Source organism: Calliphora vicina, chromosome 3 (genome assembly GCF_958450345.1).
Source record: "Calliphora vicina chromosome 3, idCalVici1.1, whole genome shotgun sequence".
NCBI classification, from domain to species: Eukaryota; Metazoa; Arthropoda; class Insecta; order Diptera; family Calliphoridae; genus Calliphora; species Calliphora vicina.
Window position 1 is genome coordinate 19,867,593 of NC_088782.1, and position 72,089 is coordinate 19,939,681.

At 31.3% G+C, this 72,089-nt stretch overlaps 4 protein-coding genes across 4 annotated transcripts in view; 3 read left to right on the forward strand and 1 right to left on the reverse strand.

Moving 5' to 3' along the window:
• The window catches only part of LOC135954154 (uncharacterized), a 22,666-nt gene extending 19,599 nt beyond the window's left edge, over positions 1–3,067 (reverse strand). The window contains exons 1-2 of the mRNA XM_065504228.1: positions 3,044–3,067; positions 2,908–2,988 (exon numbers count right to left, since the gene is read on the reverse strand). Of these exons, the coding sequence (XP_065360300.1) occupies positions 2,908–2,988; positions 3,044–3,067 (105 nt within the window). The remainder of the gene's footprint in view (positions 1–2,907; positions 2,989–3,043) is intronic.
• A 7,513-nt stretch (positions 3,068–10,580) lies between these two features.
• On the forward strand, positions 10,581–34,209 carry LOC135954156 (uncharacterized). The gene is made up of 4 exons (XM_065504230.1): positions 10,581–10,619; positions 22,432–22,516; positions 22,607–23,043; positions 33,727–34,209. The coding sequence occupies exons 1-4, from the start codon at positions 10,581–10,583 to the stop codon at positions 34,207–34,209; spliced, it is 1,044 nt and encodes a 347-aa protein (XP_065360302.1).
• Positions 34,210–53,267: 19,058 nt separating this feature from the next.
• LOC135955810 (uncharacterized) lies at positions 53,268–55,797 on the forward strand. Its single transcript, XM_065506175.1, has 2 exons — positions 53,268–53,367; positions 53,437–55,797. Exons 1-2 carry the CDS (start codon positions 53,365–53,367, stop codon positions 55,606–55,608), a joined length of 2,175 nt encoding a protein of 724 aa, XP_065362247.1. The 5' UTR covers positions 53,268–53,364; the 3' UTR covers positions 55,609–55,797.
• A 7,014-nt stretch (positions 55,798–62,811) lies between these two features.
• LOC135954163 (uncharacterized) lies at positions 62,812–64,812 on the forward strand. Its single transcript, XM_065504236.1, has 2 exons — positions 62,812–63,048; positions 63,804–64,812. The coding sequence occupies exons 1-2, from the start codon at positions 62,812–62,814 to the stop codon at positions 64,731–64,733; spliced, it is 1,167 nt and encodes a 388-aa protein (XP_065360308.1). The 3' UTR covers positions 64,734–64,812.
• The last annotated feature ends 7,277 nt before the right edge of the window (positions 64,813–72,089 follow it).

Here is a 72,089-nt window from a genome sequence, read left to right on the forward strand (position 1 = left end):
CAGCATCAAGGTAACAAAATAAAAGCGTGAGTAAGTCAACTTGTGGCAACAGAATAACGTTAAAAAGCTGCACTCAAACAAGTTGCTACTACAACATGAAAAAAAAACCGGTAAAAACTTTTTTTTTTATTAAGTCCCTAAAATACTTGTAAATATGTTTTAGCTCATCATCATGTATATTCCATTTCCACTTACAGGAAGAGTAACTACTACATTTACTTACTACCACACTATCACTTATCCACATTAACTTGACCTCTAAAAAAACTCAGAAATCAGCATGTTTAAATGTACTGTGAAACAGAAATAGAATACATGTTCGCATTTCCGAATTATGTGGAAGTAAGTAAATTAATGTCGTAGACGCAGCTTAACAAAGATCATAATGATGATAATGATGCTAAAGATACATTTAATTAGTTTGTGTCAGGTTTGAGTACAAACATATATTCATTCATTCATTCAACCATTTAGTTCAGCTCAGTTTGCTGTTTAAAAACACTTAATTAAATTGTAGCTAGCTTTTCCTTGAAATTTGAATTCATTGCAAAAAATTAGATTTTGTTCTCGTCAATGAAACTTGTTTCATCAGATAATTGTAGATACAATTATACAAAACACTAAATTTAATGCTTTTTAAAAAAGTTCTTCCTTTATAATTTTTTATACAAGTATGAGTTTAAATGTGTTAAATTGCTGCTAATTTGGTATGTAATTTAAGTGGAATTCTGCTGTCAATTTCTAAACAACTATCACTGTTAGTAAATATGATTTATAATGATGACACTGGTTGTTTTAGGTGAAGTTCAGGAATTTTTTCTCATGTTAAGAATGCACATACAAGTTAATTTATAGTTGCATATATCTAACGAATTTATTATAAAATACTTTTAGCTTTGAGGTGAAAAAAGTTCAGCATTTTTAAAACTTATACTTATATGAATTACGACAGTCAGTTTTGACATATGTTTATGAGTTATAGCCATTATTTGATGACACATTAAATGATTGTAGTACTTGAAGATGATGCATTTTATAGGAAATAGTAAACTTGAAAATTAAAAAAACAGGCTTAATTAAAATTAGCTGCTGTTATGCTATTTGAAGAAATAGAAGATAAAAATATTCATAGTAATGTAGATAAGAATAATTCAATACTTTGCATTTATTTTAAATGGTGATCATGGAATTTGTATGAATTTTTTAACGCTGGCAAAAAAACTTTCTCGCGCACATCGAAAACACTACTGACTTTAGAAATTTCGCAAATAGCTGAATATTTTATAGAATTTTACCAAAGTTTATCCACTTCGTTCAAGTCTTATCAAGACAAGAGCGCATAGATCTAAGAATTTAAAAAAAAATTAGACTGTAATTATCTTAAAAGGAAAGATCAATAAAGCATGTATTCTGTAGGCAAATTGAAAGGCTTGTAGCTACTGTTAATTGCGGAGATATACTAATGGTCATGGGGGATTTCAATGCGCAAGTTGATGCTGAAAACTGCAGTATGGAGAGTACGATGGGCATACATGGTTTAGGGAGAATGATGGAAAATGGAAAACTATTTACCGAAATGTGTACTACAAATTCTCTCTGTACACTATATCCTCACAAGAGAATTCACAATATTATTTGGATTTCACCTGACCATGTGACCGAAAACCAAATTGATCACATCATCATCAGCCGGAAATGGCTGGGGTCTCTTTTAGACGTACTAAGAGAGGGGCCGACATTGCCAGCGATCACCACTTAGTAATTGCCACACTCCGAATGAAAGGAAGAACAAAACATCGTCAAGGGTCAAATTCGACATACATAAATAAACTGAGCGATCCCGGCGTTGCTAAGAGGTAAATACACCGAAACATTGGGCGAAACTTGAACACCTGTTGGTTGACACTGCAGTCCAAAATTTAGGCTTCAAAGAGAAGGTACGGAAAGAATGGATGTCCGATTAAATATGGAAGCTGGTGGAATAAAGGAATGCTGCAAAGAATGACAGTAATACTTCCAAAACACGCCTCGCTAGGATGTCAGGAGAAGTATTCTAATCTAGATCGATCAGCCAAGAAAAGCGCAAGATGAGCAAAAGGCTGCGGAAACAAATCGCAGCAGAGATTTGTATGGAGCTATTCGTAAACTAATAAAGACTCCTGCACTCGGTGGAAAGCCCTTAAAAGATGCTAATGAGGAGCTAACAACATCAAAGGATAAACAAGTGCAGCCTTGGCCCGATTTTTACAGGAACATGATAGCTCAAACCCCCTTCACACATGATCAAACACTGTACGACTGCGAGTCACAAGAGATAAACCAATATATCAACCGAAATATGTGAAGCTATAAAAGCATTAAATAACAACAAATCTTCAGGCCTGGAGAATATCCCTCCCGAATTGCTGCAGGTCGATCAAATGACAAGTTCAAAACTACTGGATCCGCTCATGGATGGATTTTGGTCTTCCAATTATTTAACAGATTCACGAAAAAAGGAGACTTATCAGAACGTAGGAACTGAATAAGTATCACTTTTTTGAGTATGCTTCTAAAATTTATTGCTCACATCATCTAGATAAGGCTTAGTATTGCAATCCCTCCCGGTATGAGGAGATAACAAGCCGGTTTCCGCCGTGGAAAATGCTGTGTTGATCATGTCAACAGTCTCAGGATAATAGTCGAGCAGTCCGTTGAATGTAGATCCCTATATCTCCTTTTTATAGGTTTTGAAAAGGCGTTTAACACGCTCAACTATACAACATGCAGAATATTGCATGAAAATGAACTATTTGATAAGATAAACATCGTTAAAGGAGTCTGCCAGGGATGTGTGCTCTCACAACTTCTCTTCAATGTTGTGCTATATGCAACAAGAATTGTATGGGGCCTTCAACATAGACTGACAATATTTGTTTCCTCACACATTAACATGCTGGTATGGAACACAAGTTGCGCAACATTGTCGATCATGCCCTCACTGCTGGTCTGAGAATAAACATCGGTAAAACGAAAAAAATTAAAATAATACCCCTTTTCCTACCTTGGAAGCATAATTGATAGGCATGGTGGCTCAAGCTCCATGCATTTGGAATGTTGACTAACGTATGGAAATCGCCCAATATTTCACAAGGATCGATCTTTAACTCCAACATAATGCCGCCAGCTCTGATGTTCAAGTTTTTACCAACAATTGTCTTCGTAGACTTCCTAAAATATATTGACCAAATACAATCTCCAACTCTCGTCTTTGGGAAACAACTCATCAAATTCCAATATAAACAGAATTATAAAGACGCAAATGGAAGTGGATATTTCACACACTTTGTAATGATGCTAATGATGTTGCTAAACAGGCAATAGAATGGAATCCTCAGCGAAGCAGGCGTAGAGGTCGAGCAGGTTTGATAGAGAATATTGTCTCTTGTACACTTATGAATTGTAATGGAAGTGACATTTTAAGTTTGGTGGAAATTTATACGGATCATTTAGTAATAGGTAAATATAGGAGCAGTGGAGACAGTTTGTAATTTTCTCTGCGATGTACTGGATGACCAATCAAAGGTAGCATGATCTGGACTGAATTATCTAACGCAAGTATGTATTCTTGGCCGACAACTGATGATCGGTAGATTTGCTACAAACATCTTGAAATTAGTGATGAAATTTGAAAAACACGAATATAATGGTCCAGGATGTTGCTCCATCACCAAAATTTTAAGCAATTTGATTGGTGCCTATTAAACAATTATAAAATCATGCTAGTAATATCATCATTAAGTAGTTCCGTTCATAATTCAGAGAGATATTTGAAGTAAAGTTTCAAAAAGATACACTTTGGCAACTTCTATGCTAAAATTGAATACACTTTCAACGGTGTGGTTTTATTGTTTGAATAAAACAATATTACCCACTTTCACGTTCCAAATTTAATAATTTCAAATATTTATATTTCTTAAAAACAGCTTCTCACTAGTCGAACCCATAATTTGTCTATAGAAATCTATAGAACTTTAACCTAAAAACTATTTAGTTCAAGTCATTCTTAATTTTCATCACACACGATCATAATGATAGTGGGTTTCCCCTTCACAACTTTAAAAATAAAAGATTCTAATATTAAATACCACTATTAGTTATTCAAATGAATCATAAATGTCAAAATCATATTCTGATGAAATAAACAAAACAAACATTTTGATTGTTCAAGCAACATTTTCGTATTATCAACTAAATACTGAAGACAAATAAAACAAAGAAAAGAGATATTTAATTGTCAAAATGTTTTATTAATAAGACGATGGCTTTTCAATGGTATCAAGTTAAAAGTCTATTGAACTTTTATGCAAATAAATAAATTTAAAAAAAAAGAAAAAGCAACGATGACTGTTTTATGTAAAACAAAGTGACGTCAGAGTTTATATGTTTTTTTAATTATTTGCATAAAATTATTTATTTATTTAATTTGTTATGATTAAAATTATTAAAAAAATAATGTTGATTATGTTATTAAATCAATATTTAACTAGTTTACAAAACTGTTTATGAGATATTTGTTTATTATTATTATTTTTATTGCCCTTAAAGGTTAAAATTGTTTTAAAATTTTATTTATTTTGTTTAAAATCGTGTTAATTTCTTTTGTTTCTAAGCAAAAATTTCCGGTAATTTAGCAAAGAATTTTATATTGAATTGAATAAACAATTATTTAACTTTAAGTAATGATCTATTTTAAAATTGTTAGTCAAAATTTTGAAACCAGTATCAGTGTGTTTTAGTTCTGCATTTTATAATTAGCACTACAAGACAAAAAAAAGTATGTTTAGTGATTAAATACGGTTTGAAACAAAATTAAATATGCATAGTAAATGTAGAAATTCAATTCACATTTTAAGTTAGGTACAGCCTACACTGAGCCTGGATCGTTTATAACACATCAAGGAACCAATATGGCTATTATTTCTTTAAGATATATATTGCTTTTGAGTTTGTTATCCACCACAATAAGAAACTCCTTATGAAATTTGAAGACCATTATAAATAATATAGTCGATATAGCTATGTCCGTCTTTCAATCTGAACATTGAAATCAAGTTTCAGTCCCGGTTCAGTTACTATTTAATATCGGGAAAATCGGCTCACAAATGGCTGGGATATAACAAAAAAAAACACGACTACCTCGATTTTTTTTAACCATTTTTTATCTGGATATCTAATGATAGATATTTTAAAGACCTTTCCAACGACGATATAACGCCATAGTACTTAGGACCTACAATGCGACAAAATCTGGAAAAATATTTTTTAACCCGATTTTTTTTTTCACCAAAAAAAAATTTTTGTCATAAACTTTTGTTTACTATTTAAAAAAATTAAAAAAAAATTGTTACCTAAAAATATTTAAAACTTTTATTTTAAAGTATAATTTGGTGAAGGGTATATACGATTCACAACAGCCGAATGTAATTTAATTTTGAAAACTACAAAAACATTTGGTCAATTCACAAGGTCTCTTATCAGTCATATTGTGATAATGTCCTAATATATCACGACGCGACGGCTCGGCTTAATCGACAATAAACATAACACACACAGTAGTATTATTTTAGGACATTTTTTGATTGAAAAGCAATAAAAACCATAGTGAAATATTAGGACATTATGACAATATGACATGATAAGAGATCTTGTGAATTGACCAATTGTATTGTTCTTTGTAACCTAATTTTTTATCTATATATATAAAAGAGTAACGTTACTGACTGACTGACTGACTGACTGACTGAATGACTGACTGACTGACTGATTCATCATCGCACAGCCCAAACGGCTGAAGCTAGAATCACGAAATTTTAACTGTGGGTTCCTCCCTCCCCAAAACGATCCGATAAGAAGGGATTTTTGGAAATTCGAACGTTTAGGGGGTAAAAAAGGGTAAAAACGGGTAAATTCGGTAACCTTATATCTTCAAAACTAATAAAGATACAAAAAAACTTAAAATAGCATGTTACTCCATTTAAAAAATAAGCTGACAGGTGTTTCGTACTTTTTGGAAATTCGAAACTTTTAGGGGAGAAAACGGGTAAAAACTGTATTTTGGTACTTTTTTTGCACCCTATGTATCTTTTAAACCAATAAACATAGAAACAAATTTTAAATCGTATTCTTTAATTAACAAAAAATAAAAAATATAAGTTTGGTACTTTTTGGAAATTCGAACCTTTAAGGGATAAAAATTGTGATAATTTTTGGTACTTTTTCATAAAATATGTTTTTCTATAATTTGACATAGACATACAAATATTTTATTATGAGCTCCCACCACGTTACAGAAATTTATTTGAATGAAATTGTACCACCTCAATGGCGATAAAAAAGGTACCAAAAAGGGGATAAAATCGGGAAAATACATTATATTTGAAATTATTAAGCCAATTTTGATAATTTTTTTAACGTTGGTTCCTGGATTCATACAAAAATTAACTAACAGGGTGTTATTTGGAACTCGAGTACCAAGGTGTATATTGGGCCAAATCCGGGTAAACAGTTTGGTACTTTTTTTAAAACATATTTATTCTTGGGCACATTAACACAGATTTTAATATTTTGATACATGCCTGTAGCATAAACAATTTTGGCAAAATGGAATATTTTTAAATTTCAAACTTGAGGGGTGTTCAAGTAAGAAAAGGGAAATTGGTACTTTTCTCCTAATGGTACTTTTTTAAAATTTTAAATTATTTCAGTTATCGACATTAAAGTTAGCTGATATGTATTTGAGTGAAGTTAGTGTTAGGAATAGGGGATAATATTTAGGTACCAAAATGTGTCAACTGAACTATAGGTACTTTTTTGTTCATCTAATGGTACTTTTTTGAAATTTCTATAATAATGGACTTAGAAACATGAAATTAAACATATATGGTCCTAAGTGAGTGAGAATTCTAGGGGGAGACTTTGTGGTACTTTTTCTTTATTGGAATGGTACTTTTTGTAATTTCTTCACCAATGAACCTAGAAACATGAAATAAAGCTTATATATAAACCGAGTGAGTGGGAAACCACAAGTGTGGGTTTTTTGGTACTTTTTCTATATTCTAATGGTACTTTTTTGAATTTTCTATAACTATGGACTTAGAAACATGAAATTAAGCATATATGGTCATAAGTGAGTGAGAATTCTAGGGGGAGACTTTTTGGTACTTTTTCTTTATTCTAATGGTACTTTTTGAATTTTCTATAACTATGGACTTAGAAACATGAAATTAAGCATATATGGTCCTAGGTAAGTGATAATTCTAGGGGGAGACTTTTTGGTACTTTTTCTTTATTCGATTGGTACTTTTTGTAATTTCTTCACCAATGAACCTAGAAACATGAAATAAAGCTTATATGGAACCGAGTGAGTGGGAAACCACAAGTGTGGGCTTTTTGGTCCTTTTTCTATATTCTAATGGTACTTTTTTGAATTTTCTTTAACAATGGACTTAGAGACATGAAATTAAGCATATATGGTACTAAGTGAGTAAGAATTCTAGGGGGAGACTTTTTTTACTTTTTCTTTATTCGAATGGTACTTTTTGTAATTTCTTCACCAATGAACCTAAAAACATGAAATTAAGACCGGAGTGAGTGGGAATCTACAAGTGACTGCTTTTTGGTACTTTTTCTATATTCGAATGGTACTTTTTGAATTTTCTGTAATAATGAACATAGAAATATGAAGTTAAGCATATATGGTCCTAAGTGAGTGAGAATTCTAGGGGGAGACTTTTTGGTACTTTTTGTTTATTCTAATAGTACTTTTTTGAATTGTAATTTGTAATTTCTTCACCAATTAACCTAGAAACATGAAATAAAGCTTATATGGAACCGAGTGAGTGGGAAACTACAAGTGGGTGCTTTTTGGTACTTTTTCTATATTCTAATGGTACTTTTTGAATTTTCTATAACATAATGGACCTAGAAATATGAAATTAAGCGTATATGGTCCTAAGTGATTGAAAATTCAAGCGGATACCTCATGGTACCTTTTGTTTATTCTAATGGTACTTTTTTTAATTTTCTATAGCAATGGACTTATAAACATGAAATTAAACATATATGGTCCTAAGTGAGTGAGAATTCTAAGGGGAGACTTTTTGGTACTTTTTCTTTATTCGAATGGTACTTTTTGTAATTTCTTCACCAATGAACCTAGAATCATGAAATAAAGCTTATATGAACCCGAGTGACTGGAAAACCACAAGTGTATACTTTTTAGTACTTTGAATTTTTGAATTTTTTGAATTTTCTATAACAATGAACTTAGAAATACGAAATTAAACATATATGGTCCTAAGTGAGTAAGAAGTCTAGGGGGAGACTTTTTGGTACTTATTCTTTATTCAAATGGTACTTTTTGTAATTTCTTCACCAATGAACCTAGAAACATTAAATAAAGGTTATACGGACCCGAGTGGGTGAGCAACTACAAGTGGGTGCTTTTTGGTACTTTTTCTATATTCTAATGGTACTTTTTGAATTTTCTATAACATAATGGACCTAGAAATATGAAATTAAGCGTATATGGTCCTAAGTGACTGAAAATTCAAGCGGATACCTCATGGTACCTCTTATTTGTTCTAATGGTACTTTTTTTAATTTTCTATAGCAATGGACTTAAAAACATGAAATTAAACATACATGGTCCTAAGTGAGTTAGAATTCTAGGGGAGACTTTTTGGTACTTTTTCTTTATTCGAATGGTACTTTTTGTAATTTCTACACCAATGAACCTAAAGCCATGAAATTAAGCTTATATGGACCCGAGTGAGTGGGGGATTTTTGGTACTTTTTATATATTCTAAGGGTACTTTTTTGGATTTCCTATAATAATGGACCTAGAGTTTCCAAAGCCGCGGTTTCGGTTTTAAAAAATTAAAAACCGATCGGTTTCGGTTTTGTGATAATTTATTAAATCTTAAGTATTATAGAAACAAAATTAGTTGATAATATAGGAAATGATATACAAATCTAAAATTCAAACTTGATAATCAATGGTACTATTTCCTTATTGCAATGGTACTTTTTGAATATTTTATAATAATAAACCTAAAAATTTAAAATTAGGAACACATTTTGCATTTTCTATAATAATGGACCCAGAAATATGAAATTAGACATTTACAATTAGATTCACAAAGTGAGACTTGATAGTACTATTTCTTTCTTCTAATTGGGGTGGCGAAGCGCACCGGGTCAGCTAGTTACAATATAAAATTTAAAGCTTTAAATTAGATTTTTCCTATGCATATCCATTTTTAGATTTTTCGTTATCACAAGCTTTGTGATTAGTTTAACATGCATACATTTCATTGTATTTCAAAATGTGTGGAATATTTAAATTTGCCGTGTATATGTATTTTAAGTAAAAGTTCAAACAATATTTATTAGCAATTTTAAAAAATACATAAATTACTTGATTAATATTTATTTTTTATTATTAACAAATAGACTAAATAGCTGGATATTCTATTTATTGAATATTAAATTATGAGGATTATTTTTGCTGTTGAAATAAACGAAAACTGCTAATCACTAAAATAATTTGGATAAAGATAAATCAGTTTTGAGACAAAGTGGCAACTGATAACTTATATTCGTGTAATAATTTTAACAATTTTCAGTCACATGAACGGAAAATAATTTTTATAATTTTTGCATGCAAAAGTGTCGAAATTTATTTGAAAATGTTGTGATTTTTATACAAATTATTAAAATAAATTTTCTATCCGTTTTTCTGTATCCCGCCCTAAATTTATTTAAAAATCTATCAGTTGACTCCTGTCAAGATGTGTTATTTAGTTATTTAGTGACAGCCATTGATAGCAGACTACCTCGAGACTTGAGGAGAAAATGTAAAATAGTGAATTTCATATGATGAACCAGCACTCAACCCAACGCTAAGCTACTATCTGTGCACCATCAATTTCATTGGTAAAAAGTGGTTTACTGAATTTCAGTGGTTTACTGAAGATGCCGAATGTTCTGGACGATCGGAGATTGAATGAGCAAGAGAATGTTGCGGCCATAGGCATCTCACATGGATCGTTATCACTTGGGTATGAATGATCACATTTGAACGATCACTTGGGTATGAGTAAGCTTTCTGCAAGATGGTTGCCGGATTGGCTCCCGATTGTGCACAAAAAGGTGGACACATGTGCAATTTTAATGGCAAAAATCCATGAAATATTCTACGAATTGCTCTCTCACCCGCCCTATTATCCAGATTTAGTTTATTTCTTATTTCCAAACATAAAGAAATGGCTCAGCGGAAAGAGATTTGACTCCAACGATGAAATCATCTCACAAACAAATACCTAGTTTGATGACCTCGACAAATCTTACTTTATGGAAGGAATAAAAAACGTCGGACAAAGTTGAAACATAAAATTATTTTTTATCCAAAAACCTGTGTTTCATTCAAAAAGTCGCGGAATTATTGACGCGAACAACTGATACTTCGAAATGGAGTGAAAACATCGGGTCCATCCTCATATATGCACAAACACTGTCTTTACGTTGCTGATACCATCATGGTAATTGGCACAGATGGCTCCAATTTACACGATCCTGTTTGTTCTTAACTATACTACACGCAGAGAAAAAACATGGTTGTGGTAACCATAAACTAAGAGCAACGTAATATGATCAGATTTATGCTTGTAGTCCAAAACATATTATGATCATTATTGGTATCATGAACTATCATAATATGTTCTGAAATAATCTTATTATGATACAAATCAATCATAATATGACCCAAATTAATCATATTTAAGACCCAATGAAATCATATTATCATCCAAAGTAATCATATTATCATTAAAATTTATTTTTAGAAATACAAAAGTTTATTTTAATAGGTTTTAGTTTTAAGGTACTAAATTCCCAATTAAAATATTGTTGATAAATTCACTGAAATTTATTGTTATTCCCTCTAGGAAAGTTAAAGATAATATACAAATAAAACTATAGAGCGAATGGGAATTACAGACACTCAAAATTTACTTGTAAAAATAACACAGCTTAGACAAACACCAGCACTCACAATTGGTGGGAAAAAATACTATTAATAGTAAACATATTTTGTTTGCATCTTAAACATATTATGACTACGCGTATAGAAACTTAACATTTAATGGTTGTACATAACGAAACATTTCGGTGAACCATATTCATATTTATAACATTTAATGGTTACAGTAACTAAAATATTGTTTAAATTAAATTAAAACAACAATTATATGTTTACGACATCAATATATTGTTACAACGAACATAGTATAGCTGTCGTAACCATGTCGAACCATGTTTTTTCTCTGCGTGTACAGGGATCTTAAACTCAAAATATCGCTCCAGGGCTCCAGGAAATATTTTCATGTAGTTAATCTGGCAATAATGGAAGTTGTGAACTGTTTAGGATCTAATTTCGTCTCAACAAGACCCATTAATACATATTCCAACAATCGAAACGCCAGAATCCTGCAGCTGAACAGTATCAAGAAGGAATAATTTTGATCACAGACTCATATTACGGAATATCAGGCAGAGTCTGGGTTGTAACTTACCACCAGATTTGGAATTTCCTAGGAAAATATAGCGTCGTAGAGTTCGATGATGGTCATGCGTACAATGATTTCGGTTGGTAATGTTGAAAGTTTCTGATGCCACTATCCTGGATTGTCGAGGAAACTAATGATATATCTTCGATTAACAGTCCAACCTATCTACTGGGGTTGATTATACAGAGGATACTCTGCTTGTACAGCGTCCCCTGGTATCACTGCAGACCAATTGGTCAAAGTGTTTTGTAATTGGTACAAGAACCTGAAGAACCAAACCCGATAATAATTCCATGTTTCCTTCACTTTAGAGATCTTGTTGAAGTGTTCCCGAGCACGCAATTTAAAATAACGAGTATATTTTTCAACTCATATTCGATTTGTACATCTTGTTTGAAATATATTCAATAAAAGGAAGAGGATTACCTAATGTTACACTGTCGAGCATAAGTATTAAAATCCTGAACGCTATTGGTATCCCGGATGTTCTTGAAATTCTTGATGAAAGTTAGTATGCCATAATAAAAACACATTAACTGAGACTCTTAAGATAAAACCACAATTTTTTCAATTAAATATATTTAAATAATATATTGTTATTGATTAATTTATATTTTTAAATAAAAACATGTTTTTCGCTTAAAAGCTAAATAAATTTTTATTATTTAAATTACCACAATTTAGTAAATAACAATAAAGTTCATTCACCAAAATAGTTTTCATACATTTTGTTTCGCATTTTATTGATACACCTTAAATTGAAGACACGAAATACATGTTTATTTATTAATTTCTATGTTTTTATTTATTTATTTTCATTATTGTTCTTAGAAATATCGATTTTGCTTTCAACAAATGTTGAACTAGTAAGAAATATGAATAGATTTTTATATAAATTTATCGTGACATTATGATGGAGCGTGCAGGGAGAGTTGAAAAAAAAACCAAAACAAATATTGTTAGCATAGAAATGGAATTAAATTAAAAAAACTAAGCACGAAAATTTAAAAAAAAGAAAGAAATTATAAATTCATAAATAAAAAGAAACGAGTAGTAAGACACGAATCTTTTGAATATAATTTTATAGTTCTTAAGTTAATTTAAAAGATTTTTATTAGAAAAAAATTCAGAATAACAACTAAAAAAACAGTTTTGCATTTGTGGAAAGTTTCTTTATGAACTTTCGTTTCATTTAAGAGTTATGAGGCAGGACATGATTCTACGATTTAACAACTTGAAATGGAGTGTGCAGATATTGCTGTATAACTCCTAAATGCAACAAGTATTTACCATGAAACTTTGTTAAAATATAGAACAGAGTTAGTTGTTATTATGGTTTTTTTCTTGGATTTTTTAAATAAGTAGATTTGGAAATATGAGTTTTTGATTCAGCTGCTGACCTTTGACCCTTTTGTACAAAACATAGCTTTAAGAAAATATCTTCAATTTTTAAATGGTAAACAAACTGAGATTGAATTTAAAAGTTATGAGTGACTTTTTGAGAACTCTAAACGGAAATATTTTGCTTTCTGTTTATTTTGAACAAGTAATCTGGCAATTAGATCCTGTTAAACTAAAATTTCTCAAAAACATTTCAATGATTAATCGAAGTTATTTTAAATAACAATGAGATTCTTATCTTTAAAGCTGAAAAATATATCGCACTTCAATATTTATTCATTTACTTAATCTCATCAACAAATTAATCAAACCATTTGTTTTATAAAAATTCCAATTGCATTGTTTTAATTTTGAAACCGTTATATAAATTCAAATTTCAATAAATAGATAATTAATTAAACATAATCGTGTTTCAGTTTTATTTTCGTAAATCACATAGAAAAAAACCCAAATAAGTTAAACATTTTTATATGGGTAATAATTTTTAGATATTTAAACTTAAATTTAATTGATTTTTTTTTTCATCTAGTAATTAAAAGTGTGCTGGTGGTTTCATAAAAAATAGGCAAATAAATATTACTCTATTAAAACAAGTTTGTTTAATCACATTTCTAGCGAATTTAATGGCTTCAACAGTGATCCGTTAGAGCCAAACAAATAATGGTCTATTGACCAAATTTGCTTAGATAAAAACAGCTTCAAACAAAAACAAGCTACCGAAACAAATGTATTAATTTGTTTTAACATTTATTTGTATTTTTTTGTATAGAAACAAAGATGCAGCTTTATCTTAAATGAAAATCAATCAGTTAGTAACAAAAAAGACTCTAAAATAAATTTGCTATAATTATTTAACTAATGCCTCACTATCAACATCATCATCTTTAACATTTTAAAACATTAAACATCTCTCTGCATGTCAAATTATGGCAGGTGTATTCAAAACATTTCATACGATTTGCTGTCAGTGGTTTCAAAAAAAATATATGATTTAACTCCCTGGTAACTGGTTTATTTTGACTTTTTTCAATTAACTCTGTCTTAGTTGTCGAACTATTATCTTACTCCCCTAATCGATTTGGCATGCATAACGAATTTGTTAATTATTGTTTGTTTCTAATCGTATTTGTAAATATCAGATGCAGGGTTTTCTAATTGTATCAATTCATTTGTGTATAATTTTTATATTTATTTTCAATGTTATTTTGTCTGCCATGTTGTCTAGCGAAATAAACAATAGTTGAATTAAATCAATAGTTTATCTGAGGTAAATACTATTCAGCTTTAGTTTTCAAGTTTTTCAAACATAAACTACTTTGTTTGAATTTATGTATTGTTTAATATTTAATTAAAACTTGGTATAAATATGCGGGATTTTTAAAATTTATTTACCGCTTTTTAACCGACACAGAACTGGTCCCCTGATTGGTTTCTCGGGGGAAGTAACATTTCTTATTATATAAGGCACTGCAGTATCATTCTCCAGAAGTAAGTTGGTAGGTCCGCAAAGTTTATATGGGAATTTAAGAGAAAATGATGTTTTTAGAGAAATTTTTAATATATATAGGATGTTTGTTATTTATCAGATCGCAGAGATATTTTCTATGTAGATAGATTTTGTATTTCTAAAATTCATTAAAATTTTTTTATATTTTTGGACTCGAAAAATATTTTTTTTTATCTTGTAGCTGTTGGATACCTTTCAAATATTTATGAAAACATTATAAGTTTCTTGAGAAACAGTTTTTCGAAGAAGTTATAGCAGATTTTTGGCCATTTTGTGAAATTGGTCATAAATTATGTGCGATATTTTAAAGAAACAAGAACAAAGAAATATTGATATTTGAATTGAGTAATAGCTAACCATAAGATAAATAGCATATACAGTGAGGAACAATATAATTTAAACATTTTCTGAAAATTTTTCCAAAATTTATATTTGTATTTTTTTCTTCGCAAATTAAAAAGTTGGTACAAATGGCTAGAATCAAGATTTGTAGACATTTAAAAACGAAATAATAAGCTTTTTTAATGCTGGATTGAAGCAAAAATAATCTGAATATTTGGGAGGATGACGGACCTCGTAAAACTATTCCAGAAAAGAGGAGACTTTGCTGAGAGTTATAGTTATCAGTAGTCTAAAATTAGAAATTAGATCTCGAAGTGTTAGCCGCAGGAAAAATGAGTATGGTCACGGGCGATAGCAACGAACCAAAAAACATTCTACAATTTATTATGTATCCATACCCAAGGGAAAATATGCCCCTAGTTTGGAGATTCGAGGCCGACATACAACTCTTGCATCCCTAATTACAACCCTAGAAATCGTGGATTCCAAATTTTCCATTGCCGAAAAATCCCGGGAAATTAAGCACGTTTTGAATGAAATTTGGCATGTGCAAAGAAGTGTTGTCGAGTTTATGTTTTGAATTTTGACCGCATGGTACCCAAAGTAGGACACCTCGGGTATGTTAAATGTTTAAAACGATCATATTTCTTCGTCTGTGTTCCAAAATTCATCGAGCACTACAAAAGTAGCTATCAATTATCTCTTATAAATTAGGCGATATTCGCATTTGAAAATTAAATTTTCATCATTTTCACTTTTTTGATAACAGCGGTTACAAATATTCCCGATTTTTCTTTTATTGGTCTAACAGCAAATTTATATGTCAAACACAAAAATAACTGTTTAAAAATCGAGACTGACTCTAAAGTTATAAGCATTTGAATTTAAAAGGTACAATGAGGTACCTGTTTTCAAGTGGCCAGTTCCCTAGAAAACCTATTGCAAATTGTAGATCGCAAAATACGAACTCAGAATTATACCTCGAAGCAAAGGAGACAATTGGTCATAAATCAAGATCATCGAAACAGCATGCATTTTAATAATGTTTGCCCGCTCTCTCTTAGTTTAAAAGTTATAGGAATTTAAAGTCAATGGCCCATAATCATAGTCAGAAATAAAGTATGTATATTTTAAGAGAAATAAAGTCGTTTTTACTTAAGAGTGGACTTTAGGTCTACCATAGACAAGATAAAATATTCTTTTAACGTTAAAATCGACTGTAAATATAAAACCAGCTGAAGCTGTTTTAACTCATTTAACAACAGCAAGTAAAAAAGTTTGGACAAAAAGTCAAAAATGTTTATGTTACAAGATATTGGCAGAGATTTTGCAATTATTTTATTGAGTTATCAATAAAATTAGAACCAAAATATCCTAATTATGATATTAATCTTATTTTTTCCATTTTTCCACCACAATTTGCTTTTTTCTTTAGATTTCGCTGTTACTTTTATTGTTTACTTTTTATACCCTTCACCTTTGTGAGAAGGGTATATATAAGTTTGTCATTCCGTTTGTAATTTCTACATTTTTCATTTCCGACCCTATAAAGTATATAGATAGCGGAGTCGTTTAAGCCATGTCCGTCTGTCTGTCTGTCCGTCTGTTGAAATCAATTTTCTGAAGACCCCAGATATCTTCGAGATCCAAATCATCAATAATTCTGTCATGCTTTCGAGAAGTTTGCTATTTAAAATCAGCAAAATCGGTCCATAAATAACGGAGATATGAGCAAAAAACCAGGACAACCTCGATTTTTTACCTATTTTTGATATATATCTGGATTACTAAGTATTAATATAGACAATATGGATATCTAATCGGTCAAAATCGGGAAAAATATTTTTTAAATATTTTTTGTCATACTTTTTTTTCCAAAAAAAAAATTTAAAAACTAAAAAAAAAAAATTTTTTTAAAAATTTGGAAAAACTTTTTTTTAAAAACAATTTTGAAAAACAATTAAAAAAAAATTAAACTTTGTTTACCTAAAAATATTTAAAAAAATTATTTTAAAGTAAAATTTGGTGAAGGGTATATAAGATTCGGCACAGCCGAATATAGCTCTCTTACTTGTTTGATAGTAGGTTTTATTTGGCTTTTATTTTCTAACAACAAATGTATATGTCAAACATAAAAAGAACTGTTGGAAAGTCGACACAATTTTAAAAAAGGCGATTTTTTGGAAAAAAAACATATTTTTTATGTAAAATTCAACTTTATGACAAAAATTCTGAAATCGCATAGTCAATATCAAAATATAGTAACCCATTTAAGATGGCATTATGGATATTATAGCCAGAAAACTCCCATTTTTTGGATTTTTCAACACTTTTTTGGGAATTGCGTGATTACTGATTACAAATTTCAAAATTTGTTTTTATTCCATTTTAAATAGAAAAATCTTATTCAAAATGAATCACAAATAAAAATTTAATTTCAATTTGAAAAAGTTTTATCTTTGCAAATACTCAATAAAGTGCAGTTTTTGTTATATTTTTCAAAAAAGTATTCCATGAATTTTGTAATTATCAAAATTTATATATAGTTTTGAAAAATAGACAAAATCCCCTTTCCATTGATATATGTATAACAAAATAATATTTTCATATTTTATTTTAAATATTTATATAGGAACAAACATTTTCGACAAATATACAAAATTTTAAGTCTCTTAAAATTTTTAAATTGGCTATGTTCTGGATCCTATCCTATTAATAAGAATAGCGTAAAATTGTGCAGTTTCAATTGTAAATAACTTTTAAACTGCCTAACCAATTTTCACACGATTGGCCTCACCCTAGTTTCAACACATATCACTAAAATTCTTTTTTTATTTTGGCCTATTATGTAATTAAATATTTGGAAAAATTAAAATCTTTTCAATTGGACGAACCAAAACAAGCATAAAAAGCGTTTAATTATAAATATGTAATAATAAAATTGTCTTCATAATTAATTAATATTTGTTCACTTACCTTTAAAATTCACAATCTTATTGTTGCATACATATTTTATTTTAATTTATTAAATGAAATTAAACCGAACCGTACCGTACCGATTGCCGTTTTATTTTTCTTATTTAATATTGTGGCAACTCTACTACTTATATTCCACTAAAAACAACAACAGTTGTTTTTTTCTTTTAATAAACAAAACATAAACACTACTTTTTACTTGCTCTGCTTTTACTTTTTTAGAGATTTTTCTTTTCTTTTTCTCATTTCTTTTTCCATATGCAGAAAACAATAACAAACAAAACACTTGCAAATGCAAATCATCACGCCACCCATTTACACACACATACTCCTTGGTAAAGGGCTTTTGACTAAAAAACACAACAATAACTAAATACCACTTAATACAACAACAACAATGTAAGGAATTTACATACAAACTTCAATTTGTTGCTGATGTTATTGTTTTACTGAATTTTTTATTAAAAACTAAACTTTAACACTTTATTTTTATAATTTTTAAAAGATTTTTCATTAAATTACTTTATTTTAATTAATATTTTATTATATTTGTAAGATTTGGAACACTTTAACTATATTTAATAAGCAATTAAAAACGGACGACATTTTTGAACGAGTGATTTTAGTAGTAAGCGATTGAGAACTAAAATTTTTGGCCACTACTTAAGCAGAGTTGCCAGTTAACATAGGATGTTGTTAGAAAAAAGGATTTTATTAATCGGAATATTTTAAAATGCAGAGAAGGGCAATTTTTTTAATGATTTGTCTTGGCTGAAAATATGTAATAATGGTTACGCTTTTTCACAGGCAAAAATATGAAAGAAATTAAATTAAAATATTTTAATGGTTTATGTAGGGTACAGTCCGGCATGTCCGGTCAATCCCGGTATTATGCGTTTGTGCAGATTTTTATAACGCCCAAAAATATTAGTCTAACACCCACCTTAAAGTATACCGATCGACTTAGAATCACTTTCTGAAATTACAAACGGAATGACAAACTTATATATACCCTTCTCACGAATGTGAAGGGTATAATAAATGAATGTTTGAATACCTAACAACATTTTTATGAATGTAAATAACAGTGCTAGGTAAATTCTCTGCGAGTTGTTAAGTTTTCCCTAATTAATTTGGATAGGGGATTTGTCCATGTTTCAAAAATATATATAGCTTTTGACAATTAAAAAGTTCATGGAAAACTTTTTTGAAAATTATGACAAAAAATGTTTTCTATTGAGTTTTTACAAAGTATTGTTACGTTTTAACCTTTTCAAAACGTTGGTTTATTTCCTTTAAATAAACCGGATACTTTTAATTGCAAATAAAAGCCGTTTAGTAGTTTGAAAATTGAAAAAACTCTTTATTCAAATGTACAACAACAGAATTAAATAGTCACTCAATGTTTTTTATACACGTTTATAAATTCGCAGAAATACAGACACAATTTATAATGCACACGAATTCACTTGAAAAATGCAACACAATTTAAGGCACTCAGTTGATGTTTATTCGAAAAGCGTCTCTGATAAACTCACTAACGACCTCTGCTTTAAAGGTTATCGGAACCCTTTACAAAATAGTTAAGAACATATTTGGTCATCTAAAGTGAGGTATTTTATTTTGATATCGACTATGAGATTTGAGAATTTTTGCACTAAAGTTTTTTGGATAGACCTGGTCTACTCGGTATCAAACATTTTTAATTTTTTTTTCATTTATAATATTTGACGTAAAGTTAGCTTTACATTTTCTTAGACATTTTTTGAGATAACTTAAAAAGAAAAAAGTATTTTCTCCCAAAAAAATTGCGAAAAATCGCATTTTTAAAATTTTTTAAATTCAAATGCATATAACTTTGGACTCAGTATTTATACTCTACACCACCATAGTGGGGAGGGTATAATGCGTTTGTGCAGATGTTTGTAACGCCCAAAAATATTAGTCTAACACCCACCTTAAAGTATACCGATCGACTTAGAATCACTTTCTGAAATTACAAACGGAATGACAAACTTATATATACCCTTCTCACGAATGTGAAGGGTATAATAAATGAATGTTTGAATACCTAACAACATTTTTATGAATGTAAATAACAGTGCTAGGTAAATTCTCTGCGAGTTGTTAAGTTTTCCCTAATTAATTTGGATAGGGGATTTGTCCATGTTTCAAAAATATATATAGCTTTTGACAATTAAAAAGTTCATGGAAAACTTTTTTGAAAATTATGACAAAAAATGTTTTCTATTGAGTTTTTACAAAGTATTGTTACGTTTTAACCTTTTCAAAACGTTGGTTTATTTCCTTTAAATAAACCGGATACTTTTAATTGCAAATAAAAGCCGTTTAGTAGTTTGAAAATTGAAAAAACTCTTTATTCAAATGTACAACAACAGAATTAAATAGTCACTCAATGTTTTTTATACACGTTTATAAATTCGCAGAAATACAGACACAATTTATAATGCACACGAATTCACTTGAAAAATGCAACACAATTTAAGGCACTCAGTTGATGTTTATTCGAAAAGCGTCTCTGATAAACTCACTAACGACCTCTGCTTTAAAGGTTATCGGAACCCTTTACAAAATAGTTAAGAACATATTTGGTCATCTAAAGTGAGGTATTTTATTTTGATATCGACTATGAGATTTGAGAATTTTTGCACTAAAGTTTTTTGGATAGACCTGGTCTACTCGGTATCAAACATTTTTAATTTTTTTTTCATTTATAATATTTGACGTAAAGTTAGCTTTACATTTTCTTAGACATTTTTTGAGATAACTTAAAAAGAAAAAAGTATTTTCTCCCAAAAAAATTGCGAAAAATCGCATTTTTAAAATTTTTTAAATTCAAATGCATATAACTTTGGACTCAGTATTTATACTCTACACCACCATAGTGGGGAGGGTATAATGCGTTTGTGCAGATGTTTGTAACGCCCAAAAATATTAGTCTAACACCCACCTTAAAGTATACCGATCGACTAAACGATGTCCGTCCGTCAGTCTGGTCGGTTGGCTGGCTGTCCATGTAAACCTTGTGCGCACTAACAGGCAATTTTGAAGATATTTCGATGAAATTTGGTACATATTATTTTTTCGGCTCAAGGACCAAGCCTCTTGAAACAGGCTTAAATCGGTCCACTATTTCATCTAGCCCCCATACAAATGTCCTCCCGAAATTGGACTTTATCGGTCATAAATTAATTAATTTATATATGTATCTCCACAAATTCCGCTCCAAATAAGTTTTATATACACAAAATTCATGTCACCAAATTTTGTTACGATCGGTCCATAATTAGTCATAGCTCCCATATAGACCCGCTTCCGAAAATCACTTTAACGTGCTTAAATCGCTTAAAAATGTTGGTATACACACAAAATTCAACATACTTAACTTTAATATAGACATAAATCACATGACCTAATTTCATGGTGATCGGTCCATAATTGGTCATAGCCCCCATATAAGTCCCACTTCCGAAAATCACTCAAAAATATAAATTATTGAAATTTTAAAAGAAAAATGTTTTTGCTCTTTTACTTAGTGTAGGGTATTATATGGTCGGGCTTGACCGACCATACTTCCTTACTTGTTTTTTTAAATAATTATTTTTTGATTTGACACAAATATATGTTGTTACTCCAATAAAGGCAAAATGGAGAAAATCGGGGTATATTTGTATCCAATGTTATAAAAAAACTGGAGTAGGGAGGGTAAAAATGTTGAAAATTTAATTTTCAAATGCGAATATCTCCTAAATTAAAAGACATAATTGTAGTACTCGACGAGTAGAATCTATATATCGTCATTTGAAATGCAAAAGGGCGTAACAACCAACAAATTCAAAATTGAGTTTTTAATGGATATAAAATTTGTGCTAAATATGGTATTTTTACCATTCAGGATATATAGAAGGTCCTTGAGCCAATAATTTAAAAACTTTGTATTTTTTTCAATATTCTTATTTATAATAGTGTGCTAAATTTCATAGTGCTATAATCAATCCTTCTATTTTTGTCCAGTCGCTATATGAGAACGAAACACTGTGCGTCATTGAAAACACTTAGTAAAATATGTTTAAAACTTATTTTTATTATTGGTTAACTAACAATTACTAATATATTTCAATAATTACTAGTTATGTAGATGTTTCAAACTAAATTATAGGGTTTAATTATGTTGCTGATTGACTGTATGACTATATTGATTAGTTATAGCCTAAAAAACATCTTTAAAAGTTAATTAAAACTATTGCAAATTTTTAAATAAAGACCACCAACCAAGTGTTATATATAGTACAAATTGCTTTTAAAAGCATCAAGTTCAGGGTCAAATGAAGAAAAAGTAACAAAACCGAAAGTGAAGATTGAAATTGAAATTCAATAGATATCGGAAGTATAATAGGGGCAAATTGAATGCAGAGAAATCCAAAAAATATAAAACCAACCAAGTTTTAATGAAACTGTATCATTTGTTAGCAAGTGTTCCAAAAGGAAACAATATTTAAACAAAATGGTTAGTAATAAATCGCCTTCTATCATATTTTAAATAAAATATTAATAAAATGTTGCTTATTTCTTTAGAAATCGCTATTGGTTTTACTGGCCTTTATCGCCTGTGCTTATGCAGATGTTTCACATTTGGGCTACGACTATCATGCTCCTCCAGTTATGGCCTTTGAACTGCCACAACCCAATAACAACTATCTACCACCAGTTGCTGTCAAAAGTGAACCCTTACCTCCCAGCATGTACTTGCCTCCTGCCCCCGTAGTGGCTCCTAAGAAAACTTATATACCACCAGTTGCTGTCAACATGTACCTGCCCCCTGCACCCGTACGAGCTCCTAAGAATACCTATATTCCACCCAAAGCAATGCCAGCACCCATTACCAAACCCAGCAATGATTATTTGCCTCCTGTTACACCCATGAAAATGTATCTACCTCCAGTTCCTGTTCTACCACCCAAACCTGTACAAATTCCCTCAGCTCCCAGAAAAGCCTATCTACCACCAGCCCCTGTAGCTCCTAAACAGTCACCCAACCACTCCTATCTACCCCCTGTTGAGGAGAGTGCTCCAGCAAAACACATTATAACACCACCAGCTCCCCGTCTGGAAGATTTAGTGCCCCCACAACGACCACAGCAACATTATGAAGATTCTGAAATCTTTACCGAAGATGGTTACAAGACTGTACGTAAACATAAATATTAATGTATTCAAGGTGTGATCTCTTTGTGCGATCACTGATCACATATTGTTGTTAAGTTTGTAACGGTTTTATTTTATTTTTTTGTTTTGCGCATTTAATAAAACATTTCATTAAATATTCAAAATCATTTAGCTGTTTTGGTTTAGTTTATGTTTTGATTTTCTAAAGCACAGTGGTAGCTGAGGTAAGATATGTAAAAATCTAATGATTTTGAACATAAAATTTTAGTGTTAAGAAAGTTTTTTCATCTTTTTCCAAATTTGTCTCATTTTGACCCCAAAAATGTTTTTCTGAAGTTCCATCAATATCCGCCAATAAATACTTTGTCTTTTTTCGGTACATACAAAACTAGTATATTTGAGGAAAGTTACTTTTTTGAAAATTTAAAAATTATGAGAAATTGATTCTTTCAACCCAAATATTAAAAAAACACTAAAAAATCAATTTTTAAAAAAATTCGAAAAAGTACCTTTTGTTCCGCTGCTCCTCATTTAGTATGTATATTCCGCAAAGAATCCCAGATTTAAAAAAAACAAGTAAGAGTGCTATATTCGGCTGTGCCGAATCTTATATACCCTTCCAAATTATACTTCAAAATTTTAAATATTTTTAGGTAAACAAAATTATTTTTTTAATTTTTTGGAAAAAAATTTTTTTCGATTGTTATTTTAAATTTTTAAAATTTTTTTTTTTAAATTTTAAAAAATTAGTTTTTGTTTTTTAAATTTTTTTTGGTGAAAAAAAATATTCGGGTTAAAATTTTTTTTTCCGATTTTGACCCATTGTAGGTCCAACTTACTATGGTCTTATATACGTCGTTGCAAATGTCTTTGAAATATCTATCATTAGATATCCATATTGTCTATATGAATGTCTTAGTAATCCAGATGTAGGTCAAAAATAGGTAAAAAATCGAGGTTGTCTTGGTTTTTTCCTCATATCTCAGCCATTTGTGGACCGCTTTTGCTGATTTTAAATAGCGAAATTCTCGAAAGCATGTCTGACAGAATTATTGAAAATTTGGATCCCAAAGATATCTGGGGTCTTCAGAAAATTGATTTCAACAGACGGACAGACAGACGGACATGGCTTAATCGACTCCGCTATCTATAAGGATCCAGAATATATATACTTTATAGGATCGGAAATGAAAAATGTAGAAATTACAAACGGAATGACAAACTTATATATACCCTTCTCACGAAGGTGAAGGGTATAATAAGATTTAGAATTAGATAAATGGGCGTGTAAATAGTTATTTTCGACGATCTGGAGAACTATCCTTGTTAAAGTCTTCAAACTTTATACGAACCGATTTTTATCAGAGCATGAAGTCAAACCAAAAAATGATACGCATTGGAACAGGGGGCGTGGCACCACCCATGGTCTTAGAATTTTGTCCGAAAATGGGTGCGATTTGATTAGTGGGCATGGCACCTATCACATATAAAGTAAATAGTTATTTTCGAATATCTGGAGAACTATAATAGTGACATTCTCATCCAAATAGATATAAAGAAATCCATAACAATGTCGAGAAATAACCAATATAAATTGAAAATATTGAGAGAAAACCAATTGAAATTGGAAAACTCGAAATTTAAATCGAAAAACTACAACTTGATGTTATGAAAACCATAGAGAAATATGGAGCGGAAACACAAAAATTCTCAAAATAATCACATAAAATCATACGAGTGTTGGTTTTGTTTTCAAATAGTTTTTTTTTACTTATACATTCATTCTCATTACTTAGGTTTTTGACAACTAAAGCTAGGTACTCTGTTCAAAATTTCGTGCGAAATGCTGTCAAACTACATATAAAATATTTGGAATCAAATATTTGCGAAATAATTTCGCAAAAGCAGTACTCTTTTCTTCTTGTTAAAAACATGTGCTGGTTCAACGCACCTAAAGGTGTGCATTTTGAGCACCTTTTTCTGTAGACCAAAAACGGTTGAATATATTGCAAATCTATTCGATTGTGCATCAAAAATTAATACAATTGATGTTTTTTGAATCCTTAAAAATAGTTCCAAAAACCCACAACAGGAGGCGCAAATTGCATAAACAAAATAAAAAAAAGTATTTTAGATTTTTTAAATATACGCGATGAAAAGCCATTATAAGCTTAGCAAAACGGCATCAATATTTCTTTTCTATCACCCTCAAATCAAATTTTTGAAATTAACTCTAATATACATATTAGAGTGACAATCAGTTGTATGGAAAAAAATTTTTGTTAAAATTTTGAAGAGTGCCGGGTGGAATATTGTGACACTAGGCCTAAATGTTAAGTGCTGAAAATTTGAGCCAAATCGGGCAACGATTTCTGGACGCGCATCGAGGTCAAAGTTCAGATATATGCAAAATTTTACTGTTAATATGGAATAAATAGGTGAAACTCGTTAACTTTCTGCATTGTTTTCTAGAAATATGTAGTATATATATTTACTTGTATATGAGTTTTTGTCTTCGTAGGATACCGTTAATCTATTCGCAGGTATGGCCAAAAAAATAATTTTTTTTAACGGCTGTTTCAAAACTCCATTTTCAAATTTTTAAAAATTTTGTTAAACAAATTTCAGATTTTTTCGATCATCACATTGGGGTTTATTGAGATCAAAATAGGGAATAAAAATATGAAAAAGTTATGTCAATACCTCTTACAGTTTTTTCGTACCTGCGATTTAAATTTTGCGATTTTCAAGAAAAACTAATTATTTGTCCATATTTAGGCGAATGAGCCCAATTTCCTTACTGTTATAAATTTTAAGTAAAACTTATTCATAGTATTATAACCCTGGTAATTTCAAATATGGTCTGAAAGTTTTACTAAAATCGGAAAACGTTAACCTTTAAATCGTGAAGGTCAAATGTAAAATTTTTCAATATTTTGAATTTCTAATGAAAAGATAAGGAAATGTTATATATTTTTGGGCCGATTTTAATGCAACTTAAGGAAAATATAACATAAAGTCCAGAATTTAAAATAACAGCACAAAACTGGAAATTAACCCTTAGCAGCACTTGGGGTCCAAATTAACCTCAACTTTTAAAATCACGAAAAACACAACCATTTTGACCCCAAGTCCTCTTAAAGGATAAAATCCATTTTTTCACTGTTGTTGTAAATGTTTTTTTGGCCATACCTGCGAATAGGTTAACGGTATCCTACGAAGACAAAAACTCATATACAAGTAAATATGGACATATTTTAAGTAAAAATTAGCTTTTATTTTAATTTTTCTCGAAAAATCTTAATTTTCTTCCTAATTTTTTTGTTCAAGTGGCCTGAAACACGTTAATGGTCTTGCGAATTTGTAATAACTTGAAAATTTTTTAATAAAATTTTGTCATTTATATCTCATTACAACGATAATTACGTACATATTTCGATTCTTTTGCATTCAATTGCAAAAGTATTTATTTAGTAGCAAAATTTTTTCAAAAACTGAAAAATTTGCATTTTTCTCTCATTTTGGCGATAATACAGTTTTTGGGTCATTTTGAACCAAAGAAGATACAGGGTTAATTTCCAAAATTTGTTTTTAATGTAATATTCATTAATATAAATAAATCTACATATTTCTAGAAAACAATGCAGAAAGTTAACGAGTTTCACCTATTTATTCCATATTAACAGTAAAATTTTGCATATATCTGAACTTTGACCTCGATGCGCGTCCAGAAATCGTTGCCCGATTTGGCTCAAATTTTCAGCACTTAACATTTAGGCCTAGTGTCACAATATTCCACCCGGCACTCTTTGAAATCTAAAAAAACAAAATCGGCTGTCACTCTAATACATATGTCAATATTAACGAAATTGAAATTTTCATAAAAGAATTTTTAACAAAGAAATATTGAAAATAATTATTTTTCAGGTAGTGTATTTTTTATAGATTTCAAAACATGGACCCATTTTGAGCCCTACCACATTAAAGGGTTAATTTCAATTTAAATATCATCTTGAGAACTTAGGACTTTTTTGTCTCAAGTCTTAGTTATAATAATAATTAGATGAAATACAATATATTTCGATATTTTTATCAAATATTTAAAGAATTAATATTCAAATTTGACCACTGCTTTAAAGGAGTAATTATTATCTAGTTCTGTTTAAATTTTCACAACATTAAGAAATTAATTGATTAAAAACGAGCTATTGTAAAAATTTGCCATATAATCAATAAATTTAGCAGCCCACTGCTAAATTAGGAAGGGATTTTAATTAATTATATTTCACACAATACTGTAGCAGTCTAACGATATGTTCGTTCAATTTGTTAATATTTAAATTTTTCAATTTAATTATTTATATTATATTTGTTTCATTAATGATATTTAATGAACAGCCTTAGCATATGCTTTGAAAGTAAATCTCTTTCTGTTTTACACATTTTTTGTATTGATCTTTAAAAAAAGTAATCTAAACTCAGGCACAATTTAAAGATTGAATTTTAAAATATTGTTAATAATATGGTTTTAGTTTAAGTTAAAAAAAATAAATCTTTTTATACCCAACATCAAAAATATGAGTAAACATTGATTTTTTCATTCCGTTTGTAACGTATCGAAAAATTGATCGTGGAACCAAAAAGTATATAAATTCTGGATCTTGATAGAATTCTAAGACGATCTAGCTATGCCCATCCTTCTGTTGTTAGCACGATAGGGGCTCCAGGAAACATCCTAATGGAATGGAATATTCTCCAAATATTTTTTGTAGATCAGAAATGATTCGTATTGAAAATTGGTATTGAAAATCAAATGTGGACCAAAATATGAGAACATTTTTTTTGGCTATTTTTAATTTTTTTTTTGCTATTTTCTTTAAATATATTGTAAATAATGCTATGCAATTTTGCACACGTTGTCTCTATGATAAAAGGACAATCTCTGTTGAATATTTATCCAAAAATAGGTTGAATCGTTAAAAAGTTTTGAATCAAAATATATGAAAAACTTTGTTCAGGCCACTATACATATTTTGATCCCAATAACATTTCAATGCATTAATCTAGCAATTCCTTTCTGCTTTCTGCTTATATCTCTGCTATTTCTGGGCCGATTTTCTCTATTATAAACAGCAATCTAAGTTCATTTATAGCGGATATAATGATGTGGTCATGTATATAAATTATTTAGGGGATTCGGAAAGTTGATTTCAACATACAGATGGACATACGAACATGGCTGTATTGATTACGCAATTTATAACGATCCATAATATATTTACAAATGAAGAATGTGAAAACGACAAACAAAATGAATATCTGAAGATCCCTGTTCTATTTTGTGCCAATATATCACGGAATGACTGATAGTTTATAAATTATAGCGATTCTTGTGAAAAAACATGTTTAAATATTTAGCTATAATAAATAAGAATCTCCCAAAGTATCTAAGAATAGAACACTAAAATACACATTTTATGAATATTAAATTTGTTTAAATACTAGTTAAATATGTTTAAATAAATCCAGTAAATTAAATAAAAATAAATTTAATGCTACACTAAAAAAAAATTGTTTATTTAAATTTATACAAACTGCAGATAAAATAGGATTTAATATAAATTTATGTTTTAGCCAAAGATGTTTAATTTTATATATTAAATATATGTATGTATGTACCTGGCAAATGCAGCCAAAATAAATACATAAATATTTAAATTATCCATAAACGAAGGCTTAAAAACAAGTTTTAAAAGAAACGCACATTAAAATTGAGATAAAAATTAAAAAAATAAACTTAAAATTGAACATCATTAACGGCAACTTGTTGCTGGCTAAAAAGATGTCAGTCAATATGGTAATATAATCGATCATTTAAGAAACGAACAACCTACAAAATTAAAAAAAAAACAACAACTAGGCCTACTACGTCTTAAATTAGTGAAACAAAATTTAATTAAAAATATGGTAGCCAAGTAATTCTTTCAAGAAATTAAATAATTCCCTGCTGTTCAAAAAGTAGCAATTCCCAACTATGAAATTGACATATCACAGCAGAAATATTGCAACCTAAGTTATGGTAAATATTAACTCAAAAAATAGGGTACCCTTTTTTATGGTCCAGATATGAAAGGGTGTCCTAGAAACTCAAAATTAAGAACATGTAAATTATCAACCCAATGAAACAATCTGAAATTGGATATTAAAGAATAAGCCACAAAATGTATCTTTAATTTTTACAAAATTGTGACCAAATTAAATTATCTTGAAATCGGTCCATATCCCTATCCATAATATACGATAATGTCCTTAGGACACTTTTAGTTTTAAAAATTAGTTTTATTTTATTTGATGCTGTCTGATCTTATAAAACACTTGTAAGAGTACACACCAAACAAATTTGTGATAAAAAAGTGGTTACGCTTTTTTGAGCAAATATTTGCCATGTGACCCTACCTTAAGTCATTCATTGAATGCACGAAATCGTTGTCTTTCATTAAAAATCGTATTTGTGGGTCATCTGTTCATAAACATTTTTCATTCAACAGCTTTGTAGCTTGAGAGTTCCATTTTCATTAACTCTTTCAGCTACGCTTTTTCGTGTATAAGTTTAAAATCAAAAAATATATTCTGTTGCAGATGACAGCTACATTTGCCATTTATATTATAGACCTCCACTTTCGAAGATTGGGGAATTGTGGCAAAACATGAATGATTCCCTTAATCTGAATGGGGTCGTGTGAATAGGGTCGCTTTCAGCGTTCGCAAGACTCAGTGTTGCATGTTGATAGAAAAACGAACGACAGATCATGTCGTTTCATCTGTATTTATGGGTGGTGTAAATGTTGTAGAATATCAGACGCTCTTGTTCTGGTCATGAGAATACAATGTGATGTACGTTTGTCTAAACATATCTATCAAGTGCCCAAAGAAGCATTCAAGTGTCTTGGTTTTCTGAAACGGTGTAGGAATTACTTCACTCCATCTGATCTTCTCGCTATTTACACCACTTACATATATCCGAACGAAATTGGAATACAACTCTATTTTGGAGATTCTCGGCCAAGTACAGGAGAGGGCAAAGGTGATTATTGGCGACATTAGGGTATCCAACTCTATTGATTCGCTAGAGCACCGAAGTAATGTGGTTCGGTTTAACTATTCTATCGGTACTATAATCTAATGTGTTTTGATAAAATGATGGAACTTGTTCGTGATACCCTCATAGTTTTACGTAATACACGTTTTTCATCAAGAACACATGCCCTCGTGGTTGATTGGCCAGGGGACCGCACAACACACTACAGGGAAAATACGTTCTTTAGATGTATTGTACGTATGTAGAACAAACTACCCGCACAAGTCTTCCCTGTCACTTTCAAAAACACTTTTATCCCTCCCATAACCTCCCATCCTAGTTCCAACACAATGCATATGTGGGAAGTTTTGCTTTACTTCTTTAATTTGAAAAAACGAGTGACGCTGAACCTCAACCGTTTGCTTATGGTGAATGTGTACCAACGGTTTCAACGAGCGAGAGATGTTATGTGCCGTTCGGAAGTGAGAATTTTGACATGAAAGATAAAGGCCAGCAACAAAAGTTCGAAGAATAAGAATTGGAAGCATTCTCCATGAATATTGTTGCAAAATTCAACAAGAGCTTGCAAAATCATAGGAAGCTACTTAGACAGCAATTTGAAACCTTTGCGAACAGCAAGATTCATCAAAAAGCAGGGAAATTGGGTACCATGCTATAAAAGAAAATCATTTTTAACCGGAATTACTTGCGATGAAAAATGGATCATTTACGATAACTCCAAGAGTAAGAGTTCGTATGTGAAGCCCGGGCAATCAGCCGAAACAACACTAAAGCCAAATATCCATGGCACTAAGGTAATGCTCTGTATTTGGTGGTAGCAAAAGGGTCCTATCTATTATGAGCTGCTGAAATCTTACCAGACCACAACATGGAATCTGTGGCCATAAAACGCCCAGAATATGCGCACATACATGAAACCGTAATATTCTATCATAGGCCACATTTTGCAATATCTGTTAAAAACTATTTAGAGTGAAGTGGTTGAGAAGTTTTGCCTCACCCGCTTTATAGTACAGACCTTGCCCCGTCCGACTACTATTTCGATGGATGCAGAACGCTCTCTCTGTGATAAGCTTCACTTTGGAACAGAGTATCCGAAATTAGCTTGATTCGTTCTTGGCCTCAAAAGATGAGCAATTATTTTGGCTCGGAATCCATATGTTGCCAGAAAAATGAGAAAAGTTCATAGCTAACAATGGCTAATGCTTTAAATAAATTTATATTGCACAAATGTTTCAAAATAAAAGCTAACAATTTTTTAAAAAAATCCCTAATTTTTATGACATACCCCAAATTCATTTTTCTTTTTTTTTTCCTTTTTATACCCTTCACGTTCGTGAGAAGGGATCCTTATAGATAGCGGAGTGATTGTTGAAATCAACTTTCCGAATCCCCCAACTAACTTACATACACGATTCATACATCAATATCTCCGGAATTCTTCCGGCTCGGTTGCTATTTAAGATCGAGAAAATCGGTCCACAAATGGCTGAGATATAAGGAAAAAACCAGGACAACCTCGATTTTTGACCTATATCTGGATTACTATGCCATTAATATTGACAATATTTATATCTAATGATAGATATTTCCAAGATCTTTACAACGAAGTATATAAGCCCATAGTAACTTGGACCTACAATGGGTCGAAATCGGAAAAAATAATTTTTAACCCGATTTTTTTTCACCAAAAGTTTTTTTTTTCGATAAATATTAAAAAAAAAACAAAAAATTTTAAAATTTAAAAAAAAAAATTTTAAATTTGAAATTTGAAAAAATAATTCGAAAAAAAAATTTTCCAAATAATGAAAAAAAAAATTGTTTACCTAAAAATATTTAAAATTTTTATTTTAAAGTATAATTTGGTGAAGGGTATATAAGATTCGGCACAGCCGAATATAGCTCTCTTACATGTTTATATTAAAACTTTTCGGTTTTGGGGAGGGAAATTTCAGGAATTTTGAAGATATTTCGATCATATTTGGTACATATTATTTTTTCAGCCCAAGAACCAAGCCTATTGAAACTGGCTGAAATCGGGCCATTATTTCACCTAGCCCCCATACAAATGTCCTTCCGAAATTGGCCTTTATCGGTCATAAATGTTTAATTTATATATGTATCTCCACAAATTGCGCTCCATATAAGTTTTATATATACAAAATTCATGTCACCAAATTTTGTTACGATCGGTCCATAATTAGTCATAGCTCCCATATAGACCCGCTTCCGAAAACCACTTTAACGTGCATAAATCGCTTAAAAATGTCGGTATACACACAAAATTCAACATAGTAAACTTTCATATAGACATAAATCACACGACCTAATTTCATGGTGATCGGTCCATAATTGGTCATAGCCCCCATATAAGGGCCACTTCCGAAAATCACTCTAAAATATAAATTATTGAAATTTTAAAAGAAAAATGTTTTTGCTCTTTTACTTAGTGTAGGGTATTATATGGTCGGGCTTGACCGACCATACTTTCTTACTTGTTATTTTTTTGAATTACCACCAATCTACTCCATATAATTGCACCAACGTGCATTATTGAGAAATATAATTCGCGAGAAGTGTTGATTTTATCTAAAATTTAATCGTTGGATCTTCTGGGATATTTTTCTGAAATTTCATTAAAATCATTTAATAAATGCATAATTTTTGATTAACTTTTTCTACAAAATCTCAGAAAATCTTATAATTATTTCACAGAGTGTAACCCATTAGTATTGCTAATAGTGCTGCTGTATGTAAATGACTAAATAAGACAAGCGAATACTAATGAATAAAATGTATATTTTATTTAATATTTAATAAACAAAATTTGCAATGTTAAACATCTGGAGTTATTATCTTTTCTGCATATAAATGTAGAAAATTTGTTATAATAAAATGAAAAAGTTTTCTTTTAACTTTAATTTGTATAAAACGCTTAAATAAAGTTCATTGAACGATTAAATTACGAATACATTTTATTAAAAACTAATTTAATTTCAGCGTAAATTACTTAAAAACAATTAATTTTTTAACTACAATTAAAATTAAAGTACTAGAGCTCCCAAAAATAAAATAAAAATTTCAACAATCAAAGTAAAATCTTTGAACTTGTTCTGGTGAAGCTAATGATTAATAGCTGTAGTAAAAAAATTTACATTAAAATTTTATTTTTTTTTTTAACAATTTTTTATACATACATTATGTATAGGATGGTAATAAGCTGAATTAACATAATCAAAACGTATGGATTCATAATTGGATACCAAAATGTTCAATATCGTTTATCGGCCAAGTTGCCTTAAATCTTAAATCTTTTAAATCCACTACTTCCGCTTCTAATTTTCTTCTTTTGTCTTAAATTTGAGACACTAGAAGTTTATTATTGAACGGTAGCCGTTAAACAAAAGAAGAAACATATAAATTAAGGTATAAACGTTGAACCACATCATTAACTAACAATCTTTCAAACTTTAAACACACGAGAAAAAAAGAATCAAAACTTCTTCGAAAATGGTAATTAAAATTAAAACAAAGCTTTTAGCTAATTGAAAATATAAAATTTGAATATTGTGTAATTTTAATATCAACTATTTTTTTGTTTACAGAAATTCTTCATTGTTGCTCTTGTTTTGGTAGCTGGCGTTTGCGCTGATGTTTCCGAATTAGGTTACGATTACCAACAACCTGCCCCAGCAGCTCCAGTTCAAAGTTTTGCTCCTGCCCCTGAGCAAAGCTACATTCCCCCAGCTGCTTCTGCACCAGCTCCTGTACACCACGCTGCACCCGCCCCAGCTCCAGTCCACCATCACCCTGCCCCAGCTCCCGTCCACCATCACCCTGCTCCAGCTCCCGTCCACCATCACCCTACTCCAGCTCCCGTCCACCATCACCCTGCCCCAGCTCCAGTCCACCATCACCCTGCCCCAGCTCCCGTCCAACATCACCCTGCTCCAGCTCCCGTTTTCCACCAACCCGCTCCAGTAGCCCCTGCTCCAGCTGATGATGGTTACTCTTACTCTCAACCTCAAGCCGATCAAGGTTACAGATACAAGACTGTCCGTCGCGTTGTCTACAGAAACCGTGCTTAAACTGTGATCCCAGCCACAACCCTTTAATTTGCTAATTGACTACCATGATTGTATTTAACTGACTCTCAGTTTTGGAGAAATCTTAATAAAAATTTGTTGTTATAAATTTAAATAACAAACTTGTATAATTCTCTAAAATCTCTTTCCACAGCTATGATCCTGAAATCCTGCAACCTCTGCCAGACAATCATAATCGTCTATATATGTATATATAAAAAAATGAAGTTACTAATTGATTCATGGATATCTTTGATATCTAGAGGAGTTCAGAATTAAGTCTTTCAACATTGTAAATGTAAAAGTTCACTGCAATCCCACAACAAAATATAAACGAAGGCACAACGAGAATATGGATTATATAGTAACACGTTTTGCACTTTCTTTCTCTGTTGTAATCTGATCAGCTATTGATAATGACGGTTTTTTTAATTTGTATGAAATTGGTAAAAAACCGTTATAAATTAAATTTAAAAGGTAGCTAAAAGAAACTCTTTCAGCGACGCTTATAAAGTGTATAAATTTAAAAGCAAAACAATTGCATTTTCGTGAAGCCCCACCTCACAGTGGTATTTATATCCTACACCACCATAGTGGGGAGGGTATTATGCGTTTGTGCAGATGTTTATAACGCCCAAAAATATTAGTCTAACACCCACCTTCAAGTATACCGATCGACTTAGAATCACTTTCTGAATCGATTAAACGATGTCCGTCCGTCCGTCTGGTTGGCTGGCTGTCCATGTAAACCTTGTGCGCAGAGTACAGGTCGCAATTTTGAAGATATTTCGATCAAATTTGGTACATATTACTTTTTCGGCCCAAGGACCAAGCCTATTGAAACTGGCTGAAATCGGTCCATTATTTCACCTAGCCCCCATACAAATGTCCCCTCGAAATTGGACTTTATCGGTCATAAATGTTTAATTTATCTATGTATCTACACAAATTTCGCTCCAAATAAGTTTTATATATACAAAATTCATGTCACCAAATTTTGTTACGATCGGTCCATAATTAGTTATAGCTCCCATATAGACCCGCATCCGAAAATCACTTTAACGTGCATAAATTACTTAAAAATGTTGGTATACACACAAAATTCAACATAGTTAACTTTAATATAGACATAAATCACACGACCTAATTTCATGGTGATCGGTCCATAATTGGTCATAGCTCCCATATAAGGCCCACTTCCGAAAATCACTCAAAAATATAAATTATTGAAATTTTAAAAGAAAAATGTTTTTTGCTCTTTTACTTAGTGTAGGGTCAAGCCCGACCATACTTTCTTACTTGTTTTTACATGAAAACGTTCTTTGGAAGTAAAAAAGTAACATAAATGCGCAAAAATGCCCATAACTATTTTATGTTGATTAAAAAAGGGAATGTATAGAATTATATTCCATTTTAACATTTTGCGGATTTTTGCGGTTTGCGGTTTTCGATTTTATTAAATTTTTAAAATTTTAGGCCAGAGAACCAAGCCGATCGGCTGAAAATCGGCCGCTGGCAAATTTTTCATTACCACGCCGCCGCGCGACTTAGATTGGCTTAAAAGCTGAGCCGGCTCAAAGAAAGCCGCCGATTATCATCTGCGCCGCTGAAACCATTTACAGTGGTGGCCAGGAATTTAAGACAAATATTGTTTGCTAAATTCCACGTGATTGTCAATTATTTTTTCAAATATTTCCACAAATATGTATACATGAGGACTGTTTTAACACACAAGTGTGTTTTATTCGACTGTGTCAATTCATACATATTCACCACGAACACATAAAATTTTTCTACAACTTGAGCAACAAAATTTTTTTTTAAATAAACATATTTTCTCACATTTATATATTATATTTTTATTATTATAAAATATTCGGACCAAATTTCGTACTTTTAGTTCCATTAATATCTTTGTCCATATATATTTTACCGATTTTTCCAAACATTTTTCAGAAACTAGAAACATTAATAATAAATTTCATACCCTTAGAGGTCCTTTTATTTTTGCTCTATCGCACTTAAAATTCAGTTGATGAAAAAAATTCAAGTATTTGTCTTAAATTAGTGGCCACCACTGTATGTTTGTAGCAATGTTTTATTTACACATTTGTATTTTTATACCCTTCACCTTCGTGAGAAGGTTATACTAGTATATAAGTTTGTCATTCCGTTTGTAATTTTCACAATATAATTTTCCGACCCTATAAAGTCTGGATCCTTATAGATAGCGGAGTCGATTAAACCATGTCCGTCTGTTTGTTGAAATCAATTTTCGGAAGAGCCAGATATCTTGGGGATCCAAATCTTCTATAATTCTGTCAGACATGCTTTCGAGAAGTTTCCTATTTAAAATCAGCAAAATCGGTTCACAAATGGCTGAGATATGAGGAAAAAACAAGGAAAACCTCGATTTTTTACCTATATCTGTATACTAAGTCATTAATATAGACAATATGGATAACTAATGATTTTTTTTTTTTTTTTTTTTTTATTTATTTTTCTATCATCAGTACACTTAAAAATATTGTTACAATTTTTATATTTACAAAGCTTGAGGTTTAACTTAAAATAAGTATTGCAGCAAATACAGGCCTGTTTATAATTAGATACTTGCAAATTTAAATAAATTGATACAGCTTAGGGGAAAAAAAGATAGAGGAAAAAACCCTGTTTATGTTCTTTAAGAAACTTTAATATTAACAACTTCTAACAACTTCATCTCTGAAGTTGTAGAAGGTATTAATTGTGCAAATTTCTTAGGATATCGTAACTTGAAGCTCTGTTTCGATCTTCAAATCTTTTTGTAAGTTTAGAAATTATAGTTTTAAACATATCTTGTTTGTAATGACTATGTAGGTTAGCAGTGGGGTAGCGTCTATTTAAGTTATAGATAATCTTAAGGTTTTTATTTTGAATGATTTGTAGTTTTTTAATGTGAGTTTTGGCGCATTTGGTAGACCAGGCTTGGCATCCATATGTCATTATGGGTCGAATGCATGTTTTATATAGTAAAAGTTTATTTTTTGTGTTTAATGTTGATTTTCGGTTCAGGAGGGGGAAGAGAGCTTTTCCACATCTTACAGCTTTGTTACATACATGAACAATATGCTCCTTAAAAGTTAATTTTTTATCTAGTATTATACCGAGATATTTTACAGATGTTTTTATGGGGATAGTTGATCCCTGTATTTCCAATGGAATTGTTGGAACCCTTTTAGGTGATTTATTGAATGGGAATATTATCGCTTGTGTTTTTCCTTCATTAACTTTTATTTTCCATTTCGTGAAGTACTTTTGAACATGAATTATAGATGTTTTCATATTTTTGATAATTGCGTTTGAAAGTTTTCCGCTTGATATTATAGCTGTATCATCGGCATAAAGCGCTGCAGTGTTTTTTTTAAGTAATTTAAAATCAGAGGTATATATTGAGTATAACAACGGTGATAGGACAGAGCCTTGTGGTACGCCAGCCTTGATATTTTTTGTGCAGGACTTGTCATTTTCAATGTCTACAACAAACGTTCTGTCGGATAGAAAACTGTTAATCATTTTTTGTATATAAATTGGATATTAAAATTTTTTAAGTTTGTAAACGAGACCTTTATGCCAGATTGAATCGAATGCTTTTTCTACATCTAAAAACACAATTCCTGTACTTTTACGTTGGAGTTTATTACAATTTATAAAGTTTACAATTCTCTTCACTTGATGAATTGTTGAATGTTCTCTTCGAAATCCAAATTGTTCGTCTTTTAAGATATGGTTATTTTCCGTAAACTCTAGCATTCTATTCAAAATTACTTTCTCAAACACTTTATCCAAACAATTCAACATACTAATAGGACGGTAGCTATTTGGAGATTTTGGATCTTTACCCTGTTTCAGAATGGGTATTACCTTAGCATGCTTAAAAGATTTCGGAAAATATCCATTTTTAAGACACCAAATAAAGATTTTAGTAATTAGACTGAAAAATGATTCCGGCATTTTTTTCAAAATAATTGGTTTAATACCATCAATACCTGGTGCTTTTGCATTTTTTAATTTATTTATAAAGAATTTTACTTCTTCCTTGGAAGTAAAATGAGTATCATTGTCTTCATGAACAGTCTGATTATCAAGCCATTGTATATATTTTAAAACAGTTCGATCAGAGGACGAAACCATGTTGTGAGATATCCCATGACAATCTTCAAAAACTTTGGCAATAACATCAGATTTCTCTTTGTTGTTGTACACATCAGCGCCATCTATTGTTAGTGGACCAATATTCGATCTCTTACCCTTCACTGCTTTAGTCAATAACCAGAACTTCTTCTTACCCGTTGGTAATCCTTGAAGAAATAATGACCAGCTGTTATTTCTGTCATTAGACACATGGTAATTGATCAGTGATCTCAGCTGTTTTAGAATTGCTGCTATTGTGCTTTTTATTATTGGATCATTACTTCGTTGAAAAATACGTCGATACCTATTTCTTTGTCCAATTAAATAAATAGTAAGATGTGACAATTTTCTCTGCCAAATGTGCCTTTCACCAACAGGAATTTGTTTGGATGCTTGTAACTTTACAAATAATGTCTTCAATGTTGGTTTGTGTAACTATCGCATCTTCTAAATTACTGGTTTTAAGTTTCTCATCTACCCATTTTCTTATACAATTCCAGTTAGCTTTATTGTACAAAGGGACCTGTGTTGGTTTAAAAGTATAAGCACCAGAAATTTTACATGTGAATGGAACATGATCCGAGTCAAGAACATCTTCATGAGTTACAATCTGCGAAGGTATTAAGCTCGAGTTTGACAGTAGTAAATCAACAACTGAGGGCTTTGTTGGAGACAATTGCTGTCCAAATCTTGTAAATGAATTGGGGTGGTAAATAAAATAGTTTGATCTAAGGTGGTGATTGAAGAGTTTATTGCCAGCTGTGTTGTTTTGATGGCATTGCCAATTTGTGTGATGGGCGTTGAAATCGCCGAAAATAAAGAAATCCATTCTGGTTGTTGTTATTATTTCTAAATCGTTAACAAAGTGGTTGGTATACTTCGGACAATACGCTGATGTAATTCTCAGTGGACGGTTGTTAACATAAATTACTATTGATACATTTTCAATAGTTGTCGTGGGGAAATTTTTGAGACGTTGATGGGGAATATTTCTTCGAATTCCTATAAGTACTCCTCCTCCGTGAGACTGTCGATCTTCTCTATGAATTTTGTAATTCTTAATATTGAATTTGTGACTAGAGTTTAAAAAAGTTTCATTAATTAAAAATATATCTATTTTTTTTCAATAAGAAATTGTTCCAATTCGATAATAGCGGACGGACTTGTTATGCCCTGGGCATTCCACTGCATAAACAGGAGTTCATTTTTTGATAACGGATTATATGACATGCTTCAACATCATACCAAGAACCCTCATTTTGTCATATTTATTCTTGCATTTTTGTAATGCATCAAGGGCTTCGAAGTAAATTTCTAAAATTTTTTCGTTAGATATATCATCATTTTCTCCAGATTGAGGCCCTGATTTAATCACAGCTGAATATGGTGTTTTTTTACTGCTATGAGTTTGAGTGAAAGTTCTTGGCAAATTATTGCTAGTGCTAGGCAAATTAATCTCTTCTTCAGAAAAAATGGTTTCTGCGATGCTTTGTCTTTGCATGTGTGGTTGCCGTTGTTTAGATGTTGCTTTTTTACGTATTTCTAAATACTCCTTACGGTACGGGCAGCGATGGTCATCGGCTCGATGATTTACATTTTTTCGGTTCATCTTAATGCAATTATGGCATTTATATATTACAGGGCCATTTGTTTGAATTTTATCTAATGTGCATACAGAGTAATCGTGGTCTCCACCACAGCCTAAGCAAGCGGGGTTTCTATGGCAGTTAGCAGCACCGTGTCCGTACATGGTACATTTTGAGCATTGGGTTGGACCATTTGTTTTACGAAGTGGATTTCTCCACTGCACTACAATGTCACAAAAATATTTTATTTTTCGTACCTCTCGTTTTGATATCTGGCTCCTGTTGAATTCCAACATATACAAGGCATCATCTACGCTGGTTCTCGATGTATTTATTTCTTTGATAGAAACTGGTTCAATGTTGTGCTTCATCTTGAATTCTTCTTTAATCATGCTTAAGCTGACTTGTGGCAAACCAAAAAGCATAAGCTTAAACTGACGATTGTCTTTTACTGGGTGAGTAAAGAACGTGATGTTCTTAGATTTCAGTACTTTTATAATTTCGTCGAAGTCCGGCAGAGTGTTTGGCATTACTTTTATGCCAATTGACATCTTTTTGTACTTACATTTCTGGCTCAGTAAGTTTATGATCGTGTGGAATTTATGGCAATTGTCTATAATGATTGGTGGCACTTTAATGACGGGCTCCACAAGCTCTTCACTTTGAAGACTCATGACATCAGAGTCGTCCAAATCAGAAAACAATTGGAATCTGTTGCTGGTAGTAGCACCCGACAGTTTAGGCTGCTTGAATTTTGGGTTATTTCCCCAGAATCGTTTGCGCTTTTGATTCATTATAGTAAACCAAAAGTAAAATTTTAATTATTGAAAAGAGTTAGTTTGATAAATAAGCTAAATACAGCTGTTAATAATACGTCTATTTGCTTTAAGTAACAGCATGCGACTGGATAACTAATGATAGATATTTCAAAGACCTTTGCAATGATGTGAAAATCGGAAAAAATATTTTTTAACCCGAATTTTTTTTACCTACATTGTTATTTTCCAATTCAGTGTTTGGCCTTCTCCAAACTGTTACTCTGCTGTTCGATTAAAAAATATTATTGAAAAATATTATCTAAGAATAGTATTACGTTCCAGAAATCTTCAGATTTATTTTTGTAAGTATTTTTCAATCGGACGACAGAGTAAGAGTTTGGAGAAGGCCAAACACTGAATTGGAAAATAACAATGTAGTAAACACTGTCAAACATGGTGGATAAGGGGTCATGTTGTGGGGTTGTATGGCTGCATCTGGTGTAGGAAACTTAGTTTTCATCGACGGTTCAATGGACAAAACAGTGTACCTTAATATTTTAAAAGAAAACCTACTACAATGTGCTCTAAAGTTAAAGCTTGGGAATATTTCTGTTATCAACAGTACAATGACCCAAAACACACTGCCCATGACGTCTGAATATGGGTAGTGCATCATGTTCCCCACATTCTCCCGACTCCTCTGCAATCACCTGACATGAATTCCATAGGACATTTGTGGGATAAATTGGCCGAACGCACCATATTATTAGTAAGACTCAACTTAAAGAAGTCCTGTTACAAAAATGGCAAAATATTGGAGCTGACGTTACTAAAAATTGGTCGATTCAATGCAAAGACGATTAAAAGAAGTCATTAAAAAGATAGGCTACTCCACAATATATTAAACTATTAAAAAAAACTATTTTCCTATTAAAAATTAGAAACTGTGTGAATATTTTTGTCCCCCTGAAAATCGAACTTCGAAACATTAGATAATTATTTTTCTGAAATGTGCCACCTTATGTTTAGTTTTTCCATATATTTCCATAAGTTATATGTAAATAAATATTTTTGTTGAAATCCGTACGAATGTTGGGGCCTTCGTTTAAAAAATATGGACGATTAAAGATAAATCTGTATGCTGTGTGAATAGTTAAGTCCGGCACTGTAGCTCTCTTACTTCTTTTTAGAAATAGTTTTCCAGTGTTTTAGAAAACAAATTAATAATTTTCTTTTAAAATGTATTAAAGCATTATTTTTAGAATAATCACACATTGAAAATTTGGAACAAATCAAGGTCCCAGTTAAAGTTTAAATTTTCATAATTTTTTTCTGTTTATATGTATTCATATTTTCTGTATTGCCGTCCTTCTGCCGGGCGAATGGACTTAAAACTCTGGGGTGTATCGGACACCGGCTTCGCTAAAATCACTTTTTCTGTATATCAAAATTTTCTGAAGTACTGTCATATAAATTCAAAAAGTAATTTTTGGTTCACAATGTTAATAAACAGTACCATATTATAAATCATATAAAAGGTATTTTGAAGCCCTATTCAATGATTCCCATAATGATCAGATACATTATTTACAAATTTTAGCCGACATTTATATACCCCGCCGACCAAAATATACCCCGCGCCGTCGCCAATCATTAGCCAATAAGATTTTGAAAAATTTTAAACTATTTTTAGCATTAGTTTAACTTTTAAACTAACGCTAAAACATTAATGATATATTTAACTTTCTTCTCATAAATTCCGATCTTGCAATAACACGACTCCGAAAAAGTCCCAAAAAAATATAAACGAGCTTCCACAGGAGGCATCGGAATTTTTCGTGCCAACCTGCGATACATCAACTTCAGATGAAAGCGATATAGACGATAGTAGTAATGAAAATGATGCGTTCGTATTAGAATAATTATAATATTTTATGTACACAGAGAAAACAGATTCGTAATAGCAACCGAATTTGTTGCCAATCGAATGATTCTACCTTAGTGACCGAATTTTACAGTTGTAGCTACAAAAATTTAGAAGGGGTAACAAAATTTTGGTTGCTTTAACCGAAATTCTTCATTAACAACTGACTTTCTGTTGACAGAACCGAAAAATTCTATGTGTGCAACCGAATCATTCGATTGGCAACAAATTCGGTTGCTACCACGAATCTGTATTCTCTGTGTATGTATTTTTAATTTTTTATTATTTTAATATTTTATTATTATTCGCATTTATTAAAAAATTGGTTTTTTGATATTTTTATAATAATTGGGTTGAAATCTTCTAGAAACAATCAAGTTAGCAAAATTTTTTTACTAAGTAAATGGGTTCTAAAAATATTAGTGCTTAACAAAATGTACAACACTAGTATAAAACGAAAAAAAAAATATTTAATTTCAATGTGTAATTTGTTTATATTTAGATCAGGATTAAAATAAAAACATTCATTTAAAATATTATCGTTAAAGAAACGCATAAAAAATATAATTTTTAATTTTGTTTTTAATAAAACCTACTTTTTTAATTATTTTTTAACAAAAGGTTCTTTTTCCGATATTAAAATGGTTTTATATCAAACATCCTTAACATTTAATGTGGTGACTTATGTATCTATTGATAAGTAAGAAACTTATTACCATTTCCAGGTTCATGCAGTTTTTTAAGGGGGAGAAATAAATAAAACTCAATTCCCCAAAAATTTGAAATGAGCGAAAAAGTACCTTTTATTCTGCGGCTCCTCAATATAATGTAATTTAATGTATTTTAAATAATTAGAAAAATTAAAAAAAAAATCCATTTTTCTTTGATTTCAGTATTTTTCACTTTATTTTGTTCGGTGGGTTATAATATTTTTACATATTTGAACTCTAGAGAAAATTACCTTTTCAATGATACCACTAACTTACATCAAAACCGAGTGGTTGATTTATCGCCCTTTTTAACATATCGAGCCCTTAGCGCCAAATTATCGTAAGCGACAAAACACAAATTTTATAGAAGGTTTTTTCAATTATTTTGAAATTTATACATAGAATTAAAAATTTTATGATGCGATATAAAATAATTTCGTTCAAGCTATTTGTCTATTTTTCAAAAATATTTATAACTTTTGACAATTAAAAATATGACAAAAAATATTTTTTATTGCATTTTTGCATAGATACAAATTTTTCGAATTGAAATAAAATATTTATTTACGAATAGTTTTTAATAAAATTTCACAGTTATGTAAAATTTTCTACTTAAAATGGAAAAATAAAAACGAATTTTGAAATTTATTATCAGCAATCCCGCAATTTCCAAAAAAAGTGTTGAAAAATTCCAAAAATGGAAATTTTTAGTTTTTTTGCTATAATATCCATACCAGGGTCGGAGTTATCGGAAGCCATTACAAGATAATTAAAAGCATATTGGGCCATCTAAAATCGGTTATTATATTTTGATATCGAATATGCGATTTGAGAATTTTTGCCCTAAAGTTTAATTTTACATAAAAAATAGGTGTTTTTTAAATGGACCTGGTCCCCTCGGTAACAAAAATTTTTAATTTTTTTTCATGTAAAATATTTTATGAAAACTTAGCTTTTAGACAGTATAAATTCCTTATACATCCTCTTAGAAATTTTTTGCGATACCTTAAAAAGAAAAAAAGTTAATTTTTCCCAAAAAATTAGCGAAAAATCGGCTTTTCAAAATTTTTTAAATTCAAATGCATATAACTTTGGTTGTTAGTCCAATGAAGGAAAACTGGAGAAAATCGGAAAATATTTGGATACGCTGTTATCAAAAAACTGGAGTAGGTTGGGTAAAAATGTTGAAAATTTAATTTTCAAATGCGAATATCCCCTAAGCTATAAGAGAGAATTGATAGCTACGACTAGGTCTTTTGTAGCACTCGATGAAAATATTTTATGTGTGTAATTTTTTTGAAATCGGAACACCAACGAAGAAATAGGATAATTTTAAAAATGTAATATACCCGAGGTGTCCTACTTTGAGGACCTTTGGTCGCGGCCTTGGTAGGCAAATGAGGTCCACGTTCAGAACTTAACTCGAGAACACTTCTGCTTTGCGCATGTGAAATTTTATTCAAACCAATCCAACCATTTAGAAGTTACAGATATATTTCCCTCTCTTCGTTTACTGTAAAATGTAAACATTGACTTACGATAAAATCTTACCCCCTATAATTTTGAAGTTATTAACAATTTTGATATTCTGAGAACGCTAAAACATCAGTCGGTCCATAAAATTTTAATTTTTGCAATAAAAAAAATAAATAGAAAATGTCGCTTACGATAATTTGGCGCTAAGTGCTCGATATCTTTGCTCCTATGTGGGACGTTGAAGTAGTGATCTACTTTAATCAATTCTAACCCACTTTTAAACATCGAAGTTTTAGATTTTCTTTGGAAAATCAAATAAATATTGTTATGATTGTCGTTTTTGTTGGAATTCAAGTTGAAACTAATAGTAATTCCATCCTTGAGACCTACAATGGGTCAAACTCGGGAAAAATATTTTTTCACCAAAAAAATTCTCTCACCAAAGATTAAAAAAAAAATTATTAAAATCTATCGAAAATTGTTTTCAAAAAATCTAAAAAAAAATTTTGGAAAAAATTAGTTTGCGATAAAATTTGTTTGACTAACAAATTAAATATTATCTTAAAACAAAAATTCCTTTTTACTGGAGAATGCTATTGATATAAAGTGTAATGCAACTACAATTAAATTACTTGACACTGGATTTAATTGTAGTTGCATTACACTTTATATCAATAGCATTCTCCAGTAAAAAGGAATTTTTATTTTAAGATAATATTTAATTTGTTAGTGAAACAAATTTTATCCCAAACTAATTTTTTTCAAAATTTCTTTTTAGATTTTTTGAAAACAATTTTCGATAGATTTTTTTTTTTTTTTAATCTTTGGTGAGAGAATTTTTTTGGTGAAAAAATATTTTTCCCGAGTTTGACCCATTGTAGGTCTATTATTTGCATTCAAGTCAAATTCCAACAAAATGTTTAAGAGCGTAAATTTTAAGTTTCTGAATATTTATGCTGATGTTTTCGTCCGTTATTTAAAGCGTGCATAAGAAAATCTTCATTTTGGGTCCAAATTGGATATATTGATATTAAATGTTACGAGACTCCACGATGCATCACTTGTACTGCACCATCATTCAGCTTGTCTCTCAGATAAGCAATAACAGAAAATATTGTTCTGCAATTTGCTCCAGTTTAGATAATATTAGTATACCAATGCAATTTTTACCAAACGATCTTCGATTATATGACTTTAGTATTACTTAATAAGTCAAAACATGTTTCTAATATCGCAATCTTCTGAATGAATTAAACAATTTGAAAATGACACACCCGCTCAAAAAATGCAGTATTATTAGTAAACAATATTAAATTTTTAAAATTTATTACCCTCTTTAAAATACATAATACAATATTTTAAAAACAAATTGTATTTATTATTCAGTTTCGAAAATAAAAAAAAAACTGGTTTTAATTATCAACAAATAGATAACGCGATCACAAACTTGCAGTTGAATATTGTTATTAATATAGAATAAAATTAGTTGAAATTGTCTAGTGCAAACATGAGATGTGATATAGAGAAAACTACTGAACATTCTGGAAGGACCAATTGGAAAATTTAAAGTCCTTTTTAAGCAAAAAAAATAGATCACGAGATGAAGTGTATAGTTTCAAACGTATATGGACTTCATCTGAGCGATCTTTTGTTGTGCGGAGTTATCTATACAGATTGAAATTGATTTTCATTCATATTTTTATAGCGATAATACAGTTTTAAGAACTCCATTATTAAATCTCTCATATTAATATAAAGACATATTTGATTTTCTTGAAGTGGACCTAGATCCAAAAACTTAGAACACGAAATACTGTCTTTAAATATTAGCTTTGATTGGATTGTTTTTTTAAGAATTGAATAATGTATCAAATATACTTTTTGTGAGGCAATGTCTGCTTGTCATTAAAAATTTCATATTCAAAAATACTTAATAATAATCAGCAACTAGTTATTATTTTTATTAAATATAGACAAAAAAAAGCAATAATGATAATTTCAGAAATACAAATTACCGTTAATGAGTTATTACACTCCCAAAAATATATTTTTTTTGAATAAAATTCTCTTCGTATTTAAAATATTTGCCACAACTGGTTTTCAATTTCCTTTGTTACCATCAAACTTCTAGTTTTCTTTCAGTGTAGTGGAAAGATATGGTAGTAAATTTAAATTAACTGACAAAAAAATTTAGAAACTGATTTAAGTTTGCAAAATTATGATACACATAAATACATTAAGACTTGTTTTGCTTTGTTTAGTTTATTTTTATTTTTTCGCTTTCGTCACAATAGATTTATAGTTTTATTTACTTAAAAAAATCAAAAAAAAAACAAGTTATAATTAAGTTGGGGTTTTTATTTATAAATCTGCAGAAAATATTAATAGTGAAAGACTTTAAGTGCTTTTGTTCCAGAGAACTATTAACTAGGTGCGAGGGTTGTGCGTTTAGTTATTTTGGTAAAACTGAAATGAGTACGAAAACCATAAGTCTCAACTCAAGCAGGATTTAATTCAAACCATTTACATGTAATTATAGATAGTTCAGTTCTAGTTCAGGTTCTAGTTCAGGTTCAGGTTCTAGTTCAGTTCTAGTTCAGGTCTAGTTCAGTTCTAGTTCAGTTCTAGTTCAGTTCTAGTTCAGTTCTAGTTCAGGTCTAGTTCAGTTCTAGTTCAGTTCTAGTTCAGTTCTAGTTCAGTTCTAGTTCAGTTCTAGTTCAGGTCTAGTTCAGTTCTAGTTCAGTTCTAGTTCAGTTCTAGTTCAGTTCTAGTTCAGGTCTAGTTCAGTTCTAGTTCAGTTCTAGTTCAGTTCTAGTTCAGTTCTAGTTCAGTTCTAGTTCAGTTCTAGTTCAGTTCTAGTTCAGTTCTAGTTCAGTTCTAGTTCAGTTCTAGTTCAGTTCTAGTTCAGTTCTAGTTCAGTTCTAGTTCAGTTGTAGTTCAGTTCTAGTTCAGTTCTAGTTCAGTTCTAGTTCAGTTCTAGTTCAGTTCTAGTTCAGTTCTAGTTCAGTTCTAGTTCAGTTCTAGTTCAGTTCTAGTTCAGTTCTAGTTCAGTTCTAGTTCAGTTCTAGTTCAGTTCTAGTTCAGTTCTAGTTCAGTTCTAGTTCAGTTCTAGTTCAGTTCTAGTTCAGTTCTAGTTCAGTTCTAGTTCAGTTCTAGTTCAGTTCTAGTTCAGTTCTAGTTCAGTTCTAGTTCAGTTCTAGTTCAGTTCTAGTTCAGTTCTAGTTCAGTTCTAGTTCAGTTCTAGTTCAGTTCTAGTTCAGTTCTAGTTCAGTTCTAGTTCAGTTCTAGTTCAGTTCTAGTTCAGTTCTAGTTCAGTTCTAGTTCAGTTCTAGTTCAGTTCTAGTTCAGTTCTAGTTCAGTTCTAGTTCAGTTCTAGTTCAGTTCTAGTTCAGTTCTAGTTCAGTTCTAGTTCAGTTCTAGTTCAGTTCTAGTTCAGTTCTAGTTCAGTTCTAGTTCAGTTCTAGTTCAGTTCTAGTTCAGTTCTAGTTCAGTTCTAGTTCAGGTCTAGTTCAGTTCTAGTTCAGTTCTAGTTCAGTTCTAGTTCAGTTCTAGTTCAGTTCTAGTTCAGTTCTAGTTCAGTTCTAGTTCAGTTCTAGTTCAGTTCTAGTTCAGTTCTAGTTCAGTTCTAGTTCAGTTCTAGTTCAGTTCTAGTTCAGTTCTAGTTCAGTTCTAGTTCAGTTCTAGTTCAGTTCTAGTTCAGTTCTAGTTCAGTTCTAGTTCAGTTCTAGTTCAGTTCTAGTTCAGTTCTAGTTCAGTTCTAGTTCAGTTCTAGTTCAGTTCTAGTTCAGTTCTAGTTCAGTTCTAGTTCAGTTCTAGTTCAGTTCTAGTTCAGTTCTAGTTCAGTTCTAGTTCAGTTCTAGTTCAGTTCTAGTTCAGTTCTAGTTCAGTTCTAGTTCAGTTCTAGTTCAGTTCTAGTTCAGTTCTAGTTCAGTTCTAGTTCAGTTCTAGTTCAGTTCTAGTTCAGTTCTAGTTCAGTTCTAGTTCAGTTCTAGTTCAGTTCTAGTTCAGTTCTAGTTCAGTTCTAGTTCAGTTCTAGTTCAGTTCTAGTTCAGTTCTAGTTCAGTTCTAGTTCAGTTCTAGTTCAGTTCTAGTTCAGTTCTAGTTCAGTTCTAGTTCAGTTCTAGTTCAGTTCTAGTTCAGTTCTAGTTCAGTTCTAGTTCAGTTCTAGTTCAGTTCTAGTTCAGTTCTAGTTCAGTTCTAGTTCAGTTCTAGTTCAGTTCTAGTTCAGTTCTAGTTCAGTTCTAGTTCAGTTCTAGTTCAGTTCTAGTTCAGTTCTAGTTCAGTTCTAGTTCAGTTCTAGTTCAGTTCTAGTTCAGTTCTAGTTCTAGTTCTAGTTCTAGTTCAGTTCTAGTTCTAGTTCAGTTCTAGTTCAGTTCTAGTTCAGTTCTAGTTCAGTTCTAGTTCAGTTCTAGTTCAGTTCTAGTTCAGTTCTAGTTCAGTTCTAGTTCAGTTCTAGTTCAGTTCTAGTTCAGTTCTAGTTCAGTTCTAGTTCAGTTCTAGTTCAGTTCTAGTTCAGTTCTAGTTCAGTTCTAGTTCAGTTCTAGTTCAGTTCTAGTTCAGTTCTAGTTCAGTTCTAGTTCAGTTCTAGTTCAGTTCTAGTTCAGTTCTAGTTCAGTTCTAGTTCAGTTCTAGTTCAGTTCTAGTTCAGTTCTAGTTCAGTTCTAGTTCAGTTCTAGTTCAGTTCTAGTTCAGTTCTAGTTCAGTTCTAGTTCAGTTCTAGTTCAGTTCTAGTTCAGTTCTAGTTCAGTTCTAGTTCAGTTCTAGTTCAGTTCTAGTTCAGTTCTAGTTCAGTTCTAGTTCAGTTCTAGTTCAGTTCTAGTTCAGTTCTAGTTCAGTTCTAGTTCAGTTCTAGTTCAGTTCTAGTTCAGTTCTAGTTCAGTTCTAGTTCAGTTCTAGTTCAGTTCTAGTTCAGTTCTAGTTCAGTTCTAGTTCAGTTCTAGTTCAGTTCTAGTTCAGTTCTAGTTCAGTTCTAGTTCAGTTCTAGTTCAGTTCTAGTTCAGTTCTAGTTCTAGTTCAGTTCTAGTTCAGTTCTAGTTCAGTTCTAGTTCAGTTCTAGTTCAGTTCTAGTTCAGTTCTAGTTCAGTTCTAGTTCAGTTCTAGTTCAGTTCTAGTTCTAGTTCAGTTCTAGTTCAGTTCTAGTTCAGTTCTAGTTCAGTTCTAGTTCAGTTCTAGTTCAGTTCTAGTTCAGTTCTAGTTCAGTTCTAGTTCAGTTCTAGTTCAGTTCTAGTTCAGTTCTAGTTCAGTTCTAGTTCAGTTCTAGTTCAGTTCTAGTTCAGTTCTAGTTCAGTTCTAGTTCAGTTCTAGTTCAGTTCTAGTTCAGTTCTAGTTCAGTTCTAGTTCAGTTCTAGTTCAGTTCTAGTTCAGTTCTAGTTCAGTTCTAGTTCAGTTCTAGTTCAGTTCTAGTTCAGTTCTAGTTCAGTTCTAGTTCAGTTCTAGTTCAGTTCTAGTTCAGTTCTAGTTCAGTTCTAGTTCAGTTCTAGTTCAGTTCTAGTTCAGTTCTAGTTCAGTTCTAGTTCAGTTCTAGTTCAGTTCTAGTTCAGTTCTAGTTCAGTTCTAGTTCAGTTCTAGTTCAGTTCTAGTTCAGTTCTAGTTCAGTTCTAGTTCAGTTCTAGTTCAGTTCTAGTTCAGTTCTAGTTCAGTTCTAGTTCAGTTCTAGTTCAGTTCTAGTTCAGTTCTAGTTCAGTTCTAGTTCAGTTCTAGTTCAGTTCTAGTTCAGTTCTAGTTCAGTTCTAGTTCAGTTCTAGTTCAGTTCTAGTTCAGTTCTAGTTCAGTTCTAGTTCAGTTCTAGTTCAGTTCTAGTTCAGTTCTAGTTCAGTTCTAGTTCAGTTCTAGTTCAGTTCTAGTTCAGTTCTAGTTCAGTTCTAGTTCAGTTCTAGTTCAGTTCTAGTTCAGTTCTAGTTCAGTTCTAGTTCAGTTCTAGTTCAGTTCTAGTTCAGTTCTAGTTCAGTTCTAGTTCAGTTCTAGTTCAGTTCTAGTTCAGTTCTAGTTCAGTTCTAGTTCAGTTCTAGTTCAGTTCTAGTTCAGTTCTAGTTCAGTTCTAGTTCAGTTCTAGTTCAGTTCTAGTTCAGTTCTAGTTCAGTTCTAGTTCAGTTCTAGTTCAGTTCTAGTTCAGTTCTAGTTCAGTTCTAGTTCAGTTCTAGTTCAGTTCTAGTTCAGTTCTAGTTCAGTTCTAGTTCAGTTCTAGTTCAGTTCTAGTTCAGTTCTAGTTCAGTTCTAGTTCAGTTCTAGTTCAGTTCTAGTTCAGTTCTAGTTCAGTTCTAGTTCAGTTCTAGTTCAGTTCTAGTTCAGTTCTAGTTCAGTTCTAGTTCAGTTCTAGTTCAGTTCTAGTTCAGTTCTAGTTCAGTTCTAGTTCAGTTCTAGTTCAGTTCTAGTTCAGTTCTAGTTCAGTTCTAGTTCAGTTCTAGTTCAGTTCTAGTTCAGTTCTAGTTCAGTTCTAGTTCAGTTCTAGTTCAGTTCTAGTTCAGTTCTAGTTCAGTTCTAGTTCAGTTCTAGTTCAGTTCTAGTTCAGTTCTAGTTCAGTTCTAGTTCAGTTCTAGTTCAGTTCTAGTTCAGTTCTAGTTCAGTTCTAGTTCAGTTCTAGTTCAGTTCTAGTTCAGTTCTAGTTCAGTTCTAGTTCAGTTCTAGTTCAGTTCTAGTTCAGTTCTAGTTCAGTTCTAGTTCAGTTCTAGTTCAGTTCTAGTTCAGTTCTAGTTCAGTTCTAGTTCAGTTCTAGTTCAGTTCTAGTTCAGTTCTAGTTCAGTTCTAGTTCAGTTCTAGTTCAGTTCTAGTTCAGTTCTAGTTCAGTTCTAGTTCAGTTCTAGTTCAGTTCTAGTTCAGTTCTAGTTCAGTTCTAGTTCAGTTCTAGTTCAGTTCTAGTTCAGTTCTAGTTCAGTTCTAGTTCAGTTCTAGTTCAGTTCTAGTTCAGTTCTAGTTCAGTTCTAGTTCAGTTCTAGTTCAGTTCTAGTTCAGTTCTAGTTCAGTTCTAGTTCAGTTCTAGTTCAGTTCTAGTTCAGTTCTAGTTTAGTTCTAGTTCAGTTCTAGTTTAGTTCTAGTTTAGTTCTAGTTCAGCTCAAGTTTTAATAAACTCATAGGCCTCTTTGCAGGCAAGATGACGATATTATTTTGTTGTCGAAGGTCCTGCATTCTTTCTCCAAATATTTAATTAGTTAATGTTACACCAATCGCTTTCAAGAAAATTCTGGTCACACAGCCTTTTGGATTTTATAGGAACAACTTTACATCGTTTAACCTTTTTAGCATCCAAAGCAAGTCTCGTTGCTTTTTAATATTTTCCTCACACTTTTGAATGATTACTGTTCCTGTTCATTCAAAAAGATTTGGCACTTTTCAGGTGGTGGAACTTTATTATAAAACAGGGGTTCTGAACACTCCTTCTGTAGCATATCTAGATCTTACAATTTAAGCGAAATTATGTACGATTTTTTTTTTTAAATCGACGATTGTGAAGCTTGTGCCAGCGAATTCTATCAGCTGCCAATCAAATGTCACAACTTACTAAATTGTTTGCTTCACATTGACTTAATGAATAGTTATGTTTAACAAGAATCAATAAATATTCCCCGAGCAAATTAAACAGAATCCATCATTTGCATTTAAATAGATATTAATCATCGTGGCTTTTAAGCTCTAGCCTGAAATTTTAAAACCGCACTAAAGGTTTTAAACATATTTATCTAAGCTCTCTTTTCGCAGAAAGGAGATTTATGAACTCCTCTGATTTGAGGGTACTCATGACCTTAACAAAACAATACAACATAAATAAAGTACGTTTTGCCATTAAACATTTAAACAAATGTTTAAATATTTAACATATTTTTGGTAGCACTGACAAACAATAAATAAAACTTAATCTTCATAACCCAACAACAATTCAAAATGTTACTAGTATCCCCAGCAGAAGAAGAAAAAATTCATTAAAATGAATACAATGAAATTAAAAAAACAACAATTCAAAATGTTACTAGTATCCCCAGCAGAAGAAGAAAAAATTCATTAAAATGAATACAATGAAATTAAAAACAGGTAGAACAAACCAACAGAGATACGTACAAACAAAAACAACTCAACAATATATAATAAGGATGACAACAACAGGTAATTTATATAATTAGCTACATTAAAAAACATCACACAGACACATTTAAACATACAAAAAGATTTATTTAAAAAACAGCATTAGGAATGTATTAGAATCACATCCAACCGCTACAATTACACAGGTGGAGGAGGAGTAGCGACAGCAAGAGGAGGCAAATATAAATAAGATGTTTAGGCCAAAGAGAGATGTTTTCAATTGATGTTGTGGTTAAAAGAAACTTGTATCACTAGAACAATAATAACAAAAACAAAAAAAATAATAAGAATTCAACCAGAATATGACAGAAGAGAATATTTTATGAGATGTGGTGACGAAGACTTTGTCAAAAATTATTAACTTAAAAGTTTAACGTATTTATATAAAAACTTTAACATTTCACGAACATGACATTATTTAGCATTTGACCACAATTGGAATAATAACGCTAAACAAAATGGTAAGTGCGGGATTTTTCTGTTAAATTTGTTGCAATGGAGTTAAAAATAGATTCATTATTTCATTTCAGAAATTGTTTTTGATTGGTTTGGCCTTGGTGGCTGTTGTGGTAGCTGATGTTTCAGAATTAGGATATAATTATCCTGAAGGTTCACCACCATTCGCTGATGGCAGCTCTGCTGGCTCATCGTCCCACGGTGGACACTCATCGGGCGGTGCTGGTGGTTACGGAAGTGCTAGCCAGACATCGTCTTCTTATGGCAGTGTTGGTCACTCTTCAGGTGGTTTCGGTGATGCTGGTGGCTTTGGCGGTGCTGGCAGTCACTCATCAACACACGGTAGTGTAAGTCACACTTCTGGTGGTGCTGGTGGTCACTCTTCCGGTGGATTTGGTGGTGCTAGCGGACACTCTTCGGGTGGATTCGGCGGCTCTTCATCATCTCACGGTAGTGTAGGTCACTCATCTGGTGGTCACTCTTCTGGTGGATTCGGTGGTTCCAGCGGTCACTCTTCCGGTGGTGCTTCAGGCGGATTTGGCGGTCACTCTTCATCATCTCACGGTAGTGTAGGTCACTCCTCAGGTGGTCACTCATCTGGTGGATTCGGTGGTTCCAGCGGTCACTCTTCCGGTGGTGCTTCAGGCGGATTTGGCGGTCACTCTTCATCATCTCACGGTAGTGTAGGTCACTCCTCAGGTGGTCACTCTTCTGGTGGATTCGGCGGTGCTAGTGGCCACTCTTCCGGTGGTGCTTCAGGCGGATTTGGCGGTTCCAGCGGTCACTCTTCATCATCTCACGGTAGTGTAGGTCACTCCTCCGGTGGTCACTCTTCTGGTGGATTCGGCGGTGCCAGTGGTCACTCTTCCGGTGGTGCTTCAGGCGGATTTGGCGGTTCCAGCGGTCACTCTTCATCATCTCACGGTAGTGTTGGTCACTCATCTGGTGGTTTCGGTGGTTCTGCTGGTCACTCTGCTGGCGGTCACTCTTCTGGTGGATTCGGCGGTGCCAGTGGTCACTCTTCCGGTGGTGTTTCAGGCGGATTTGGCGGTTCCAGCGGTCACTCTTCATCATCTCACGGTAGTGTTGGTCACTCTGCTGGCGGTCACTCTTCCGGTGGCTTCGGCGGTGCTAGCGGTCACTCTTCATCGTCTCACGGTAGTGTAGGTCACTCCTCCGGTGGTCACTCATCTGGTGGTTTCGGTGGTTCGGCTGGTCACTCTTCAGGCGGTTTCGGTGGTTCTGCTGGTCACTCTTCCGGCGGTGCTAGCGGTCACTCTTCATCATCTCACGGTAGTGTAGGTCACTCTTCAGGCAGCGGATTCGGTTCCGGTTCTTCAGGTGCTGGACACTCTTCTGGCAGTGGATTCGGTTCTGGTTCTGGTTCTTCAGGTGCTGGACATTCTTCCGGAAGTTCTCACCATGGTGCTTCTTCTGGATCATCTGGTTCATTCTCCAGTGGCAGCTCTCACCACGGTGCTGCTGTTAACCGTGAATATATTCCACCCGCATCTGGCTCTCACTCCAGCGGTAGCTCCCACCATGGATCCTCCACCGGTAGCTCCGGCTCTGGTCATGGATCTTCATCAGGTGGCTCCCACCATGGATCCTCCTCCGGAAGCTCAGGACACGGTTCCAGCTCTTTCACCTCCGGTAGTTCTCACCATGGTTCCAGTCACGGCTCTGGCAGCTCTGGTCATGGTTCTTCATCAGGTGCTCCCCATCATGGATCCACCTCCGGAAGCTCAGGACACGGTTCCAGCTCTTTCTCCTCCGGTAGTTCTCACCATGGTTCCAGTCACGGCTCTGGCAGCTCTGGTCATGGATCAAGTGGCTCCCATCATGCTGCTTCAGCTCCTTCTGCCTCCTATTCTTCCTTTGATTCCTTTGGCACTACTGCTGGTTCCTCTCCTTCTCGTGAATACTTGTCACCAGCAGCAACCTCACACTCTACCGGCAGCTCCTCTCAATACGGTGCTGCTTCTGCCCCCGCTTCATCTTACTCAACTGGCAGTTCCTCTCATTTCGGTTCTGCTTCTGCACCTGCTTCTTCTTACTCTACTGTCAGTTCATCTCAATACGGTGCTGCTTCCGCCCCCGCTTCATCTTACTCCAGCGGCTCCTCTGATGATGACACTTATTCCGGCTTTTCTGGATCGTATGGTGATGCTTCCAATGTTCATGTATCCAGCACCAATGGTAAAGGTTACGACTATCCCCAACCCCATGGCGCTTTCTTCAAATAAATTTCTTACGAACTAAGCGTGTTGGAATAAATATGTATATCTAAATAATGGTCAAAAATTAAACCAAATTAATAATAATGTGACGTATCTTATAAGTACTGAAAGAATTGTTAAAATTATAGGACTTAGATATTTTCCGTAGTTTATGAAAATAAAAAAAAGTCAATGTTTTTACGAAATATATAACAATGAGTTTTAGTGATTTATTATTGGTAGCGTTAATAACTGCAATAACTGCAATAACTGCAATTAATAACTGTGAGTTATTGCAGAACGATTCAGTGAGACAACAAGTATAAGGAAATCTTAAATTTATCAGTTTAAAATGAGACAAATTAGTCAATCTCACGCCGTTGAAAGGAGTTGGAATTTTACGTAAATAGCTAGACCTATTAGAGTAGGTCTAGCTATTTACGTAAAATTAAATTAATTAAAGATTAATTTAAGTCAAGTACAAAAGACTCTTGATCATTTAAATCATCAAAACAATCCAAAGATGGTGGCAAACTTCACAAACAGTTGATATATTTCAAGAAAATGTGGATTATCTTGGGTTTAATGAAATTGATAACTCCCTTATGCGATTTAACACCATTGTATTTGGTTTTATTGTGTTACTTGCACCAATATACAACCAGTATTAGAAGAGCTTATTAACTCAGGAGTTGCATATTACTTTTTACACATTTTCCACATTTTCTTGACAGCCTTACAGTCTTCTGAAAATAGTGTGTGAAGTCACGTTTTAATATTTGTAAGCAATAGTGAAACTACATATACTTATGGCATTTAAAGCTTTTTATACCGAACTCCTTGCGACAGTTATATTGAGTAATTTTATCCATTTTGACCCAGTGTTGTATGTTCAGTTTCCATGATTACTTCGTGTCCAGAATAACATTTCCGAGACCATGACAGTCTAGATCTTGGTAACATGGTCTTTTTGGTAAACTGAACTACTTCTGTTTAGCTTGGGTTAATTCCTTGCCCACTTCCTGTGTCCCAGTTTCCGTGGCATTGATCATGATATAGATAATTATGTATAGAAATATCCTGGAACTATCAAAGCAACAACCCAGTATCCTATATTATCCAAATCAATAAGAACTAATTTTACAAGAAACAGTCATAGTATAGGAGATATCGCCCTCGATTTTCCATACATTTCTATTGATTTTCATTTAATTGTTTCCTAGATTCATAATTTTTGCTGAAAAAATAGAAGTACTAACGACACAACTTCGAAGCCATGTGACGCAAACTGAAACAAAAACGATGCAAATCGAAGCACATGCAACGCAAACTCGAACAATATCGACTCAACTTCGAAATAACAGACAATTTAAAAGACGCTACTTCGAAACCCACGCAGAACGAAGCGACCCAAACCGGGGTATTAGTGTATATTCTAGAGTCCGTTGAATTACGAGTTGTTATGCTGTTGAAGGCCTCATTTACATATATCCAGAAAAGCTTCCATACTTCACAGTATAATTTCTGATTACTTAGAAATAATTTGTGCAAAATTTTATCAGTATTCCGGGGAGACAATTTTATGGAGGCTAGGTGAAATCATGGACCGATATTTACCATTTTCAATACCAAATCTTATCAACAAAGAGTATTTGTGGAAAATTTCAGCCAGCTAGATTCTTTCCATTCTAAATTGTTTTTAACAGGCATTGCAACATGTGGACGAGCGTTATCATGATGGAATATTACGGTTCCATGTCTGACCGCATATTTTGGGCGTTTTTCGAAAATGCTCGCTTCAAACGAATTAGTTGTGTTCGGTATAGGGTTTGGGGTCCGGGAATTCCCGTAAAATTATTGCCGGGAATTCCCGGGAAATTTAAATTTTTTTCCCGGGAAAAACGGGAAATTTAAAATTAATTAAAAATACTTTAATACATTTAGATATAACATATCTGTTAGATGAATGGCTTATTCCATATATTAGTGGAGGTTTTAGCCCATATTAAGGATACAGTAGAAGCATTAAGCCGACATTTTGTTATGACGAACACTCTTTATGAACAGCTGTTATCTAAAAATTCTATGGTTCTTGCAATAAAATGTAAAGTTAATAAACAATATAACAGCAGACTTATGTAAATTTCCTAATAACTTCACAACATAATAAGCTAAATTATAATACAAAAATACAATGTTCATACATACACAATCAAAGCGATAATGATGATGTTTCCGAAATACAAATGGAGCAAAATTTTAAAAACGAATTAGATCATGATAAAAATATAGAAGGTAGTTTCAATCAAATTTTTTTTTTTTGAAATAAGGTTTTTTGACGTTTCCTTATTTTGTGAGCATTATAAAAAGCGTTGCCACATTACTAAAAATGATTTTTATTTTAGAGAAATTTTTTACAAAAAATGTGTAATTTATAATTTAGTATTTAAATAAAAATGTATTAAGTATGTTGTGTTGGAAGTTAATGTATTAACTGAAATATTGCTTTTAAGGAAATGGTCGGAGCACACCATTGGCTCTTTTGACAAATCTTCTTCGCAAGTTTTACATACATCCAGCCACTGTTGTCGTTTGTTAGGTAATGTAGGGACTTTAAACAAATTTACATTTGAATTTTTGCAAAAATATTTGTTATTTTCGCAGTTGGGGAAAATGCAACTCATGTTTGTTAAATCTTAAAATAATGTTCACAAATTAGCTTTGAAATATTTGAAAATGAAAATCTTACCTTTGATCCCAATTTGATAGTAAATATTTTTTTATATTTTTTTTTAATATTTTTCAAATTAATGAAAATTATGTATTAATTTTTTCACAAACTTCAAAGAATATATGGGAAAATTTTTAATTAATATGGTATTACTATTTTAACGAAAACGTCAAAATCCTTAAGCATGTCAGACGTAGAATTTTAAAAAATAAAGAGAGAATGAAACTACCTTCTATTTTTCTACTATGAATTCGATTATTCAATCAATATTGAAAAAGAAAATCCTAAACATTTAAAATCAAACGCTGAAAGTCGTTTAAAGCGGGAATTAGCTTTATTTGAAGCAAGTAGCTAAAAATTTAGATTGTCTTTAATAGCTTTATTAACGATAAAGACACCACCTGTTCAAAACTTATCAGTTTTCTCGGTGTCTGGAAACTTTGCCACTAAAATAAGATATCGTCAAATTACTTACTGAATGCATTTTGAAAACTCAATTTTTAAAAAAAAATAGTGATACTTACTGAAATTTTGTGATACTTAATTGCTGTTTTGCTCTATTACCAGGACAAGAGCTCTACATCATGAATATCGGGAATCCCGAGAAATGAAATTTTTCATTCCCGTTTCCCGGGAAATAAAATTATCCGGGAAACCCCAAACCCTAGTTCGGTACAGGTTCCCTGTGATGGTCTGGTCTGATTTCAGCAGCTCATAATTGATATTAATCTTTTGCTCCCACCGGGCTCCATTTTTCATCGCAAGTAATGATTCTGTGCAAAAATAATTTTCTTTTGATTTCGGACATGATTCTTTCAGGCCTTTCAAGGCCTCTCGGCTTCAATTCGTATGGTTACAAATTTCCCTGCTTTTGGATGAATCCCGCTGCTCGAAAATGTTTTGAAATTGCTGCTTGAGTAGCTCTCAATGATTTTACAAGCTCTTGTTGAGTTTGACAACAATCTTCATGTAGTAATGCCCCCAATTCTTAGTCTTCAAACTTTTTTGGCTGGCCTGGGAAATCATCTATCTCATGTTAACCTTCGCTTTACCAAAGGTTTTTTATGTACATGGTTTACCAATACCCACCCGGGTGACTCTACACTTCTATAAATATATGCGACGAACGAAATTTTAAAAAATTTAAAAAACCTTATAAAAAGTTTAAAATGGTTCTATTAAATTCTATAGAACTCTAGAATTTGTTCAGTGAGTACAAATTTCATTTAAATCGAAACAAAATTAAAACAATATTAAACCAATAAAATCGATGTGGTCACCCGGGTGGGTATTGGTAAAGCGAAGGTTAAAACCGATGGAACATATTCTCCATAAGCTTTGGTGAACAATTGGTGTGCTTCAGATGCACTTTTTTTCAAATTAAAGAAGTGGTACAAAATTCGACATTTTCGAAGAAAAAAAAACTTTGTTGTTTACACTATAATATTTAATAACTAATTGAGAATAAATGATAGATATTTATCCTTCAAAATGACATATCAGTTAATTTTTAAAGGATTCAAATGCGATTATTCAGACCGGGTTTTTAAAAATGACGCTTTTTCATATTATTCCAAAACCGGTTTTTTATAGATGTCGATTATTTGATAACTTTAATCAGCACTAACGCAGTATTAGTATTAATTAACGTTTATAATGTCCGAATAAGCCCAAAAATATACATCAATTTTACTAAGTTAAGATTTATTTATAAATTTAAAATAAAATTAAATTTTTTAAAAGTAGATACAAGCAATGATATTTGTAATAAAAAACTGATTTATTTTTTTAATTTTTTCAAAATTTCATCGATGGAACAGAAATCATTTTATTTTGTACTATTGTACCCCAAAGGGTATCACAATGGATATTATGGGTATCCGAGTGAAAATGTGCCTCTTATATTTTTGTACACACCCCTTCGAATCAATCCATCAATAAGTGACATAAACAGATTTCCTATCAACTTAAATTTTTTACTTGTTTTTTTGTTCAAAACTTTGTTTATAATTTTTTAAAAAAAAAATGTCTTTACTAAACAAAGAACTTTTCATAAACAAAAGTCTTTTTAAATTAATATGAACAATAGAATTAAATAACAATGTGAAAGTGCTTCTTCTCATGAAGATATTAAATTTATCTCAACATGAACAATTATTACGTCGTAAAACATATGAAAAGAGTTGGGATTTTATATACAAATAAACAAAAAAGCCGAATAAGAGTGTTATATTCGGCTGTACCGAATATTGTATACCCACCATCAATATGTGACAATAAAATAATTTTCAATTATGGACCGATCCTCACAAATGTTGATAGACAGATTTAGGTTAATATCAATCTTGTTTATGTATAATTCCAAACTTAGAATACTAATTTTATCATGACTGTTTAAACAGTATTCCGGGGGGACATTTGTATGGGTGCTAGATTAGATTATGGACCGATATTGCCCATTTTTAAAACCAAACAAACCTTTTCAACAGAGAGTATATCAACCAGCTAACTCTTATCGTGTTCTCAACAGACAGACAGGCAAACATAGCTGGAATCGTATAAGGATCCACAATATATATATATATTGAGGATATGCCACAAATATTTTGATATGTTACCAACGGAAAGACAAAGTCAATCTTTTTTGATGGTGAGTATAACAAAAAAAACGTTAGTTAAATTCTCACATCATCTGCAAAATACTTAATTTATGCAAATAAATATTTATTTTTGCAAAATAATCAACAAAACCTAAAACAAAATTAAGAGAACAATACAATAAGTTGTTATGAATAGTGACCGACTATTTAAAGCTTTATTTCTTTCATTTAATTAATTCAAAAAATCCCCAAAAGAGTCGGGAATGGCGTCATTGCAAATTAATTTATTATGTTCGTAGTGTTTTTGATTTTCAGAACGTTTGAAATATGCATAAAACAGTAGTTCTTACAAATGTTTTGGAAAGGACAATGGATGTATTAATATTTATGTGTTATTTAATGTTCTTAAAATCTAAACTGAATTAATAAATGACGTCAATCAGTAGAAAACTATTGGAAAACTAGTAAACGAAAGTGTCAAAGAGAAATCGATAAAAGCAAGACTTTTTTACATTTGTAAAAAGTTGATTATTCGACTTTTTTAGTTAATCGACTTTTTTGGTACGAGAATTCGTACACCAAGAATTTTTTGACAAATCAACATTCAACTTAAGAGTACTTGAGAGTACTTGGGGTCAAAATGAATGTGTTTTTCGTGATTTTAAAAGTTGAGGGTCATTTGGACCCCAAGTGCTATTAAGGGTTAATTTCAATTTTTGTACTGTTATTGTGAATACTAGACTTCATTTTATATTTTTCTTAAGTTTCTTCAAAATCGGCCCAAAAATATATAATATTTCGCTATCTTTCCATGAGAAATTCCAAATATTGAAAAAAATTGACATTTGACCTTCACGATTTAAGGGTTAAAGTTTTCCGATTTTAGTAAAACTTTCAGACTATATTTAAAATTACCTGGACTATATTATTCTGAATAGCTTTTACTTAAAAATCATTACAGTAAGGAAATTGTGGTCATTCCCCAAAATATGGCCAAAAAATTAGTTTTTCTCGAAAATCGCAAAATTTATATCGCAGGTACGGAAAAACTATAGGAGGTATTGACATACTTTTTTCACATTTTTATTCCCTATTATGTTGTCAATAAATCCCCATGTGATGATCAAAAAATTCTGAAATTTGTTTAACAAAATTTTTAAAAATTTGAAATTGGAGTTTTGAAACGGCCGTTAAAAAAATTAAATTTTTTTGGTCATACCTGCGAATAGGTTAACGGTATCCTACGAGGACAAAAACTCATATACAAGTAAATATGGATATATTTTAAGTAAAAATAAGCTTTTATTTTAATATTTCTCAAAATATGTTAATTTTGTTCATAAATTTCTTGTTCTAGTGGCCTGAGACACGTTAATGGCCTGGCGATTTTTTTAATAACTTTAACATTTTTTCACCAATTTTTGTCTTTTATATCTTATTATAACGACAATTACGTACACATTTCGATTCTTTTAAATTAAATTGTAAAAGTCATTATTTAATGGCAAAATTTTTGACAAAAACTGAAAAAATTGCATATTTTCCCCTTGTAAATGCACCTCAAAACTTCAGCGTTGTTGCGCCACCAGTTAACGTTATCCTATCATCCTAATATTTTACACAATGTGTTTCTACAATACATAGAACAATTCTAGAGGGGGGACGGCCTGTACCTAGAAAGTTTTTTTCGTCCATACAATCTTGGAGCACTCTAGTGGGGATGCATGTCCTCGAAGGGTGTTGGCCAGCTTCATTGATGGAATAGTAAATGCAGAAAAATATATTAAAATATTACAAGAAAATCTCCTACCATCTGTACCAAAACTAGCCGACTGTGGCGAATATATATTCCAACAAGATGGAGCATCTTCCCATACAGCAAAAACAACAAAAAAATGGATGCAAGAAAATGGAATAGAGGTCTTGGATTGGCCCTCGTCTAGCCCAGACCTCAACCCCATAGAAAATCTCTGGGCCATCATGAAAAGGAAGCTGCGAAATGACCCACAGCGTACTACTAGCGCATTGAAAGACAAAATCCAGGAAATATGGGACTTAATAACCCCTGAGGAGTGCAAAAATTTAATAGTAACAATGCCAAAACGAATAGATGCTGTTTTAAAAAGCAAGGGAGGCGTAACACAGTTTTAAATATCAAAAGTAACCACTGTACGAATTAATAGTGGTCAAATATTTTTTTATAAAAATAATGAATTTTAGCTTTAGTTTGTGTTTTTAAAATATTTACCTCAATATGTACAGATTTTTCTTTTTAAATTTAAAAATAATAAAACAACTTTTCAGAAAATATAACTTTTGATAATAATAAAATGATATTTTCTAAAATATGCAGTTTTGAATGATGAATTGTCAAAAAATTCATGGTGTATGAATTAATAGTGGTTAGGGCTCATATAAAGTAATTGAATGTTTGACTTTTTTTAGCAAAATAACGATTATTCGAACAATTGAACAATCTTCTTTTAGAAGCCTAACACAAATAATCTCAACTTTATGATAGATTTGATATTGAATTTTGTGTTGCTCATTGTAGGGTACAGTTAAGAAAGTAATTTGTACTTGACTTAAATAAAAATTGATAACAAAGAGATAATATTGATTCAATTCAAATCAATAAACTAAACCAATAATACAAATAAGTATAAAGAGACAATGAATGTACATATGCAGCCAATCATTGCAATTAAAAAGTAAATTAATGTTTTAATTTTATATATAAAAACCAGGCAAACATTTGGCAATATTTTCAATAAAGCCATCATTCAATTCAGTGTGTAGATAAGTTAAAGCCATAAAACATGGTGAGTTCCTCAATTCATATATAAAATATCTTGAAAAACAAACACTAATTCCAAAATGTATCTTTAAAGAAGAAACAAATTATTAACACGATTTTACTGCTGTTTGTAAGCAACTGCGTTAAAAGTGATGAACGGACCTATTTACCTCCTTTGGGAAATAAACTTAACAATGGTTATTTACCACCGGCCAATAATAACCCAGAACATTCAAGAAATCTCCAACCAACACAGATTATTAAAGGAGCTGTGAGTTATAAATACAATAAACCAGGAGTAATCGATGACCCTCTGCCCAAGAGAGTTGATTATGTGCAACCTTTAGGCTTAGATTTTGCAAGTGGCAAATATAAACCAATCTCTAAGGGGGCCTTAATATCGGGTTTATTTTTTAATGAAAATGTAGCGCAAATATTAAATAGAGAGACGGAAAATGAAACGCCTTTAAATAATGCTATATCTGGAAATGGAAAACCACAATTCCTAAATGCCAAGACATCAGAAACTTCTAATCTCTTTACACCCAAGCCGAAACTGGATAATGCTTTAAATTCTTTAAACTATAATAACTCGAAGGCGGAAAATACCAGACAAATAAATAAATTTGTGAGAAATCATCTTGAAGATGTGGTACCCATTAACTATTATGTGGAAAAAGTATTTAAATATAAATTATTTAACTACGATGATATGACTGAATTGAGTGACACCGAACCGGTGGTGATTTTTAAACCCGGCGATGATATACGTTTTACAGAAGACACTACCATTATAGACAACTATGAACATATGTTTCCTGTGGAAAAACTCAAAAAACCACAAAAATCCTCTCCTCTAATAGTTTCTACAACCACCTCCACTGCACCTGCTCCCATAATAACATATGATACTCATACAATTGAAGCTACCAAACACCAAATATCCAGTGAAGAAAAAAGTGAAAGTAACCGCACGGGTAATGGTTATATTTATGAGAAACCCAAAATAGCATTTACGTTTTAAGTTGTTGTCTAAGATTCATTATTTAGGACTCTTGTTTTTATAAATTTATGTTAATCATAATATTTAATCATTGTCGTCTAGAATTAAGTGAAGAATATGTATACATACATGTGTAGTATTTGTTTTGTTTTTTTTTTTAAATTAACTAAACAAAATTGTTTATTAATTCGATGTTAATTAGAGAATGTGATAAAACTGGTTGCAAACAGTTGAAGAAATTTTAAATGAAATGAACTATGTATATAAATATATCTTAAAATGTTAATACGTACAATATAATTGTGATACACATAGTGGAGTGGGCCTTAAAGTTTGTTAAGAGAACTTAAATATATATAATTATATGTATTCCCACAATATATTGATTTTGTCATTTCCGTTTCTAACACATCAAAATATTTGTCGCTACCCACTTTAGTATATATATTCTGGGTCCTCACAAGATTCGAAGACGATATAACTATGCCAATACAAATGTCCCCCGAATACTGTTTCAACCATAGAGAATTACTTATACATAGAGACGAGATACTCCGATTTGACAAACAAAAATGCAACAAATCATATGTTTCATACAACAACAAAATACATTGACTAACATGTATTTTGTTGTTGCAAGAGATAGGTTTTTGACAACAGACTTAGGTTCCTAAAGAGTTTTAATTCACATATTTATCACATATTGAACCATAGATCTATTATATTCTGTACTGATCTGTAACAAATGAATATGGTTCAGTTTCCCTTTTAATAGTAGCAGTTGATCATATGGTTTAACACAATACAATAAATAATACAATTTTTAAGTAAAAGGTAACTTTAAGTAATAGAAAAATGTACCCTTAAAGTTAACTTTTACTATTACGAACTTAAAGGCAAGTTGTAATAATGACCCTAAAACTATTAAAATTAACATGAAGTCTAGTTATGTGTTAACCAATAGTTATACTGACAGTTTTCATACAAACAAAATTTTAACCGACAGTATAACTATTAGTTAACACATAACCAGACTTCGTGTTAACTCTTTCAGCCACGCTTTTTTGTGTATAAGTTTAAAATCAAAACAATTGCATTTTTACTTTAATCGGTTAGTTTATTATAAAAAGTAAGAAAAAATTAATCAAAACATGAAAAATCACCCCATTCCAAGGTTTTTTGTTGAGTGAAGTGGTTAGTTTACTAACCACCGTGGCGGTTGGCATTAAAAATAATTATAATAAAAATTTTTGTTTCGTATAAATTTTTTTGAAATCGAATATTTTTGACTAAATTTTTTTGACCAAACAACCGAAATATCAAAGTAAAACTGAATTCGATAAATAATAAATACTCTGTGCTTTTTTTTATTGAATGAGTGAAAGTCTTTTAAAAAAACAGATTTTTACAATAATTTCAAATTATTATATTTATCTAACCAGAGCATCCTGACGGCAAAGTTTTGCAAAAAATCATAAACGAAGACTTCAAAAAATACAATTGTTTAGCAAAATGGCCAGCCATTCTTATATTATGAGAATCTAATACGTTTTCTCCAATGAACTTATAAATTGATCTGTCCATAGTAAAAGAAACGCTTTCTCAAACACTCTTAGATTTACCTCCTTTCCCCAATACAAACCCTTTATATCTTCATCACTGTAAAATCTATTTGCTGGAAGAAATCATTATTCCACACAAGCATGAACAAAATTTTGTATTATTTTGTAACTAAAAAAATATATATAATATAACACTGTGCGACAAATTGAGACTTTTTTAATTCTGAAAGGGCATGTTGAGTACATAATTTTTGTAGAATAAACTTATAGTCCAGCTGATCTGAATTTTTTTTTTACAGTTGGTCAAAGTTTACTAACTGAAACAAATAATGGAAGTTAATGTCTGAGAGAATTCTTATTGTCAGAGTTTTATGTGGAATTTTATAGATCTTAAACCTCTAGCTCCTCTCTTTAGTGGAAAAAGGACATTTAAGAATTAAAATATTCTACGAAAAATTTCATTGAGGATCACCAAAGCCACGAAAGTCCTAAGTAAAGCTCTTGGGTGTCACATTTTTTAAAAAGTCACCAAAAACCTATTTATGATCCGAATGAGCTGATATTTAAAATATAAATAGTCCTTGAGAAAATCTACAAAAAACATACATACGTATTTTCAAATTTAGGTTTATTTTTTTTAAATTTTGCTCGAAATTTTTTAGATATGTATGTCGCACAGTGGTATGAGAATAAAAAAGAGGGAAATAAATCTGTAACTTCTCAGCGAGTTGTTTAGTTTTCCTTAATTTATTTGACACGTAAAAAACATAAGGTAGACATGTTATATATCAATGGATAGAGGATTTTGTCTACTTTTCAAAAAATTATATATATTTTGACAATTAAAAAATTCATGGAATACATTTTGAAAAATATGACAAAAAATGCTTTTTATTGAATTTTGCATAGATACAAATTTTTCAAATTGAAATAAAATTTTTATTTATGAATATTTTTTAATAAAATTTCACAGTTATGTAGACTTTTCTATTCAAAATGGAAAAATAAAAACAAATCGTGAAATTTGTTATCAAGTATCCCGCAATTCCCAAAAAAATCTTGAAAAACCCCAAAAATGGGATTTTTTCGTTTTTTGGCTACAATATCCATACCAGGGGCGGGGTTATCGGAACCCTTTACAAAATAATTAAGAACTTATTGGGCCATCTAAAATAGGTTACTATATTTTGATATCGAATATGCGATTTGAGAATTTTTGCCCTAATATTGAATTTTACATAAAAAATAGGCATTTTTTTAATGGACCTGATCCCGTCGGTATCAAAAATTATAAATGTTTTTTACATTTAAAATATTTGGCGTAAAGTTAGCTTTTCAAAAAGTACAAACTCATTATACATCCTCTTAGAAATTTTTTAGATAACTTAAAAAGAATAAAAGTACTTTTTTCAAAAAAAAAAAATTGCGAAAAATCGCCTTTTTTAATTTTTTTAAATTCAAATGAACATAACTTTGGACTTAGCCATGATTTTTAAACACTTCTTTCTTTATTTGATATATAGATCTATTGTTAATTCTATAAAAGAAAAATGCGTAAAATCGGGGAATATTTTGAACCGCGGTCACCAAAAAAACTGGAGTAGGGTGGGTAAAAATGTTGAAAATTAAATTTTCAAATGCGAATATCTCCTAAGCTACGACGAGGTTTTATGTAGTGCTCGACGAGGAGATTCTAAATGTGCAATTTTTTTTAAATCGTAAAACAAACGAAGAAATAGGATCATTTTAAAAATTGAACATACCCGAGGTGTCCTACTTTGGGAACTCCTGGTCCCGCTCCTGGTGGGCTCATGAGGTCCAAATTCAAAACTTAAATTCGACTACACTACCTCTTTGCGCATGTGAAATTCATTCATTCAAATCGGCGTAAGGGTTTAGAAGTTACAGATTTATTACCATCTTTTTTTATTCTCATACCACTGTGTGTCGGTTCTATGGAGGGTCGATTTTTTTTTTAAATATCATCTATATTTTCGATAAAATTTCAAATACAACAAAAATAACTTGCTAGTAGTTATCTCGTCCGTGTAAAAAAATGACACGCATCCAAAGTTGTAACATGTAAAAGTGGCCGGAATAAAAAACGTTAAAATTTTGTATAAGTAGTTGATGTTGTTGAAAACCTTAGGACTTGAAGATTAACAGTTTGATACAATGAAATAATTTTATGAATTTTTCGAACGTCATTTACCTTAGAAACTAAAAAAAGATAATATAGTGAGTTGCCATGAAGAAAAATATAAAATTTTAAATAATGTAAAATTTTAACGGATCTAAATGTTCTTAAGTAAATGGCATTGTAATTTTTGACATTCTTTGTTTTTAAATACCGAAATTCCTAAAACGGGGAAAATGTGATCCAAAAACTGAGTTTTTTTTAGAAAAGTACCCACTGTGACATTATTTACCGTGTGATAGCAAAATAACTTTGTACGTATTTAAGTAATATTTTTGTTTATTGGCCAAGTTTTGATTGGTCTTCTGTGCGATTAAGTGAGTACGAAATAACTTTTGTTTTATAAAAGAAACTGGAAACAAATGTTCCAATTTTGGATGCATGCAACTTTTTATAAGGATAATATAACTGTTAGCCCTTTTTAATACTTAAATGTCCTTTTTGAAAGGGCTTATATGTAATATAAAAAAAAGGTTCTTGGTGATCATAGGGCGTTTACAATTTCCTTCCATTTTCTTAATTTGGTTCCATGGCTTATTAACAATATTACATTCTTGTTTGATCGATCTTATCCACGTAGTGCTAGGTCTTCGAAAATATTTGACTTTGGTTTCGATTCGGCTGGTTGGTCGGGCTTCACATACGTTCACTTACACTTCGGGTTATCGTAATGGATTAATTTGCCATCGCTAATAATGATTCGATGTAAAAGCGATTTTCTTTTATAGTGTTCAAGCATAATTTCGGACATGCAAAATCGTCTTTTAAGGCCTCTCGGTTTCAATTCGTATTGTACCCAATTTCCCTGCTTTTGGACGAATCCTGATGCTCTCAAACGTCTTGAAATCGTTGATTGAAAATTATCAAGTAAATCTCATTCAAAATCCTCAGTTTTTATATCTTACTAGATCGCCTGTTCCCAAATGAAATTTACTCTGCCATTGAGCCAGCTTGGCAAGCCTTGAATGTTTTTTAACAATTTATTTTGTTATAAATTTTAACTTTGATTTGGAATCTGTTATACATACACAGTTAACTCACCATTTTATCTTGTTAGCACAGACACAAACTGCATTATAATCATCTCTATAAAACTCGATATACACAGCTTCTATTATTATTCAGTTAGGGAAGGCATATTACTTTTATTACTAAAATTTGCATGATAATTTCTGTAGAGTATCGAAGATTCATTTAATTTTTTTTAAAGTTATAATTTACTTAGTTATAGTTTAAAATTAATTATTTAGCTTAATAATTTTATGTCACCAATTGAAAGACTGATTATTTTTTGTCTTTAAAGAAATGTCTAATTTTCCTTTAGCTATTAGTTATTAAAAAAGCTTTTTTTAAGTTCCTAAAAATATGTTCGATATCGATTTCAATTTTATTAAACATTTGAATCTCAATCATCATTAACATCCGGTTCATGCCCTCGATAATATTTTTGTTCACATCTTAGCTTTATTGTTAAGCTTGTTTGGTTTACAAAAAAAATAGCTTTTCTTAGCCAAATCCCATAACTTATATACCACAAACCAATAAGATCAAATAAAAAAGGAACCAGAAAAAACAAAAATGTCAAAGAAAACCAATTATAAATGCAAATGGTAGACAACTCGGAGTCGCTGGATTAATTAAAAAATATCAGCTTTTTAAAATTAATTAGACATTTCTTTTTGCTAATTATACATTAAGCTAAAATATACATTTGGTGCGAGACATTTTGTTGAATATTAAACAGTTGTTTGCTGGTTTCCTGCGGCAATTAAAGCCATAAACTTTTTTAAGAAAACAAAAAAAAATAAATACAAAATACTACTTATTAATAATTAATTTATTTATTTTTATACAGCTTTTGATTGCTTATAAATTATGAATCGTAAATAAAGGCACACGATTTGCTTTAATGTCTCAGCGTGTGCTCCATTTAGATATATTTTGGTTTTTTTAATGGTTATTTACAAAATTTAGCATAGAATTTATTAATTATGAAACTGGCTGTTCACAAAATAATTTTTGTGGTTTTAGATGATTTTTGCTCTAAAACCTTGTTTATATGAACTAAATGTTGGTTTAGTAGGCAAATGTGCCAAGTCCAGAATTAATGAATGTTGAGAATTAGGAATGTTGTTCCTTAGTAATAGCATAACCACAATGTTTTCATTTGAAATATTGGTCACTGTTACCTATGACATTTTTCCATCTTTCTGGCAACATATGGATTTCGCGCTAAAATGGATTATGTCAGAGGGGAATAATAATAGAAAGCTCTGTTATCTAATCTAACCTAATTGTAATAATGTTGAAATTAATTTAGTATTTTTATCAAGATTGTCTCCCATTTTGGTTTATAACATTTTTCTATTGATCCAATTTTGCTGATTTTTAATACGAAACTGTTTAGAGCAATCAGAAATATTTTACCTGAATCCCTTTAATGTCGGTTTTACTTTTTGGAATATAGCATGTTTTGCACAGACATACAGACGAGCATACCTACCCAGCGGGGAAAAAAATTAAGTAAGGAGGACTTATTTTGTAGTCACAAGGACACCAAGCCGCATTGCAGAATCATTTCAATTTTACACGGCGTGTCATTGGCAGCCGATTCCTTACATACTCGATTCTATTAGATTCTAATAGAAGGCCTACTTATGAATGCATATCGAGCCCTTAGCGCCAAATTATCGTAATCGACAAAACACAAATTTTACAGGAGAAGGTTTTTTTTTGATTATTTTGATATTTATACGTAGAATTAAAAATGTTATGGTGCGATATAAAATAATTTCGTTCATGCTATTTGCTTATTTTTCAAAAAATTTTATAACTTTTGACAATTAAAAATTCATGGAATACTTTAATGAAAAATATGACAAAAAATGTTTTCTATTGAATTTTTGCATAGATAAAAATTTTTCGAATTGAAATTAAATGTTTATTTATAAATAGTTTTTAAAGAAATTTCACAGTAATGTACATTTTTCTATTTAAAATGAAAAAATAAAAACGAATTTTGAAATTTATTATCAGCAATCCCGCAATTCCCAAACATGTGTTGAAAAATTCCAAAAATGGTAATTTTTAGTTTTCTGGCTATAATATCCATTCCAGGGTCGGGGTTATCGGGACCCTTTACAAAATAATTAGAAACATATTGAGCCACCTACAATCGGTTACTATATTTTGATATCGGATACGCGATTAAAGAATTTTTGCCCTAAAGTTTTATTTTACATAAAAAAATAGGTGTTTTTTGAAAGGACCTGGTCCCCTCGGTAACAACAATTTTGAAATTGGTTTTCCTTTAAAATATTTTATGAAAACTAAGCTTTCAGAAAGTAGAAATTCCTTATACTTCCTCTTAGACATTTTTTGCGATAACTTAAAAAGAAAATAAGTTCTTTTTTCCCAAAAAAATAGCGAAAAATCGCTTTTTAATAATTTTTAAATTCAAATGCATTTAACTTTCGACTTAATCATTATTTTTAAACAGTTCTTTTTACATTTGACACATACATGTGTTGTTAGTCCAATAAAGGAAAACTGGAGAAAATCGGGAAATATTTGGATACGCTGTTATCAAAAAACTGGAGTAGGGTGGGTAAAAATGTT

Excerpts from the sequence above, each read along its gene's own strand:
- LOC135954163 (XM_065504236.1), top strand. The coding sequence starts at position 62,812 with ATGCAAGAAAATGGAATAGAGGTCTTGGATTGGCCCTCGTCTAGCCCA. Across the intron at positions 63,049-63,803 it reads TTTTAAAAAGCAAGGGAGGC|AAGAAACAAATTATTAACAC; the intron begins GTAACACAGTTT and ends GTATCTTTAAAG.
- LOC135954156 (XM_065504230.1), top strand. The coding sequence starts at position 10,581 with ATGGTAATTGGCACAGATGGCTCCAATTTACACGATCCT. Across the intron at positions 10,620-22,431 it reads GCTCCAATTTACACGATCCT|AAATCGCTATTGGTTTTACT; the intron begins GTTTGTTCTTAA and ends TTATTTCTTTAG. Across the intron at positions 23,044-33,726 it reads CCGAAGATGGTTACAAGACT|AAATTCTTCATTGTTGCTCT; the intron begins GTACGTAAACAT and ends TTTTGTTTACAG.